The sequence below is a fragment of the Antechinus flavipes genome, chromosome 2 (assembly GCF_016432865.1).
Source record: "Antechinus flavipes isolate AdamAnt ecotype Samford, QLD, Australia chromosome 2, AdamAnt_v2, whole genome shotgun sequence".
NCBI lineage: Eukaryota > Metazoa > Chordata > Mammalia > Dasyuromorphia > Dasyuridae > Antechinus > Antechinus flavipes.
In genome coordinates this window covers 481576749-481648837 of record NC_067399.1, presented here as the reverse complement: position 1 = coordinate 481648837, position 72089 = coordinate 481576749, and the positions used below count along the sequence as shown (strand labels likewise).

General features: G+C 34.2%; 1 protein-coding gene across 4 annotated transcripts; it reads left to right on the top strand.

The window, feature by feature from the left end:
* The first annotated feature begins 21161 nt into the window (after positions 1-21161).
* Positions 21162-70427, top strand: SHCBP1 (SHC binding and spindle associated 1). Of its 4 annotated transcripts, XR_007950915.1 has the most exons (16): positions 21162-21275; positions 25318-25485; positions 25947-26062; positions 29738-29946; positions 32731-32823; positions 37068-37301; positions 37381-37546; positions 37839-37959; positions 43449-43580; positions 44199-44317; positions 49375-49461; positions 49755-49986; positions 52810-53127; positions 63524-63652; positions 68845-69043; positions 70250-70427. XR_007950915.1 is itself a non-coding variant. In XM_051979779.1 (13 exons), exons 1-13 carry the CDS (start codon positions 21182-21184, stop codon positions 53142-53144), a joined length of 2016 nt encoding a protein of 671 aa, XP_051835739.1. In that variant the 5' UTR covers positions 21162-21181; the 3' UTR covers positions 53145-56762. The 4 variants fall into 4 exon arrangements, 2 of the variants coding, with proteins under 2 accessions (XP_051835739.1, XP_051835738.1); XR_007950916.1 differs by lacking the exon at positions 68845-69043 and having other exon boundaries at positions 70250-70425; XM_051979779.1 differs by lacking the exons at positions 63524-63652; positions 68845-69043; positions 70250-70427 and having other exon boundaries at positions 49845-49986; positions 52810-56762.
* Positions 70428-72089: the final 1662 nt, after the last annotated feature.

Genomic DNA, 72089 nt, shown 5'->3' with positions numbered 1-72089 from the left:
TCATGAGCATGCTGATATTATAATAATAATCTAGGAATGAGGTATCAGGGTCAGATTAGAGGAGGCTTATTCAAGAAATGTTGAAAAAGTAAAATTGGCAAGCCTTGGCAACCAATTGGATGTGGGGTGTGGGGGTGATGAGGTGTGAGAAAGTTGTAAGGCCTGAGGTACCCCAAAACCAGCTGACCAATCTGTTGGTCAGAAAGCTGTCAAACTCAATGATGGAAGCTACCCCACCCCTACCAGTCTTCAATTGTATCTCTAAACCATAATATTAGCAAATCAGCCTAATCTTTGTTTCTCTTTCCTATAAAATGATCTCCTTAATTCTGCTTCTTTGTTAGATTCCTTAGAACTTTAGCCTGCTTCATTTGGCATCACAATTATCTCCCTGATTCTGACTCTTTGCTAAAATTCTCTTGGAAATTAGCCCGCTGCTGACAGTGTAATAACTCTTTGCTCCTTAACTTGAAAACTGAGTATATGAATTCTTTTGCCAAACCCACTCACTACACAAACTGGGGGGACCCTAATCTTGGTGGAGTATCCTCAACATTTTTAGTGCCTAACGTGGGCCCCCCAAATTTTATATCCTTGTTAAGGTAAGCCCTTTTCAGCCTGATCCTGTAGTTGCGTTTCTAGGAAAACTGGTCTGGGTCGTCTGAGCTCTAGGCTCTGCAAATTTTCCTTGACCAGGGTTTCTTGGACTTGGAATCTCTTGCCATTTCTTGGTAAAGTTCCTTCTTGACTAAGGAACCTTTGCCACCTTTTCAATCACCCTGAGATGCCAGAGGAGGGGAAGTGCTATAGAACTAGGAATTCTTAGGCTCTTAGCAAAAATGGGACAATTCACTTCTATCTTTAAACCTACTCAAGGGGAACTGAATACTGATCTCTTAGATGACTCCTTCTGGGTTTCCTATGAAGAAATGCATGAGGGGACAAATGGGGGATCTCTTGCCCCTGGGGCTGTGAGAAATAGCATTTAGAGTCTTCAATAATAGAGTTCAAGCTTAGGCAAAGAACAAAGGCAGAGTCAGGTTGAGGATCACAAAGAAGTCTCAAATTTTAGTTGCTCTTGCCTCAGATGCCACGGCCAGGATTATTGGTCTTAAAATTGGCCTCGGAGGAAAACCCCCAGACCCATACCCTAAGTGCAATTAGGAGGCACGTAGGAGAGAGACTGCCCACAGTGGGGTCAAATCACCTCTACCCAATGCCATTCTCTGGTCTTCTTAAGACTAGAAGCAATGGTGCCCAGGGTTTGACCAGGCTTTCTCTTGTTCCATCACAATGCCCAAGTCCAGGATAACTTTGGATGTGACAGGTAAATCCATTGAATTTCTCTTTGACTTTGTGGGAGGTTCTTTTTTTGTCCTGCCCTGGTACTCTAACTCTACCCACTCTGCCCCTCTTAAGGGATGGGAATTTAAGGGAACTCTTTTGAGACCTTCTCTCCACCTTGTCAGTTTGGTGGCCTGTTATTCACTCTTTTCTTATCATCTCTTCCTGTCCTGCCCCTTTGTTGGGTCTTGGCTTAATGGTAAAATTGAGGACCCAGCTTTCTCTTCTCAGACCTCTGGGTGCATTTTTTGTGTTTCTCTCAAAGCCCTCCCATGCTCCATCTGAAAGCTGGGGGAAAGTAGATTCTTCTCTCTGGGATCCAGGAATCCCTGGACCAGCTACTCATGTTCCCCCAGCTCTAGTGTACCTCCGGGATCCCAGTGTGTTCCTTCATAGGCTCCAGTACTTAGTTAAACCAGAGGCCAGAGGGGGATTGAAACCCCTGATTGAAAAATTTCTTAAGCATCTCAGAGCTGTAAATGAGACATTTAACTTTTTTGATTCCCAAGACTTCTTTGTCTAAAGCCTACATTGCCTGGCAGTCTGTTAAATATTTGGGCCATGAATTAATTCCCACTGCCTATTCACTCTCAGAGGAGAGGAAGGATGAAATCTTATCACTCCCTGAACTTGCCTCAAAAAAAGTTAAACTGACCTCTGCTCCAGCATTAGCCATACCTGATTTAAATGGGGAATGGAAGGCAGGTTACTTTGCGGTGAGCCTCAATAGCACCTTAGAGGTTAAGCCATTCCCCCTTCCCCCAGGACCCCTGCCCAGAATTCATTGCCCTCACCAGCGATTTAGAATTGGGGAAAGAAATGGAAGTGAACATCTATAATCACTCTGGATATGCCTTTTATGTCTGGCACACTTATGGGGCTATATAGAAAGAAAAGGGATTTTTGACAACCAAACATTCCTCCATTAAGTATGCAGAGGAAATTCTATGATTATTGTTAGCTGTCCATGAACTTAGAGAGGTTTCTGTTATGTTTTGTAAAGGATACCAGAAGGGGGATTCACTTCAGGTCGAGGGAAATAGGCTTGCAGATTCAGCTACCCGAGCTGCTACCTGGTGGTACCTTTGATTCCCCAACTCCTCGACTCCTACACTCCTCCATATAGCTCCCAAGCACAGGCCTTTGCCTTTTATTTCTCCTTTTTTGGGGGTTTCAAACACTCTCAGGCCACCTCCTAGCCCCAGAGTAAAGCAGTGGAAATTTCTTTTTGGCTTACACCAAAGCACTCACTTGGGAAAGAATGTCCTCCAATCCCTTGGATTGGTCAAACAATTAGCCAAGACCACCTCAGCTTAGCTTTCTTTTCTGTAGTTGGTGTTACTCTCCATTTTATTCAAAATAGTTGTTTTCTCCCCTATTTCAAGTAAGCTTTGTATCTTCCAGACTCCAGGCCTTGAACTTCTCAATCTGAATACTACTGGTTACCTAATGCTAAGGCTCAACCCTCCCAGATGCTGCCACCATCTTCAACCCCCCTCCTCAGTCTGGACTCAGACAGGCAGGCCAGCTCTACACCCCTTGTCAGCCTGAAGCAGCTCCAGAAGAGGAGCTCTCTGTCCCTTTGCCCCAAAAGAATTTGGGTTTTGATCTCTTGAGGGGAGAATGATGAGGTATGAGAAAGTTTCAGGGCCTTAGAAGCCCTAAGACTAGCTGGCCTTGGGTGTGTCACAAACAATGCTGGTCAGTTTGTTGGTTAGGAAACTTTAGAACTCGGTGATGGGAACTGCTCCATCCTATTACTTTTCAATTGTACCTTTAAACCATAATATTAGCAAATCAACCCAATCTTTCTCTTTCCTATAAAATTATCTCCTTAGCTTGGGGAGAGGGGTGGAGCCAAGATGGCAGAGAGGACATACTTTTCTTTTTGACCTCTTCCCCTGATCCTCAGACTAATTAGCAAACCCAGCCTCTGAAGTAGTTCTACACCGGCAGAACCTATAAATATTGGGATGCAACAAGCTACCAGCAGAAGATAATTTCGAAGATCCCCAGAAAAGGTCTGTTTCAATCGGGCATGGAGGGAGGTAGCCAAGCACAAGCAGTGCACAGACCTGGGGCGGTGTGGGCTCTGCGTATTGGAGAATCTGTGGGAAGGAATCTAAAGCAGTGCTGGTCACTCTGCCTGGCTACAAGCCCATAGATCAGCAGTTATAAAACCTCCAACACAAACACAAAAGGTCAATAGTGAACCTCAAAATGCCAGAATTTCATGAGACTTGGCCACATTCACCCAGCACTGAAAGTCAGTCAGTGCAGCCATTGCCGCTTGTACAGGAAGCTTGGATAATCTCCCTTGCCTAAAAGCAGATCTCAACTTTTTAAAAAAAATCAAAAAGAACTCTGACCATAGATAATTTTTATGGTGAAAGGAAAGAACAGATTTCAAACCCTGAGGAGACTAAAAGCAGGTTGTGTCTACATGAAACCTCAAAGGGTGATATAAATTGGTCCCCATCATATATCTCCTAAAAGAAATGGAAAAATATCTTAAAAGAGAGCTAGAAGAAAAATGGGGGAAAAGAATGCAAGAGGGTTTGGAAAAGGAAACAGAAATTATCTGAAGACATTCATTACAAAATATACTTAGTGAAATGGAAAAAAAACATACAATTCCTTAAAAAAAAAAAAAGATTTGGCAAAGTGGAAAAAGAAAACAACTCCCTGAAAAATAGAATTTGTGAAATGGAAAAAGAAAATACCCCACTGAAAAACAAAATTTGTGAAATAGAAAAAGAAAATAACTCCTTAAAAAACAGAATTTGTGAAATGGAAAAAAAAAATCCATAGAACAAAACAACTCATTTAAAATTTCAATTGGACAAATACAAAATGAACTAAAAAAAAAAGTAAATGAAGAAAATAATTCACTAAAAATCAGAACGGAACAAATGAAAATGACTCAATGAGACATCAAGAATCAGTCAAGCAAAACCAAAAAAATGAAAAAATAGAAGAAAATGTAAAATACCTATTTGGGAAAACAACTGACCTGAAAAATAGATGCAGGAGAGATAATCTAAGGATTATTGGACTTACTGAAAACCATGATGAAAAAAAAAATAGCTTAGACATTATTTTTCAGGAAATCATCAAAGAGAACTGCCCTGATGTCATAGAATCAGAATTAAAATAGTCATTGAAAGAATTCACCAAACACCTCCTGAAAGAGACCCCAAAATTAAAACTTCAAGGAATATTGTGGCTAAATTTCAGAACTACTAGATTAAGGAAAAAATATTGCAAGCAGCCAGAAAAAAACAAACAAACAAACAAACAAACAATTCAAATACCAAGGAGCTGCAATAAGGCTCCACCCCTCTCTCCAATCCTGGGTAAGGATTACCCAGGACCTAGAAGCTTCCACCTTAAAGGATTGAAGAGCCTGGAATCTGATATTCTGAAAGACAAAGGAACTTGGAATGCAGCCAAAAACAAACTATTCTGCTAAACTGAACATTTTCTTTCTGAGAAGAAGATGGACATTTAATGAAACAGGTCAATTCCATTTATTTCTGATGAAAAGATCACAGCTGAACAAAAAATTTGACCTCCAAATATAGAACTCAAGAGAAGCATAAAAAGGTAAAAAGAAAAGAACTCTTGAGAATTGTATCTCTATTATGGGTATACATAGAGAGTGCATGTATAATTTGATTTTACTGTTATAATATAAAAAAGAAACTAGAGGTAGAGAGGGGATTATATCAGAAAAAGGAGAAAGTGGAGGTGAAACAAAGGAAATTATATCTCATGAAAAGGCAAAGAAAACCTTTTATAATTGAGGGAAAGAAAAGAGGGGGGATGAACATTATGTGAATTTTAACTCTCACCAGATTTGGCTCAAAGAGAGAATATTAGATATAATGGGTTTCACAGAGAAACTTCTCTCACTTTATAGGAAAGTGGGAGAGAAATGGGGAAAAGAGAAAGGATAGACTAATAGAAAGAACTTTAGCCTGTTTCATTTAGCATCACAATTATCTCCTTGATTCTGTCTCTTTGTTAAAATTCCCTTGGAAATTAGCCTGCTGTGAAGCAGCATAATAAATCTTTACTGTTACTTGGAGAGTGAGTGTTCAAATTCTTTTGCCAAATCCACAACACCACCAGGGATTATTGGGGTATTTTTCTCTTCCACAGGGGAGTGAGATATAGTGAGGAGACCAGGATAATTCCTAGATTGCAACCTTGAAGGACTGGGAGGATGCTATTACCCTCTATGGTAATTGGAAAAGTGGGAAGGGTTTGGACATATCAAGTTTAAGATGTCTACTGGACATCTGGTCTGAGATGTCTGAAGGTAGAGGTGTGAATTTGGAGATCAGCAGAGAAATTGGGTCAGAAAAGGTAGGTTTGAGAATTATAAACATAGACATAGTTATTAAATCCATAGTAGCTGATGAAATCACCAAATGGAGAAGGATAGAGAAGAAGGAGACCCAGAAGAGAATTCCAAGGGATATCCAGGGATAGACAATAAAAAATTAGCAAAAGGGACAGAGAAGGAACAGTCAGGTAGGAGGAGAATGAAGATGAAAATAAGTGAAAGAATTGGAATGACAGAAAGAGGGACAATCTATGGAGGAGACCTAATGTAATAGGATCATTTAAAAAATAGAGGGGTTAGGTTTGGCAAGGAGTAAGGACATTTCATTGTTTGAGATGGATGGGAAGAGAAAGTGACAGAAGGCATCTGAGCGGATGAGTAATGAGCAAGAATGGAGAATAGGAAGCTCTCGGTGAGTAGACTTATTTCTCCCTCTCCCTTCTACTTCCCCCCCTCCCTACCCCTATAAAGCAGGAGGCAAATCTCAGTAAGGAAGATGGGGGAGAGTGACCTATGTAATGTTTGAAGAAAATAAAAAGTTTTGGAAGACTCACTATGGAAAGTAGGCCATTTTGAAATTTTTGAAAAATATTAAGGAAACAATATTTTCTTGAACCTGAAACTTATCAGACTTTTCCTTTTAGAAAAGTGAGTAAGGGAAAAAAGGCCTACAATTCCAATAGACTTATGATGGAGAGAGCCATTTGCACCCAGAGAGAAGACTATGGGGATTGAATGTAATTTACAACATAGTATTTTTCACCTTTTTTTGCTGTTGTTTGCTCGCTTTTTGTTTTCTTTTCCACTTTTTCCCTTTTTGATCTGACTTTTCTTATGTAGCATGGATAAATGTGAAATATATATAGAACAAAAAGAGAGAAAGGAAAAAAAGACCTAGTTCCCTGAAAATGAATCAAGGGGGATAACTAAGCTTACTTCTTCCTTTTTCAACTCCCTAAAGTCAGTATGCACTGACCCTTCTGTAGGCAGTGTCTTCTTTTTCATTCATAGTAAAGATATTGATTATAGACGGGAAGAAAGTCCTTTTGATCTTTGAGGTGAGTGGACAAGGAGGTAATCCAGTAGTAGCATGTTAACCTTAAACTGTATTTTCATATATAATGATCTTTTCTTTATTCAAAATTCCTATAAATATTACCTCATATCATCTTGGGGTAGGGAGATAATCTGAGAACCCTAGGGTGCTATGCCTGTCTGTACACTTCCCTCTTAGATTTTGAGTGCTTCCACTAACGAAGAGGAAATTAGAGCAATAATTAGGAGTTACTTTGCCCAACTTTACGCCAATAAATTCGACAACTTAAATGAAATAGAAGAATACCTCCAAAAATATAGCTTACCTAAACTAACAGAGGAAGAAGTAAATATCCTAAACACTCCTATCTCAGAAAAAGAAATAGAACAAACTATCAATCAACTCCCTAAGAAAAAAACCCCAGGACCAGATGGATTTACATCTGAATTCTATCAAACATTTAAAGATCAATTAACTCCAATGCTAAATAAACTATTTGAAGAAGTAGGGATTGAAGGAGTCCTACCAAACTCCTTTTATGACACAGATATGGTACTGATACCTAAACCAGGTAGACTGAAAACAGAGAAAGAAAATTATAGACCAATCTCCCTAATGAATATTGATGCTAAAATCTTAAATAAAATATTAGCAAAAAGATTACAGAAAATCATCCCCAGGATAATACACTATGACCAAGTAGGATTTATACCAGGAATGCAGGGCTGGTTCAATATTAGGAAAACTATTAACATAATTGACTATATCAACAACCAACCAAACAAAAACCATATGATCATTTCAATAGATGCAGAAAAAGCATTTGATAAAATCCAACAGCCATTCCTAATAAAAACACTTGAGAGCATAGGAATAAAAGGACTTTTCCTTAAAATAGTTAGGAGCATATATTTTAAACCTTCAGTAAGCATCATATGCAATGGGGAAAAACTGGAACCTTTCCCGGTAAGATCTGGAGTGAAGCAAGGTTGCCCACTATCACCATTATTATTCAATATTGTATTAGAAACACTGGCCTCTGCAATAAGAGTCGAGAAAGAGATTAAAGGAATTAGAGTAGGCAATGAGGAAACCAAACTATCACTCTTTGCAGATGATATGATGGTATACCTAGAAAACCCCAGAGATTCTACTAAAAAGCTATTAGAAATAATTCATAATTTTAGCAAAGTAGCAGGATACAAAATAAATCCCCATAAATCCTCAGCATTCTTATACACCACCAACAAAATCCAAGAGCAAGAGATACAAAGAGAAATTCCATTCAAAATAACTGTTGATAGCATAAAATATTTGGGAATCTACCTACCAAAGGAAAGTCAGGAATTATATGAGCAAAATTACAAAAAAGTTTTCACACAAATAAAGTCAGACTTAAATAATTGGAAAAATATTAAGTGCTCTTGGATAGGCCGAGCAAATATAATAAAGATGACAATACTCCCTAAACTAATCTATTTATTTAGTGCTATACCAATCAGACTTCCAAGAAAATATTTTAATGATTTAGAAAAAATAACAACAAAATTCATATGGAACAATAAAAAGTCGAGAATCTCAAGGGAATTAATGAAAAAAAAATCAAATGAAGGTGGTCTAGCTGTACCTGATCTAAAATTATATTATAAAGCAGCAGTTACCAAAACCATCTGGTATTGGCTTAGAAATAGATTAGTTGATCAGTGGAAAAGGTTAGGTTCACAAGACAGAATAGTCAACTATAGCAATCTAGTGTTTGACAAACCCAAAGATTCTAAATTTTGGGATAAGATTTCATTATTTGATAAAAACTGCTGGGATAACTGGAAATTAGTATGGCAGAAATTAGGCAAGGACTCACACTTAACACCACATACCAAGATAAGATCAAAATGGGTCCATGACCTAGGCATAAAGAACGAGATTATAAATAAATTAGAGGAACATAGGATAGTTTATCTCTCAGACTTGTGGAGGAGAAAGAAATTTGTGACCAAAGATGAACTAGAGACCATTACCAATCACAAAATAGAAAATTTTGATTATATCAAATTAAAAAGCCTTTGTACAAACAGAACGAATGCAAACAAGATTAGTAGGGAAGTAACAAACTGGGAAAACATCTTTACAATTAAAGGTTCTGATAAAGGCCTCATTTCCAAAATATATAGAGAACTGACTCAAATTTATAAAAAATCAAGCCATTCTCCAATTGATAAATGGTCAAAGGATATGAACAGACAATTTTCAGATGAAGAAATTGAAACTATTACCACTCACATGAAAGAGTGTTCCAAATCACTATTTCAGAGAAATGCAAATTAAGACAACTCTGAGATATCACTACACTCCTGTCAGATTGGCTAAGATGACAGGAAAAAACAATGATGAATGTTGGAGGGGATGCGGGAAAACGGGGACATTGATGCATTGTTGGTGGAGTTGTGAACGAATCCAGCCATTCTGGAGAGCGATCTGGAATTATGCCCAAAAAGTTATCAAACTGTGCATACCCTTTGATCCAGCAGTGTTTCTATTGGGCTTATACCCCAAAGAGATACTAAAAAAGGGAAGGGGACCTGTATGTGCCAAAATGTTTGTAGCAGCCCTGTTTGTAGTGGCTAGAAACTGGAAAATGAATGGATGCCCATCAATTGGAGAATGGCTGGGTAAATTGTGGTATATGAATGTTATGGAATATTATTGCTCTGTAAGGAATGACCAGCAGGATGAATACAGAGAGGCTTGGAGAGACCTACATGGACTGATGCTAAGTGAGATGAGCAGAACCAGGAGATCATTATACACTTCGACAACGATATTGTATGAGGATGTATTCTGATGGAAGTGGATTTCTCTGACAAAGAGACTTAACTGAGTTTCATTGGAGAAATGATGGACAGAAACAGCTACACCCAAAGAAGGAATACTGGGAAATGAATGTGAACTATTTGCATTTTTGATTTTCTTCCCGAGTTATTTTTACCTTCTGAATCCAATTCTCCCTGTGCAACAAGAGAACTGTTTGGTTCTGCAAATATGTATTGTATCTAGGATATACTGCAACATGTTTAGCATATATAGGACTGCTTGCCATCCTGGGGGGGGGGAGGAGGGAGGGAGGGGAAAAAACGAAACATAAGTGATTGCAAGGGATAATGTCGTGTAGAAATTATCCTGGCATGGATTCTGTCAATGCGAAGTTATTATTAAATAAAATAAAATTTATTATTAAAAAAAAAAAAGATTTTGAGTGCTTGGGTTTAGAACAATGCTAAAAAAATAAGTTTTTTTCCTAGTAGATTTGTGCCTAAAACACATTACGATATTTAATATTTGGGGTTTTCCCCCCCTTAAACATGTTTTAGACACCATTCCAGACTCTGGGGATAAAAAGACCAAAATCTGGAAAGTTTCTGTTCTTTGGAAGGATGCAAAATGGTCTCAGATAAATACTTACAAACTATATATAAAATAACTGGATGTTGTGTAGTGTAGTGCAATAGAAAGAAAACTGAATTTGTTATCAGAGGCCTTAGGTTCAAATTTCAGCCCTGCCTTTACTATACAATCTTGGGCAAGTCATTTAATCATTGGGGACCTCATCTGCAAGGGTTAAATCTAGATGTCCCTTCCACCTCTAAATTTAAGAGGTCAAAGTGGATAGAGCATTAGACTTGAAATCAGGAAGACTCATCTTCCTGAGTTAAAATCCAGCTTCAAACCACTAGCTGTGTGATTCTGGGCAAGTCACTTAACCCTATCTGCCTTAATTTTTTCATCTATAAAATGAGCTAGAGAAGGAAAGAACAAACTACTCCAGGATCTTTGCAAGAAAACCCTAAATGGGGTCATGAGAATTGGATATAACTGAAATGACCAACTAACAACAGAAAATAATTTCAGGAAAGAAAAAAAAACAAAACATAAAGCTTGTTCTATATAGTATCTCATTCTTTAGGTCTCAACTTGTCCTTCTGTAAATTGAGGGAGCTAATTTAGATGCTCTTTAAAGAGCCTTCCAGTTCCAGCTACTAATCTAAAGTTAACTATTAGACATCTATGGACAAAATGAGTAGAGAACTGTGCTTGGAATAATGAAGATCTGAGTTCAAATTTCACCTCATATACTATTTGTGTGACTATAGTCATTCAACTTTTGTCTGCTTCTATTTCCCCATCTGTAAAATGGAGAGGAAAAATAGCTAAATGTTATTATTGATAAAATTTTGGTTCCAGTAAACAAACGTATTAATAACCTACAAGAAAGGCTCTTAAGCATTTGTTTGTTCTGTGGAGTTGAAAGAAGGAAGAACTAAAGATTCAGAATACAGTAAGCTGAGTCCAGTTTTGGCTCCCTATAAAAGGAAGGTAGTGAGAGGAATTTGGTATTCCTTTATCTAATCAGAAAGGAGAGGAGACTAAGAAAGATGCAGTCAATCAGACTTGAGTTAGCAGCAGAACAGTGAATTTAGAAGTGATGATCTTATTGGGGAAGAGGCATCTTGTTCTGTGGAGCTGAAACCAGGGGAAGCAGCAGATGCAAAATTGAGTGAGTCTCAGAGAAGGGAAATAATTTATCTAAGTAAATGCTATAATCAGTTTTCAACTCTAATTCTTCTGTATAATAAATATTTAATTATTGATCAATTGATTCTCACTTTAATGCCCAAGCAGAGGAGATAGGACACAGACCAAATAAGAAAATACAAATCTGAATCAAGCCCTAGAATTCCAAAAAAACCAGATCAAATAGGTGCAAATTTTTATATAGTTATATCTTGTTTTATGCAGTAGCCAGAGTCCTGAAAAAAAAAAACTCAAAATAAATTATATTATAAATGTATCTGTTAAATTCACCATCTAAAGTAACCTTGCAAGAAATTGTTTTGCAAGAGAAGATCAATTTGAAGTGTGAAAAATAAATCCCCTTCTAATTTATATGTAATGGATCTTTTACTTTTTGGTTTATCAGTCTATTCAGAACCATAATTTAAGCCTCCACCAATCTGTCTCTAGGTCAGACCATACTAGATGATTCTTAAGTTCCAAGGCAAAAGGAATTTGCCCTTATCACTCCATGACTGGACTACTGTAATAAATTTGAGGCTGGCCTTTCTGTCCCTTTCCATTCTAGTCTATCTTCTATTCAGCTTTCAAAGTGATCTCCTTAAAGCATTCAACTATGTCACTACTTGGTCCTTTAATGGCTCCCTGTTACTTTCAGGATCAAATATAAAATCCTCTTTGGCTATTAAAGCTCTTCATAACCTTAGAGACTATTCAGCCATCAAAGATGCCGAAGTGATCCACTGTATTGGGGCCATCGCCAGTCATTTTGACTTTTGTCCTACCACTGGGCTTTGATGATGAAGGGAACGAGTTTGAGAACTTTGTACAACTTTGCCTCACTTAAATCCAGTTCAAGAGCAATCAAAACATCATTCCATAATGTCACCAATCCTCTTCAACAACAGTTATTAGACTATGGATTCCTCGAGAGAAAGGACAGTAATTTTGTATTTGTTCTTTTATTCAATTACTTAACCATTATGCTGGGCACATATTAGGTGCTTTAAAAATGTTTTTCCCCCTGACAATTTGGCAATAACCACAACATAATAGAAAGCACAGTCATTTCGAATTCCTGACACCATTTAGGAGTTTAGTGTCCAAAGCTGTTTTACTTAGCAACTTCCTGTCTAATCTTAGCAAAGCAGGCTAGAGAGTAATGATGAACAACAGTCTGTTCACATAACTTTTATAGTCATCCTTATTGTTTTTATCGTCCTCATGTCCAGGCCAATAGTACTTACTTTCTCTCAATGTATCTCTTTTTTTTTAAACTTTGTTTTCTTTTTGTTTCTTTTTCTTTTTTTATTAAAGCTTTTTATTTTCAAAATATATTCATGGGTAATTTTTCAACATTAATCCTTGCAAAACCTTGTGCTCCAGTTTTTCCTCTCCTCCCCCCACTCTCTCCTTTAGATAGTAATATCTAGGATATGTTAAACATGGTATAAGTATATGTTACATCCAATATAAGCATACATATTTAAATAATTATCTTTCTGCACAAGAAAAATCAAATCAAACAGGAAAAAATGGGAATGAAAATAAAATGCAAACAAATGACAACAAAAACAATGAAAATACTATATTGTCAACCACACTCAGTTCCCACAGTCCTCTCTCTCTGGGTGTAGATGGCTCTCTTCATCATAAGACTGTTGGAACTCATTAGAAGAGAGCCACGTATATCCGAATTGATCATCAAACAATCTTGTTGTTGATGTATACAATCATCTCTTGTGTACCTCTTTTTTTTCCCTCCCACTCCCATTATTGCTTTTGCCAGGATCTCTGCATCAGTGTCCCTGACCTTTTATTCAGATTTGCTCATGCTGTTTACTCAGTGCATTTTAAAAATTCCTGGGCTTCAAAATCTCTCTATCTATGGTGATGTCACTAAACATAAAGCCTTCTTGATCTCTTCTGGGAAATAATATAAGAAATGTTCATGAAGTTCTGAGTAAGAACCTCTTAGCCCTCAGGACTGTGGGAAATGGAATCCACAAGCACATCCTATTGATGTTTTTAAAGTCTGAATCCCATTTTCTTAAGGTAGTGCTTACCTAACTTTAATGCAAATTATAGCATAACACTAGTGAGCAGATATCTAGTGATTGAAACCTAATATGTTGTAAATCTATATTACAGGAAGTATTACTTTGATTCTATTTTAATATGTATAGCAATCAACCCCCTTTTCCTTCCTCAAGAATTTCATACATATGTAATATGCATAATAAAAAGTGTAATACTTCAAAAGTTTTGTTTTTATTGTTGGGGGTAGGGCTCTTTCCACTTGCTCAGGTCATGACTTTTGATAGATGGTATGATGAATTAGTGTAGCAAAATCCAAAATTTTCCCTAGTGACCAGCTTTCAGATGATTGTTTTCTCCAAACATTCCTAGATTGTTCTTTGAAAATCAGACACACAATCCTTTGTAAGGTCCATATTGGAAGTCATACTAACTTGGTATGATCTTCTAGAATTTGGTCCTCCAATAGTATAATCTCCAGGAACTGAGGACCAAAGTCATGATGAGGAATTGGAGGACTTTAATTAAGATAATATGTAATGAATGTCTAACATATTAAGTTCAGAGAAGTGGCTGAACTAAATTAGTAAAAGGAGTTTCCTCCTTGGCTAGCTCTCTGCATTAATAAATGGTATGACCTATTATGCCTTTGTAACACATATGTATATATGTATGTATATATCTATATATTATGCCTATGTAACACATGTATATGTGTATGCATATATATTATAGCTATATGTGGACATATTGTATATATATGTTTGTTTCGTGTATAGCTAAGAAGCAAGTTACATATAAACTTTTTATTATTTATTTATTTACATTATTTATATTATTTACACTAATGTTTTCAGAAACCTATTTCATGCATGAAATAAGCTATTTGTATTTAATAATTTACACCTATTTAATGTTTCTTGATAAATCTGATATATGTATATTTGTGAATACATACAAATGGATATGTGCCACCTACATATTAGTATACTAATATTTCTTAAAATTGTATCCTCGGTTGAAAATGATATTGTATTTGAGTGATATCTCAATTAATCAATCAATATTTATTTAGTGTCTATTATATGTCAGGTACAGAATATTCTGGTATAAGAAAGAAATAATCTCTACTAGGATGCAAGTAGTTTACATTCTAGTAGGGAATACATTAAATACATATAAGAAATACAGGATAAATATAAAATGAATAAATACAAATATGTACAAAGTGATTAAATACTAGCTAATTTGGGAAGGAGGGAACTAGCATTTAGGGGAGTCAGATTGCTGTTGAACTGCATCTTAAAGGAAGAGAAAGATTCTATAAGTTAGAGTCACTACATTGCAGATATGTGGGGCCACTGACATGGGGGATAGAGTATTCCTATGTGAGGAACAGAGTTCAGGAGAGGCTGCAATATTCAATGAATGTGTTAAGTTAGATTGGAGCCAGTTTGTTTGGGTTTTAAAAGCTATAGAGAAGAATTTATCTTATAAGGAATAAGAAAACGATTTGAGTTGATTAAGGAGATTTGTGGTCAGATGCATGTTTAAGGACAATTACATGGATGGGAGTAGGGTTGAATGTGAGAATAGGGCAAATACACAGACATCTAAATGTAGGATCAGTTTAAACTATAAATTGAGGATACTTTTGCTTATGAAATGCTAGCACGCCCTCATGTGGTTCTAAAACACAAAACATACTAACTTCTTCGTTCTTTTCTTTTTTTTTAAAGTACTATTGGCAACTTAAAGATGATTCTATTTCCACAGAATCATTTTTATTTTTATTTTTATGGAATAAGGAACTTTCCCTCAAATAACTATAAAGAAAACAGTTAAGATAGTCTTCTGCTGAAAAAATGGCAATGGTGCCATTAGAATTTATTAATTATTGTGCTGACTAACTTTTTTGTATCAACTTCACTTATTATTAATATGCCTTTCCTTTTTTCTTGGTCTAAACTATTTCCTCGTAATCCCTCCAAATTCCTGTATCTATCACTTGGAGGCTCTCTTTTTCATGAATGGTCAATTCAGGTATTATCCCCTCAACTAGTCAAATTCTAGAGAAAATACATACTGGGGTTGGCATCAAAGCTATAATAAAAGTAATTTATTCATTAGTTTTAATAAAACCAGAATTTTCTTTTGAATGTCTAAGACAGCAGATGATATCACCCATGAAAAAATTTGTTTAGTTTAGAAAATGAGTCAACTCTAATGAGATGAAATTTAGGACTCCTAGTCAACATGGTTGACCAAAGGAGAGGGAGGTTGCTCGACTTCCCTACATCTACACCAGCAAATTACAGAATTTCATGCCAGACAAAACAATGATTTAAAAAACCACAATGAGAAACTACATAAGGTGTGTATTTCCCCTCACTCAAAAAAAAAAGACAGTTGAAACCCCCAAAGACAATAAGAAAAGGATCTCTCCAGCAAAGGAAATATCAGCATGACAAGATGGGACAGATCCATGTAGTTTGCCAGATTCTTTATCTATCAGGGAGCATCACTGATCAGGATGCTGACTGGAACTCAGACTGGGACAATCCTGGTCCAAGGGCTCTGAGGTTCCTAACATTCTTTCCTGGAACACCAAAGAGGACTCTGAAGATCTAGTGCTCCCTCTCTAGTTCTTTTCTTTTCTTTTCTTTTTTTAAATTTTATTTTTTTATTATAGCTTTTTATATACAAAACATATGCATGGGTAATTTTTCAACATTGACCCTTGTAAAACCTTCTGTTCCAGCTTTTCCCCCCTTTTCCTTCTCCCCAAATGGCATGTTAAATATGTTAAAGTATAAGTTAAATACAGTGTATGTATACATATTTATACAGTTATCTTTTTGCACAGGAAAGATTGGATTTAGAAAGAAGGTAAAAATAATCTGAGAAAAAAAACAAAAACAAAAACAAAAAAACAAAAAGGCAAGCAAACAGTAACAGAAAGAGTGGAAATGTTATGTTGCGGTCCATACTCATGTTCTTTTTCTGGGTGCTGGGTACTGGGGTCCCTGGTTCTACATTACAAATCAATTGGAACTGATTTGGATCCTCTCATTGTTGAAGAGAGCCACATCCATCAGAATTGATCGTCATGTAGTATTGTTGTTGAAGTATATAGCTCACTATTTCAAAGAATAAGAATAAGAGACTCGAGGAGGTGGAGATCAGTATAAGAACATAAGGAACAAAAGTGAGATCAAGCAGGTCAGAACCAATACTCAGAAATACAGGAGGGGATAGAGCCTGGCTCTAATACAATGCTTTAATTTGGGAACTAAAGCTAGGTAGATGAATAAATCAAAGAAAATATTAATCAGTATCAAACATTATTGCAAATCTTATGCCATGACAACTGTGAAAAATTCATCTTCCACATAGGAAGTTCAGTGCAAAAATGAGACAAGACAGTGTGAGAAACAGAGAAAGGGCTAGTATGATTAGATTGTACAATGCAGGAAGTAGAATAATGAGAGGCCAGAAAAATAAATTGGGGTCAAATTGTGAAAAACTTTAAAGGAAAAACAGAAGAATTTATATTTTATCCTAGAGGCAACTGGAGTTCATTGAGTAGAGAAGTGACATCAGCTCTTAAATAAAGGAAAATAAATTCAAGTAACACTTTTATTCAATATTACAGCAAGATTTTTATTTACTATAGTGGTTTTGATACTGGGGCTTTTGAACATAGGTTTAAAAAATCCATAAAAAATTTATATGTTAAAGAAATGTAAACAAGAAAACAACAAACATCTAGATGTTTGAGACTCTTGCACTCAAAGAATGGTTTTTGGTGGCTGTAATGAGTGCTTTAGATGAAATATGTAGCTTTGTGTTTAGCAGTTAAAATTCTGAAGTTCTTCTGCTCATTCATCTCCATACAATTTACATAAATGTATAAAGGTTGTTTTTTAAAAACATATTTGAAAAAAGAAAATTTATCCCCTTGAAACCCATACTAAGACAAAAGTTCAAATTTACAATTGTGTTTTGCCATTTTTACTGATCAGGGCTATTAGTGGAAATAGTGATTATATGAAGATCTCTTTAGCAGCCTTGTATAGGATAGATTGAAATGGAGAGAACAGGGAAATGTATTAGAATCTACTGTACCAACCCTGGTGAAGTACCTACTCTGTTACGTTCTGGGGATATAAAAATCAAAAACTGACACAATCCCAAATGTTTAAGGTCTGTACTGTCAAGATGTATAAAGGAAGGCTTCCTAGAGGAGGTGGTATTTCAGTGATGCTTTAAACATTAGGTTGAAATTTACTAAGCAAAGAAGTGAAAAACCTATTTTTTAGGTGTAGGGAATAGTTGGAGAAAAAGCTTGAAGTGAGAATCCAGGCACATTAATAGGGTAAAACACACAGTTTAGGGGCAAGATACAATGCATATAAGAGGGGGAAAAACATGATTGAAGTCTGGGTATGGAGGGTGCTGCCAGACTGATGGACCTTTAATGCTAGCTGGGAATGTGAACTTTATTTGGAAGTCAAGAGTGTGGTACTGAAAACTTTTTAGCAGAGAAGAAACCTGACCAGACTGATATGTAAGTGATTAAAATTTATGTTCAGTGCCCCAGTCTCTTTGTTTTGTAGCTTTTTCCTCTACTCCACTGACATTTTCTCCTTGGGGACCCAGAGTTTTCCTTCTCTTTCCCTAGAAAATTTTCTTTCAAGACTTGTTTGAAAGGCATTCAGAGTAACTGTAATCTCTGGAGGAGAGATCTTAGTGAAACAGATGTTACATTTATTTAACAAGTGGGCCCCTGAAGAATCTAAAAATGCTAGCTCTGGAGACCTTGGTTACTTTTCCTGTTTTGAGTAATCAGTTATACAAATCATGGCTCAAGGTCTCTTCTTAGTATAACTGTTGGTAAGCAGACCGGGAAAGAAATGTCAATTTAATATTAAAAGCAGTTAATTAAGACATGAAAACTGTGAAAATTGTAAGAGGAAATCAAATTATAGAGTCACTTTAGTGTACATATAACTATCTCTTTTTCTATCACTATCTCTATCTATCTGTCATCCCATCATCTTTAGAGGTGGTTGAAAGTGAGAAGAAATCTCTTGGGGAAAACTTATGGTGGTTGGGAAACTGTCCCTCATTTTATGGGCAGATGGAATGAGAAAATTGTCATTCTTTATGGAAGGTTTACAGTGATCAGCCATGCATTACTTACCCTCTTGGGGGAGGTTGAAATCTCCTGAAGTTCAGCAGACATCAGGATTCTTCTACAAGAACTTCTAGGTATGGAGTCACCATGACACTACTCTCCTATGCATTCCCCTTCCACTCTGACTCTAACCCACATTTTGCTTCTTTGTTTCTACTCTTGGTAGCTCAGGAACATCACAGCATTTTGGTGCCTCTTTCATGGTTTGCTAATAGTTATATTACTTTACTTATCAGTTTTACCTGTTGCTTTACCAAATAATTCTCCCTTCCCTCTTTTTATTTTTTCCAATTTCTTGCCTGTTTTTATACCCAAGAAGGAATCCAATAATTTAGATCTTTGTGAACACAAAACTTTTTTGGAATGTTTTCCTTAAAAATAGGTAATCCCTATCCATACTGATTGAATTAATGAAAAAGCATGTAAAAACAATGAAATTTTAAACATTAATTAAAAAAAATGTTGGGTTCCAAATTCTCTTTTCTTCCAGCCCTTCCCCCACTCATTGAGAAGGCAAGCAATATGACCGTTATACATGTGAAATCATGCAAAACACATTTCCATATTAGCCATGTTGCTAAAAAAAAAAGTGAAAGGAAATAAAGTGAAAAAAAGTATTTTTTAATCTGCACTAAGAATTTATCAACTCTCTTTCTGAAGATGGTTAGCATTTGAAAAAGCATTTATTAAGTTCTGCTCATGTTACAAGCATTGTGCTACATGCTGAGATACAAATACTAAAGTGAGATAGTCCTTATTTTCAAGAAGCTCATGCTCTAATATGAGGAGGGGAAAGCAATAAAACATATTTTATTATATTATATCATATCTTTGTATGGAAGATAGAAAGTGATTGAAAGTCACTTAGAGCTTAGTATATGATAGATGTGGTGCTGATCTTGGAGTCAGGGAAACTTGAATTCAAATATTGTCTCTTTTAATACAAAACAAATTCAAGATTATGGGGAGAGTGAGTAGAGGGAATCAGTATAAGTTGGAAGGAGAAAGAAAAATTTCATGTAGGAAGCAGCCTTTGAACTGAAGAAGGTAGGAGATTCCAACCTCCCCCAAGAGACTGACCACTGTAAACCTTCCAAAAAGATTGACAATTTCCCTCACTCCATTTGCCCATATAATGAGGGACAGTTTCCCAAGCACCATCACACACCCATAAGTTTTCCCCAAGAGATTTCTTTTCACCTTCAACCACTTCTAAGGATGATGGGATAGTTACATATATATGGGCATTAGACAATGACTCTACAATTTGATTTCCTCCTAAATTTTCTCAGCTTTCATATCTTTAACTTTTTAAAAATCAGATTGGTGCCTCTTTCATGGTCTGCTAATAGTTATATTAAGAAGAGATTTAAAGCTATGGATTGTATAACTGATTACTCAAAGATGTATCTTCTGCTTAGAGGTAAAAAGAGAGTGAAAGGCAGGGAGAATGGACGTGGAAATTCCCAACTGAGTAATGACAAATAGGCAATTTTGGCAGGAAACTGAGTACTTAAATCATATCTGATATTTATGTAGCGTTTTAAGATTTATAAAGCACTTTACCTACTATCTAATGTGATCTTCATAACAATTTAGTGTGGTAGGAATTATACAAATTAATACCCCCATTTTACAGATAAGGAAAATGAGGTCCTGAGAGCACAAATGACTTTCTGGTAACTTCATAGCTTCTATTTTCCACCAGTTATACATAGTGACCTTCTTTGGCTTTCCCCCCAAGCTATCTAGATTTTTGGGGCTTCTCCAGATGTATCTGCGCTTTTTGGGCTTTTTCTTGGACATCTCCATCCTCCCTTCCAGCTAGGCTGCCCTCCCCGCCCCCAGCCTATTTTTGCGTGCTATCTTCCCCAGTTAGTAAGTTCCTAGAGGACAACGACTGCACTTGACTTAGTTGTATCTTTATTGCCTATTGGAATCTTTGAAAACACCACGAACAATCTGATCTCTCTTTATTCCAAGTGGAGCTCTCTTGCCACTATATTACACATCTTTTTTTAAAAAAGCTGATATTTGGACAGTATTTTAAGATTTACCCATTTGACTGAATTTTTTAAGTGCCTATTGCTTGGCAGGCCCTGGGGATTCAAAGACAAAACAAAACAAAAATCCCGACAGAAACAGTTTCTGCTCTCCAGGAGGATACAACGTGTCTCTAGATAAGTAAAAACTAACCACATACAGAGTAATAAATAGGAGGGCACGTGATTCCGAGGGAAGAGGGCTGGGACAGGTTTTGCATAATTCCTTCCTTTGTCATGCATTTAACTCGACCTTAAACTAGGCAAGGCATTTAACCTTCCAGGTTTTCAGTTTGTAAAAACAAAACAAAACAAAAAACACGGATCCGAGGGTCTCTGAAATCACTTCCAGAGCTAAATCTAAAAATCGTACGAGCTCAAGTAGATGGCTTTTTGACGCTGCAGCCTCGCCTCCCAGCCAGGAGGGGGAGACATAGTTGGGTCTTGCTAAGCCAAGACGCGGCCAAGCTCGCCTTTCGGAAGAGCGAACGTATGTAAGCCTTCCTCTGATTGGGCCTCTGTACTGCTGGCTACTTTCCAACCAGTGGCCTCCGGTGGGTTTACGTCACGGCGTCCCACAGTGCAGCCCGCGGAAATTTGAAATGGCTGAAGGGTTGGTGACGGCTGAAGGCTTGGGGACTGCGGCTCCGGCCCCGGATTCCAGGGCGTCCGGGGTGTCTTCGGACGTGCAACGTGGTGCGCATCTCCCATTCCCCGGGGCGGCTGCGGTGGGCCCGGCAGGCGGGCGAGCGGGCAGAGGCCGCGGCTGTCGTCCGCCCCTTGCACTTCCTCTTAGCCCGGCGGGGCCCGAGAGCTTCTCTCCTTTGCGGGGCGGTGTGTCTTTGGCTCCCGGGAGCTCCCGCGGGAGGGAACCTAACTGCGTTGGGGAAGGAGCAGGCGGGGAGGCGAAAACACACCCAAGTTTGATTTGAGTGTGTCGCGTTTTCTAATCCTTTCCGTCTGTGTGACTTCGATCCAGTCACTTGACTTCTCCCGGCCGAATTGCATTTCCCTGGTCTGTAAAAGGGGCTGGGCCGAATGATTTCTTGACTCCCTGCAGGGAGGCCCGGCCTGGGGAAAACCACCTGGGAAGTTTATTTTGAGAACGAAGATGGGGCGTGGGTGAGGGGAGTGCGGCTGCTCAGCTAGTCCCAAGCACATCTTGGGCTTTTGGGAGAGGCTAGAAGTAGCAGCAAAGGAAGAGGCACATTGGGGCTTGATGTTTGGGAAAAATTATTTAATTGTTCAAGGTGTCCGAAGGTGCTACGGGAAGTAGTGAGTTCCCCATCGGTGGAGATTTTCTTTCTTTCTTTTTTGTTGCTCCTGTTTATTTTATTTTATTTTATTATAGCTTTTTATTGACAAGGTGGAGATTTTCAAAGTTGTCTTTTGATCATGATTCAGGGATGTTGTAGAGGTGATTAGTGTTCAGGTAGTTGACTGTCTAGAGGTCCTTCCCGACAGTGAAATTGGATGAAGTACTCAGGGCCTGTGCAGCTAGAGAGGAAAAGGCAAAGTTTGAACTGTGTGCCTGCCCCTAAGAGAAATGGAGCCGATAAATCGGGTCTTTGTGCAAGTGCGAATTTATTAAGTGGTTTTGAATTGAATGGCAGTTATAGTTCTTTACTGCTAATCCTCGAAGATTTAAAACTAGTTGGATGCTCCTTTTCAACCTTTGAAAATCCAGTTAGCTCTACCACTTCTGGCTGAGAATTCAGTGATTACAATAGCTCATTGCAAATAAAGATAGCTATCGATTTTATTATGCCTAAAGGTTTGCAAAAGCTCTTTTCAAGTGCTGCCTCATTTTATCCTCACTTTAAATCTATGAAGTAGGTGCTAATAAATCTTGACCACTTAAGGTTCCAAGTTCAGACATCATCCTTGAGCACTGGTCCTACTTCTTCAGTCTCCAAAGTCATGGGAATGGGATGGGAGCTTGAATTCTGTTTTGTCATTGATACATAATCATATTAAGTCATTATACAGTAAGAGGCTGGGTGATCTAGGTTAAGGCCTAAGACCCTTTTTTTTTTTTTTTTTTTGGAAGATCATTTTTTTTTTAAATAACTTTTTATTGATAGGGGTAATTTTTTACAGCATTATCCCTTGCACTCACTTCTGTTCCGATTTTTCCCCTCCCTTAGATGGCAAGCAGTCCTTTACATGTTAAATAGGTTACAATATATCCTAGATACAATATATGTGTGCAGAACCGATCAGTTCTCTTGTTGCACAGGGAGAATTGGATTCAGAAAGTATAAATAACCCGAAAAGAAAAAAATGCAAGCAGTTTCCCAGTGTTCTTTCTTTGGGTGTAGCTGCTTCTGTCCATCCTTGATCAGTTGAAACTGAATTGGCTCTCTTTATCGAAGAGATCTACTTCCATCAGAATACATCCTCAAACAGTATCGTTGTTGAGGTATATAATGATCTCCTGGTTCTGCTCATTTCACTTAGCATCAGTTCATGTAAGTCTCGCCAGTCCTCTCTGTATTCATCCTGCTGGTCATTCCTTACAGAAAAATAATATTCCATAACTTTCATATACCACAATTTACTCAACCATTCTCCAATTGATGGGCATCCATTCATTTTCCAGCTTTTAGCCACTACAAACAGGGCTGCCACAAACATTTGGGCATTCTTTAGTATCTCTTTAGGGTATAAGCCCAGTAGAAACATTGCTGGATCAAAGGGTATGCACAGTTTGATAACTTTTTGAGCATAGTCTAAGACCCATTTTCATGAGAGAGCAGTAAACTTGGAATTTAGATTTAGCTTTGTCTTGTTTCTGACTTAGGGCAAATCTTCCTTCTGTGGGCTTCATTTTCTTTCCCTATAATGTAAACTATTGTACCTTTCCAGCTCTGATCTGTAACCTAGGTTGAATTGTTGACCATAGGCGAGTCACTTATGAGTTTGAGAGTAAACATTTTTTTCCTACCCATTTTACCTGTCTCTTTCCTTTGCACTTATTACATCCTACCCTTTAAGCTATGTATCTCTGTACACATTGTATCCTTTCTATTTAGAAAATAAATTCCTTGAGGATGGGGTCATATTTTTTCCCCCTGCTATTATATCACCTATTTCAGTTGCAAAGTAATCATTAATAAATATTTCTTAAATTGAACTAAATCTGAGCTTCTTTGTAATATGGAAAAATAAAATACTTTTTCTATAGGAAATCTTCCCTTAATTTCAGTGCCTTCCATATGCCGATTATTTTCTACTTATCTTGATTATAGTTTGCTTTATATATATTTGTTTGCTTGTTATCTCCCCCATCAGATTGTTAGCTTTTTAAGGGCTGGGATTGTCCTTTGCATCTTTTTTTTTTTTTTGTATTCTAAGCACTTAGCACAGTGACTGGCACATAATATTTATTGATTGATTTTTATGAGAAAAGTCCTTTGTAAGCCTTGAAGTTCTATGTAAATCTGAGTTATCATCACCTTTCACACAGAGTCCTTATGAAGAAAATACTTTGTCAAATATAAAGGATTATACAAGTAAGTTATTGTTATTCTTTTGTCACCTTGTGAATTTTCCTTCCTAAATGTAGGTCTCTATTGCATTGTAAACCTTCATTGCTGTACTATGAGGCTAAGTAAAGCCAAGTGCAGGCCACTAGGGCAGTTCTAACACTTGGAATAGAGTCTAGGAAAGCAGGAATAATGAGAAGTAAGAGAAATTAATATTAATTTGCTTTGAAACACTTAGTGATGCATTGTCAATCAAAAATCCATCTGTTGAATGCTACCATAAACATTGATGATGACCACTTGTTTTCAGTCATGTCTGACAGTTACTTCATTTGACATTTTGGCAAAGATAGTTCAGTGGTTTGCGGTTTTCTCCAGTTTATTTTACAGATGAGGAACTGAAGGAAACAAGACTAAGTGACTTAACCAAGGTGACATTGATCTGTATTATTGTTGCTGTTATGACATGGCTTGTTATATAGAATAATGTGTGGGAAATAGGTAAAATTGGGAAATGAGCATGGAAAATAAATTATGCATTGTTACTCAACTATTAGGAGTGGAAACAGGTAAACTATAGAAACTACAGATAGTAAATAATTGATATAATTAATCATATTATCATTGAGGGCCAGCTTATTGGAAGAGGGGACAGTTTGGACCATTTTTTTTTTTTTTTAAGTGTTAAGGTCTTAAATGAGGAGTCCCACAGCCTACATAAGAAGAAAATAAAACTTTTTCTCTTAAAAGTTATTTTATCACTGTATATGGAATGAGCATTGTAAACTTGAAGTTGTAAAAAAAAAAAAAAAAAAGTGAATCTCCTCTAAAAGTGCTAGTCATTAGAAAGGAAGAGTCATCCTTTTCCCTATTTGTCAGGAAATTTATAGTATTGTTATAAGGGAAATATATGATCATAAAATGTTGAGTAAATGAAAAATGCTAAGTCATAGTAAAGAATTAAAGGTGTAGTCTTTAGAAGAAAAGAAAGCATCTTTTGATGTAAAAATATAAACTTGCAAAAAAACTCTTAGGATTTTGAAAGAGCACTTTTAATTTGACATGTTTTTAGGCTTTCTTGAATAAACTATAGTTCCATCTGACAAGGGGAGAGGTAAATAAACTATGATACCCGAATGCTCATTTGTGCTTCTTTGTTGTTCTAATGAGTAAGTGTTTTAATTTTTGTGTAATTGAAAGATGTTGTAAGTATTTAGGAAGTTGAATGTTCTTCTTTTTTACTCTTTTAGACTTGTTCCAAGATGAAGATACATTTAATGATTATGGCAGTCATAATAAACTAGGGACCATTTTGCAAAGGTTTGTGCTAGAAGGGAATGTACCTTTTCCAGACATTTTCCAAACAAATCAGCTTTTGTTCTATGAGCGATTCAGAGCCTATCAAGATTATATTCTAGGTAAGTATTCACTTTGTATGTAAGATGGGCTTTCTTGCTTCTTATATTTTCACTGTCTTTGTAATTTGGTGGGAATATGGTATCTTTTTAACGGCACTGCTGTACCCTAGAATCTGCTGTTAGAATTACTGTGTAAATGGAGCTGCTGTTTCTGAGACAGGGCATAGAATCTTTTTTCCCTGCCATTCATTGGCTGTGGGACCTTGGGCAAGCAATACAAACTCTCTAAACCTCAGTTTCCTCATCTGTAATATGAGGATGGTAATATTTTTACTACTTCAAAGAGTAGTTAATACAAAGAAATGTACATTATAGTTATTGCATTTGAAAACAGGCTTGTCAGTCTGACTGCAATGTCATATTGAGAATGGAGTGCACATATCAAATGGTTGGGTGGACAGTAGCTTCCTTCTGCTTTATGTAGTATAAATTCTTATTTCAAGTATTTAATTTGTTTGTAGCTGATTGCAAGGCTTCCGAGGTAAGGGAATTCACAGCTGAGTACTTGGAGAAGGTCCTTGAACCATCTGGATGGCAGGCAATCTGGCGCACTAATGTGTTCGAGGTGCTGGTTGAGGTAAATTTAATTCAGTTGTTAAGACATTTGTCTCTAGCTAAAAGCACTTTACTTCAGACTGTTATAGCCAAAGTACTTATTTTTAATTAAAGTTTATGAGCTGATTGAAAATAACATGTTTTCCACATCTAATTGCCATGGTGGATAAAGCATTCAAGCAAATTTTAAAAGCAACTGAAGGAAAGCTATTTGAAAATCTCAGTTGTTTAAGTTTCAATGTCCTCCTGGTAAAAGGAAGTTGACTATAGATCTGTGAAGTGTAGGTGCTCTGAACTTGTTTAAAAAAAGATCTAGTTATAAGTCAGTAGCAGTTTCAATTAATTTTTTGTCGTCTTAATTGTAGCACATTAAATAGCTCAAGCCAAATAGGCAATACAAGACAGCCCATTTTTTGCTTAACAAATCTGTAGTTATGTGGTTAATCTCTTGGTAATGTGCCCCATTCCAGAAAGTAAAACAATCTTATTTTTCAATTGACTGGGTCTTTCCCATTAAATTTGCACTCTAATTACAGCTGTGAATTTTCTCAGTGTTTGTTAACTGGACCACAAAAAACCTTGCTAAACTGTAATGTTAAACCGACAAGTGTGAATACAAGTAGTTATACTACAACTCCTTTAGAAACAATGTCATTTACTGCAGTTCTTATGTACAGGGCAGTGAATCATAGATTTTTTTTATCTTAATTCTAGATTTCTATGTTAACTTGGAGTAAAGTTCATACTTAGAAATCTTCATTAAGATAGTTCTTTGAGACTTCTGAAATTTTTTTTTAAATCTTTAAGATCACTATTTTTAAATATTTCATATTTGATCAAGACATTTTTATTTTTTCTCTCTCAATTCATATGGGATCAAGGATATCTTCTGTTGTCTGATGACATCTTGATACAGATCGACTTTATAGTGGAATGTATCTATTCTACTCAAATTATTATTATTTACCTTAAAAGATCCATAATTGCATCAGTGTGGTACTCCCTCAGTACTATAATAGTTCTATAAATTATGTTGGCCAGCTAAATGTATCAGTTGGTGATTGGTTAATCTCCTAGTAGCAAATATTTTATTATATTTGAAATAAATATTCAAATGAAACATTTACTGATAATAAATCATAATTTCATGACCTCCACAGTCAGTTACACAACCCCATAGGGTTCATGACCCAGAGTTTTAAAAGCTTTGCTTTAGATGAGGATTTTTAAAGAAAGAGCATTCAGAAAAATAGCCATAAGTTGAAGAATTAATTGTATTTGGGGTGAAGAAAAATTTAACAAAATTTTTCTCACGTGTTTACTTTGCCATGTTCTCTCAATGTAACTTTTTTTCTTTACCACTTGGTACTAAAGACGTTACTTTCCATGAAATTTGAAAATTTCAGAAGTCTTAAAAGACTTTTATTATTAGCCTGGTACTATCAGGCTACAGAATTGTGACTTTATTAAATATAGTCTTTCTGTTGAAATTCTGCAGTATTAAAAGGGATGACATTTACAGTAGGATGTTTATGCTTTCAGAATCAAATATGGATATTTGTTATTTAACTTTAAAGTCTCAGCCTAACCTTGGTTTTTTCTGTTTGTTAAGCAATACACTAATTATGTTACAACTTGCATGAATCTGTATGTTAGAGATAATGTTGGTTGGGTATTCCTGTAATATTTTAATGATTAGTAATCTCATTGGTATGGGTAGTCTCATTGATACAAATCAAATACTTATCCATATCTTCTCATCTTTTCTTTCTTGTCCTTGTCTTTCTGTAAATCCTCCATAGTGGATTTATTCAACATGTTAGAGGCCATCTTCTAGTACTTTTAATAGTTATGAGTAACAATGCAATTTGTAGGCCATCAATTGAGAGCTAGAATGGACCTTAAGGGCCACCTGCTACAAACCTCTCATTTTGCAGATAGGGCAGCTGAGGCTGGGAACATAGTGACTTGCCTTTGGCCACCCAAGAGGTTGGCAGAGACATGATTTGAACCCAAGTCTTCTGATTACAAATCCAGTTCTCTTTTTTTTCATTGTACTGGCAGCTAGGTGGCGGAGTAGAGAAGAGTGATAGATTTGGAGTTAGAAGACTTGAGTTCTAATTTTATTTTTGCCATTTTATTTCCTGTGTGACCTTGGCTAAGTCACTTAACCTGTCTTAGCCTTACTTGATTCATCTGTAGAAGGAATACTGCAAAGATACCTTCTAACTCTAAATCTGTTTATCCTGTGATCTCTAATTCTTGGGCTGTTATCTCTCTCACTTGCTGCATGACTGACATATCTTCTTTTTGGCTATGATAACTGTTCTTGCTGCACCTGATAATATATTTCATTGTTAGTAATAGTCTGCCTCTGAACTTTCTTACCCAGTTTAAAGTGAAACTCCAAATTCTACCTTAAACTACAAAAATCATAAAATAATTTACCTGAAAATTCAGCTATTAGCAGTATTTGATAGGAAGGCAGATGAAGTTAAGTTGTACAAAGGTGGGAGAGAGATGGGAGGATGAAGTTTATTTGAAAAATAGAGAAGATCATTTTGGCTGGATCATAGCATATATTGAAGAGAGTGTTGTGTATAATGAGACTGGAAGGGTAAGTTGAGGCTAAGTCATGAAAGGTTATAAATGCTGATAAACAGAGGATCTAGAGGTAATCTAGAGATAATCAGCAGCCAGTGGAGTTTATTGAATAAAGGAGTAACTGGTTAGAGTTAGGAAAATCACTTTGGCATTTGTGGAAAATAGATTGGGGAGAAGAGAGACTTGAGGAAGAGAGATTAATAACTCCTCTTTATATATGTTAAAGTTTATGCCTTTTCTGAAGCCTCGAACAATAGTATCTTTTTATTTTTTAACTTCTGAATTGTTAAATTTTCAATAATTTTTTTATATCTTAAAATGAATTGGAAAACATACCGACACACTCTTTCAAAGCATTCCATAGCTGAGTTGGAAGAAATGTTGGAGGCCATCTACACTAACGCCTAAATGAACTGGAATCTTACCATCAGTTCTTACAAGTGATCTTCCATCTTCCTTAGAAAACATCCCACTTCTGCCTCCTGGGGTCAAGCAGAACAAAACTAATTTCTCTTTCACATGATAGCCTATCACATAACTGAAGACAGCTGTTCTTCCTGTTCCCAGATCTTTTTTTTTAGGTTAAACATCTGTAATTCCTTAATTTGTACTTCACATGGTGTGGTTGCTGGTTCCGTTGCCATTCTGGTTGTCTTTTTCTGGATGTTCTCGACTTGGCAAAATAGATCTTAAAATGTGGGTTGCAGAGCTAAATATAGTGTTCCAGATGTGGATTGACTGAAGCAGGATGCAGTGGGACTGCCATATTCTTATGTCTCTTAATGCAGCCTAAGATTGATTTAGCTTCTTTGACATGGGAATTCTGAGTTCTCGTGAATTGTTATTTAACTATGCCTTCTCCATCTTTTATTTGGAAGGTTTTTGGCTTTTTTCTTTTTTTTTAACTGAAATATATGACCTTGTATGTATTCCTATTAAATAGTATCTTTTATTTGATCCATTGTTTTAAACTGAACTTTGAGATTCTCACTTTATCACCGAATGTATTTGGCCATCCCGCCTAGCTTTGTATTACTTGTCCAGTTGATATGAAAACCATCTTATTCCATTGTCATATTATTTTAAATTTCAGGTCACAAATGTAGATTTTTCATCTTTGAAAGCAGAGGTGAAGCTTACTCATCCTTACCTTTGCGAATCTCGAGTTAATACCTTTACTTTGGAATGCATGAAAGAACTGCTAGAATTGAAAGAAAATCAGTTGCCTCTTCAAGAACTGTGGGTGGTGTTTGATGATTCAGGCGAGTTTGACCAGACAGCACTTGCAATTGAACATGTCAGGTAAGAAGAGAAATATATAAAAATGGTCTCTTATCTAGAAATATTGGATGAAACTGAGGTAATGAAGATCCCAAAAGTAACCAAGTTATCAAATTAACCAAGTTAATCAAACCAGTTATTGTCTTTATTTTAAAATGCTTAAAGGTGGAGGTTTTTTCTTTAATTGTATACTTGCAGAAGCAATGATGTTCAAAAATAAAGCATTTGGAGAAAGGACTTTTTCTTTAGTGTTTTTGTAAGAGATGAATTATTTGGAAATTATTGCTAGAGAATTTTTAAGGTTCTGGGAAGCTGGGAAGATGGGAAACATCTATGAATTTAAGGGAAAATAAATATTACATGTTCTGAGAGAGTCCCAAGACTGAAGAACTGACTTTTAACAAGTTGGTAGAGAATTACTGTTGCTAGAAAAACTTGCCCTAATTTTTCCGTCTATTTTAGCATTTTCTTTCTTGTCACTTTTTGGGTTAATGCTGATTAAAATAAATCTTTTGTTTCTTCCTGTAGTTTTTCAGGGAAAATTCAGTTTTGATCAGTACTTTTTGGCATAACTGATTTTAGCTTTGCATAGTTACTATTAACTTATTCCTATATTTCAAATGTGATTAAAATAAAACAGAGACTATTTGTATTAAGCTGTGTTTCCCTGGAGTTTAAAAAAAAAAAACTTTAAAAATAGGATCACTTACATCTTAACTCTCATTTATCTTATATAGCTAAATTTTTGTATTTTTAACTGATTAACTTAGGAGAGTGATTGGATGTTCCATTTCACTAAAAATGCTTACTTTTTTTTTTTAAGGCTTAATTTGGTTATTTAAGGATAAAGTACATTGTTGTTCCTTCTTAATTTTACCTAGAAACTGGGAAATAGTCCTCATGTGATTAATAAACTCTCCATATCCATTATTTTATTTTAAGAACTGGGCCCAGGTTTTATAGATTGAAAATATTCCTCCTTGTCATCTTCTTCAGTCCCAGGTTGTAAGTAACATTTCTGACAGTGTACAAAAAAATTTAACACAAAACACCAACAGTGATTCTATGCTAAGTATATTTATTGCTTTTTTGGAGCAGTACTTTATGTCTTCAAAGTACTTTACCTCATGCTATCTTAGTTGATCCTCCTTGACTTATTCAAGATTATATGTGGGAAAACTGGGTCTTGAATCCAGATTTTGTTATTTCAACTCTTACTCTTCACTGTAACATGTATTGCCTCTTCATGTCCAAGAAACTGTGTTCAACATTAGAAAAGTGAAGGAGTCATCCTGGTTCTATCTGTGTTTCTAATAAATAATGAAAACAGTTAAAGGTAAAGGAAAATTGCTTGTATTTTATGGAAATTATGAATAATAGTGTGTGTGTGAGTAAGAAACTCTTTGGATTTGTGGTTCTCTCAAAAGCAAATTAGACGAATCCAATCAAAATATTCATGTTTGTTCTACCAGTAAGGTTTTTTTTTTTTTTTTTAGATTATAACATTACTTTTTAGGGAAAATTGTATGATGATTTCAAGATTTTTCTTTGCTACCATTTTGCATAAGAAGCTAAAGTATATTTAGGAGCATTATAATTTTCTTATACTTTTCTGGATTTAAATTTTTAGATTACAATAAGATATTGTTAATCAAATATCTCATATCTTTGACCATATTATGTCATTTCGTGGTAATTTATTAGTTTCAGTTGAGATGACACAAGTTTGATATTTAGAATTCGTCATTATGAATCATCTGAAAGTTAATGTTTATGGTAGATTTAAAGGGGAAACTTAGGTGTGTTTTCTGATGTAGAATATGTGAATATGTGCACATTTAGATGTGTACACACATATATATCCATTTATTCATATGTCATTTATATACACATAAGCATATGGTATTGAATTTAGAATTGTTCTTACAGCCATAAAGACTTGGTTTCCAGTCCTACATGCGACACATACTGGCTATGTGATCCTGAATTCAAGTCACTTAACCTCTTATTACTCTTGGCAATTCTCTAAAACTATAAGTTACAGAGAAGACAGAAAAGAATTTCCTTATTCAGGAATTCCCTGTACCAATGAACTCATGAATTCAATCCTTAAGCTCACAGTCATCCCAATTTTGAATTCATAATACTTATTATAATACTAAGCATTTGAAACCAGGTGCTAATTGTAGTGTTGTTTTATTTTAACTTTTCATGCATATTTGTATTCTACCTCCCCATGTAGGTTAATTGTTTAATCATCTTGGCAAAGATACTGGGGTGGTTTCCTTTTCTAGTTTATTTCACAGATGAGGAAATTGAAGCAAACAGTTTTAAATGACTTGTCCAGGGTCACACAGCTGGTAGCTGGCAAGTGTCAGAGATTAGATTTGAATTCAGGAAGCCTTTCTAACAGGTTTGGGGCACTATCTACTGTAATACCTACCTGCAGTAGGTAATTGTTACCTAAAGTGAAAGAACCATACTATTATACTCTTAGCATAATCTTAGCATTTATTATAGTGTCTTGTTTATTTATATTTGTTTTTGGGTGAAAAAAGAAACTGAAAGAATCAATGTTTCTGGAAAAACTCCACAAGTAGGTAGAAGGAATGTTTATACTTTAGGTACTTCATGATTCTGAATTTTTATTAGGATCTGAAAGAATGTTTTCTGTTTGGGATATTCTTGTTGACATAACTTCTTTGATTTGCAAGTGCAAGTTCAGTTTTTGTTCACAAGAATTTTTACATTTTGAATTAGTGACTAAATTTTAATGTTTTATATATATGTTTATTTATTTTTTAGGTTTTTCTACCAAAATATTTGGAGGAGTTGGGATGAAGAGGAGGAAGATGAATATGATTATTTTGTCAGATGTGTTGAACCTCGATTGCGTTTGTAAGTGTATGTCATTACTGTTCTCAATACTGGTTTATTTCTTTGTGCCTGCAGTGCTTTTAACTAGTTTTTATTTTTATCAAATCATATAAAACTAGACCTCATACAGAAACAGCATCCTTTGCAAAGCCCAAACATACCTACCAATCACTTGAGGGCACTACCTATGGGGTGGTGGAGGAGACAGTGGGTTCTTGATTCAGAGCTTACATAAATTTAAGAAAATAACTGAAAAAATTCATGTTCACACAGTTATCTAAGCAATATCATTCAGTGGAAAGGGTGCTGGGTTTGGAGTTTGAAGGTTTAAGATCAAACTTTGGGTCTGCAAGTTACTTGCTGGGAAATCTAAGGTAGATCTGTTCTGGCTGTTCTGGGCCCTGATTTCTTGTATGTATAATGAAAGACTGCTAATAAAGTCTCTTCTAACTTTGAATCTGTGATCCATTGAATTTCACTTTTTAAAAAAAATTCAAGGTAACTAAAAACATTTTGTGAATAAAATCACAGAATTTGAGAATTGGAGGGGACCTCAGTGTCTCTCTAGTTTCAATACCTACACCAAAGGATTCCTCATCACAAATCAAATCAACAAGCATTGATTAAGCTGAACTGTATGCCAGGCCCTGTTGCTAAACCGTGAAAATATATGAACAAAAAGAGAGTACCTGACTTCAAAGAACTTATGTTCTAATGGAGGAACACAGTAAAGAAAACTGAAAAGGAATGGCAGGGAGAAGGTCTCTGACACATACAAAGTCCACAAGGTCAGGGGTACATCCTGGAGAGGAATGAAGATATGGGTAGCCTGGGTTCCATGCCTTAGATGGGATTTTTGGCTCAACTGAAGAGACCATAGGGATAGAGTGAATTTCTGGAGTGTGATGGTCAGGATCCAGTGAACTTCCAGGGGAATAAGGCTGATAGAACTAGGAGTAGAGCATGGAGAAGAAAGGAGATAGTTGGCCTAGTCACTCTCCTTCTAATGGAAATTCTAAAAGTAACTAATCAAGATAGGGGTCATAGGAAGAAACGTAAACTTCTAGGTAAGAAGGCTACTGTAGCATGCTGGAGAAAATTCTGGAGAGTTGACAGTAGAACCCCAGTAGAAATGAAGCTTACTCCCTCTATCTAAATCTACAACAGATTTAGACTAATAGTACTATTGAAAAATGGCAAAAATCATTTGAATAATAGAATATTTTTCAGTAAATGTAGTTTTAGTCTAAGTTCAGATGGTAATTTAAACTGGACTAATGAAATATTGTCAGAATGAGTTATAAAGTAGAAATCTTTGTTTTGTCAAAATGACTATAAGAATATTATTTAACAATCAATAAATTGTGAATATAGGTTCATAAATGCTTAAATATTATTTTTATTAAGTAGGCCAAATAATGTCCTAGTTATGCCATTTACACAATTTATTTTGAAATCCTTTTTTAAGGAAAATTTGAGTTCAAGGCATCCTTATTCCTTTACTAGCTTTGACCCTGAGCAAGTTACCTAACCTTGATATGCCTCCATTTTCTATAAAATGTGGATGATGATATTATAGCACCTACTTCTCCAGGCTGTTGTGAGGATAAAATAACATATTTGTAAAGTGCTTTGTAAACTTTAACCTGAATAAATGCTACCTATTCAAAGATAAGTATATATTGTTACTGTTTTATGGTCTGTTATTGAATTCTAAAACATTTAAATTTCAACGAGGTTTGAATCAACAGTTTTGGATTACTTACAAATTACATATTTTTCTATACAGTTACATACCTTTTCTATACAGTTACATACATACTTTCTTAAAGGTCTAAAACAAATTTCTCACTAGATTATTGTGCACTACTTTAGGATTGCATGACTTTGAGCCTTCCATTAGATGGTGCTATAAAACCAGATAACTTTTCATGAATTCCAAAAGAGTGACTTAAGTAGGCAGTGTTAAAATGTGAATAAAGCTGGAACTTGTACTTTGGAAAATTTTTGAAAGTTTTTCAGTGGTAGGTGCTTTGTTGTATTTATTAATATACTAACCCTGTTAATTTTATAGAGCCTTCATTGCTCAAGGAAGGGTCTGTTGATCTAATTAGCCAAAAATTTGAATAACAACCTAAAAAAGAGACTTTAGTTCTCTTAGTTTATTGTAATGTGTAATTTATTTTTTCACAGATCAGCCGAGATTTTTATCTTCTTTCCTTCTTATTTTCTAAGATATGTACTTGGCATGTCAGAATTTCAGCCAGCCAGAAAATTTTCAAGAATAATATAATTTAAAGAATAATGATTTATTTTGACTTAAATGAAATTTAATGATAGCTGAATGCTATTTGTACTGGAGAATTTCATCTTTACTCTTAAAAATGTATTCAGATTTCATACTTTTTTTGGTAGTCAAGAATAAATGATTTATACACATTTTACAGAGTACCCTCAGCTGATAAGACTGAAGGAAGGAAAGTTGAGAAGAATCTTGTTGTTGATGAAGTCTTGAATGTTATCATAAATAAGAATATCATAGAGCACCAGTCTTGAAGTCGGGAATACCTGAGTTCAAAATTTGGCCTCAGACACTTAACACTTCCTAGCTGTGTGATCTAGGCAAGTCACTTAACCCCAATCACCCCAGCAAAACAAACAAATAAAACAAATAAATAAATAAGGGCATTCTTTAAGTCTCAAATGAGAGTAGAACTGGAGGTATAGCTCAAAAAAAGCATATTACACCATTTTGGTATTATAGTACATAGTAGATATTTTTTATTTTCACTTTAAAACATCATGCTTTAAAGCTTGGTGATCTAAATTAAATTACATAGATGATTTTTTTTTTTTTTTGTCCATACAAGTTGGATTTTGGAGATTCAATATAAAGAATAAAAAGATGGCTTGACTTGGGCATCAGAAATATTAGGATGCTTATTCTTGGATTCTAACTTCAATTTTTCACAACTTTATTATACTTGTGGCTGAATAACTAATGTTTTGTTTCTCCATTTCTCTTTTTAGAATGGCTTTAAGTATTCATCCTTTAATCAATACAGATAAAAAGCTTTCTTTCCAAGATTCATCTGATGTATTTATTTGAAAAGAAATTAGCTATTTATATTCTTTTAAAGTATCATTTGTTTTCATAATTCGGTACCAATTTATTTAGGATTTGGGTTCTGATTTTTTTCTTCATGTTGGGACTTGAACTGAGATTTTTCTAACTGTTTTGACAATGTTCTTTGTCTTCAATGGGTAATGATTTTACATCTTTAAGTCATTAGTTTGAACTCCAGTATATAAACAAAAATTATTTTGTTGACCTAAAAGAGGTAAAATTTTTTAGTTCTCTGTGATACTTTTAAATAGATGGCTAAGCAAATAGCATAAGTATAAAGTAGATTTATAGAATTGTCCAGCAAAATCTTTATTCTTCCTTTTTAGTGTTTCTTTAATTTAGTGGTGATTTTCTACTTAGAATCTGAAATGTTTAATTTTTCTAAATTGTTTAATCATCTTCCTAAGTGAAGATTCAGCATAATCAGGGATAGTACTGCTAAAAGGCAAAAGGAAGACTTGAATTTCTTGTAAATCCTGATGTTTTATAACCATGGTTTGTTTTGTGTTTTGTTTTGTTTTTTTAGACCTCTGGCAAACACATTTGTAAAGTTTTGGAGTTGCTTTTCCTCCCCTTTTTTTGAGACTCGGTTTTTCCCTTATTTTGCATTCTTTTCCTCTCTTTTATGTTCAGCCAGTCATTTTTTTTTTTTACATATAGAAGAAGAAAGATTACTTTTATCCATTTTTTTATTTTTTGCTGAGGCAATCGGGGTTAAGTGACTTGCCTAGGGTCACACAGCTGGAAGTGTTAAGTGTCTGAGGCCAGACTTAAACTAAGGTCCTCCAGATTTAAGGGCTGGTGCTCCATCCACTGTGCCCCAGAAAGGTTACTTTTAAAATGATAATTTATCATTGGTGTATAGTAAAGAAATACCATCTTTTCTTGATGGACTTTTCAGTATTAGAGAAATATTCTGGTCTAAGGGGGAAAAATAAAATCAACTTTTCAAAATACTTAATGAACTTAAAATGATTTTCCTTTCTCATCTGTCTTCTGGTTGGTAGTCTTTCATGCAATTGGAATTAGAATACATTTGATAGTGTACAGTTAAAACAAACCACTTTCTGTGTCTTTAGGAAAGGTGGATCTGGTCCCCTGAAAGGCTGTGATTTTAACTGTGTTTTTAAACTTACAGGCATTATGACATACTTGAAGGACGGGTCCCTTCAGGTCTCATTATTGACTACCACAATCTACTTTCTGAGTGTGAAGAAATTTATAGGAAGTTTTTAAATCTGAGAAGCAGTATATCAAATGGTGACTCAGACACTGAATTAGAAAATGTTTCCATGGCTGAAGGGTTAAGGCTGTATTCTGAAATGGAACAGCTGAAACAGAAGTTAAAACTCATTGAGAACCCTCTTCTAAGGTAGTGTATTACTCTTAGAATGATAATGTTTACCACATGGCTCTTGTTGAGAATTGACAGATGTATTTGTACCTTTAAGATACGTGTTTGGTTATCAGAAACACACTGGAATTCAAGCAAAGGGAGTTCGTCCAACTGGTAAAAAGATCACCCATGTTGTATCAACTTCCATGATGGCTAGTCTGTTGCATTCTCTGCTCAGAGACAAACTTTATCAGGAGTCTCATGAAGAAATGGAAATTCAGGTATGTCCAAGTAGAAGAAATATTTCAGATTTATCCTGAAAAAACTTAGAGATAATTTCATAGAATTAGTGATATATACATAGTAGGATCTTGATATTTATTGAACAAATTAAAAACAAACAGTAGATGTAGAGAAGAAATTGCCAAAATTGTATATTCTTTCATCATCAATGGCCATTATTTTTGGTGCCATATGTGTTAAGCATATGTATTAATTATGTATTAGATTTTCCAAGTTGCAGTAACTTTTTCCATGTTGTTTTGAGTTAATTTAGATTTTTTTCTTTTTTAGTTTCATAATGACCCATTGTCGGCTATAAATGCTTGTTATGAAGGAGACACTGTTATTATTTGTCCTGGTCATTATGTGGTAAATGGCATGTTTTCTATTGCTGACTCCATTGAATTAGAAGGTATGTATAAAAAAATCACCTAACCAATTGCCATGTATTGCATGCTTAAGAGAAGCCAATTACTAATCTTGGTTAGACTTTGAGAATATAAATTTAGTGTTGAATGATTTCTGTGAAAATTTCTAAGTGAGTTGTCTTGAAATCTATATTGGGCTGAAAATTGGGGATGCTAAGTAGTTTATTCTTCATAGTCCCTATTTTTATGGTATATTTGTATTTTAGAAATAATTTGCAGATACAAGATGCAAAAGTGAAAAAATTTTTTTAAAGCAACATCCCAAACATTTTTTAGGCAATTTTGTATGTTGAGATTTCGTTTTTAGAATATATAACTGAAGTGGTTTTAAACTTAGAGTTTCCCTTGGTCTTCCGTCTTGCTCTTTTATACATATTTCAGTCATTCTTGTTGTAAATTCAACTTATTTCCATGAAAGAAAGATGGTATCATATTTTGGGAGTTGGCATAAAGCAAAATATTGTTTTTAGTTTAATTCTTTAAAAGCTTGGTGACATATTACAAATTCTTTATTTTATACCTTGACTGATGTATTCTTTCTTTAAAGATTTTTAACATTGAAAGAGCCTATTAAAAAAACAACAACTTAGTACCATTCAGTCTTAGCATACATTTGGAGTGACTTCTAAATTTGGGTTATTTTACAATCCTTTAACTTTGTCCAGTATATTTCTATAATGTGTCAAATATATATATACACCTGTTCTACTATTTACCAAAACAGCTTCAAGTTAGCAATGAAGCTTGTAATGCAAAAAACCATATATCATTTTGGTGTTTCTGCAGCTGTTCACATACTGCTTAAGCTGTGTTCTTTGTCTTTATCTTGTCAAAACTTCTTAATGGAAGGAAGGCTGGGAGTTTAATTTCCTGCTGTTCACCACTACATCATCTTATCCCCCTTTTTATTTTATGTGTATAATTTTCATTCTCTTCGTCCTTTCCTACATTTGATTTATAGAGATATGTGTGTATAAATAACACATCTGCAAAATAAATCATTGCAGGAAAAATACCTTTTTCTTTAGCATAGTGAAAACAATATTGTTATCATGGATTGTATGGTAGATGAGAGGATTTCTTGAATTGGTGAGGAAATTATAGCATAATTGCTAGAGCAAAATAAATGGCTATATAGAATTCCAATAAAACCTTTTAGAGAATGACTGTTTGTAGTTATGAAGAGGGAAAAAAGATAAGAATTTGTTAATAATGTGAATTTTCAGAATTTTGTAGTTTATATGACTTGTTTTTTGATATGAAGTGAATAGAAATTGTAAGTACTTAAGTTTTGCGTTCTACTAGGAAGAAATTGAATAGCTACTGGCTTATAAGAGGAAGATTTTTTTTTTTTTGAGAGGAAGACTTGTTTCATTTCTAATCTTTGTATTTCTTTTACCTAGTATGGTACTTGCCACATAGTAAATGTTTAACAAATACTTTTTGATTGATTTTTAATGTATAGATCTGACTGTAGCCTTCATGAATTCTCCATTTTATATATAGGATAAAATATGAACTACTAAGGCTGGCTTTCAAAACACTACATATTTTGGTTCTAGTCTGTCATTGCAGTCTTCTTTCATACCAATCCATGTTTATTATTCTATGTTTTATCCAAATACTTCTCTCCTGACTTTGTTCTGCCCTCTTCAACCTCCAAAAATTAGCTCTCACTATTCTTCCCTGCTTAGAATGAATTCCTTCCACATCTTTTGCTCCCTTTTATGAAATCCTTAATTTTCCTTCAAGGTCTAACACAAACTATCTTTTCTATGTCCCATTCCTCTCCCCCAGCCTCCCTTTCTTCATCTCTCCTCAGAATTAGATGTAATCTAGTTTTTTATCTGATTGATCTCCTATATACTTAATACATCCTAACTTGCATGGTTATTTGTATATGTGTTGTTCTTTCTGGGCAGCTAGATGGTACAGTGGATAGGGTATGGAGTCAGGAAGACTCCTCTTCTTGAGTTCAAATCTGGCTTCAGATACTTACAAGCTTTGTGACTCCAGACAAGTCACTTAACCCTGTTTGCCTTTGTTTCCTCTTCTGTAAAATGAGCTTGAAAAGGAAATGGTAAACTACTCTCATATCTTTGCCACGAGAACCCCAAATGAGGTCATGAAGAATTGGCCATAATTGGAATGACTGAATGACAGCAACATTCTTTTTTTTTTAGATTAAGGCCCTAGGCTACATAATTTTTCTTTTTTGTCTCCTTAGTTCATCATACATTACTGTGTGTATGGTAGATACTTTATGTTTGTAGAGTCTAGCCAATGCTGGGTATTGAGAAAAGTGTACTCTCTTTTCATAATTTATTTTATAAAAAATTATTTATGTTAATACACAAATTTATATATTAGCTGGGATCTGAGTAATGAGTAGTATGTTCTTCAAGTATCTCAGGAGTAGTTGGCCAGCTGGAACATCTATGCTGAGTGGTTTGATTCAGATCAGATTAGCACAGCTTTAGGGTCCAGGGATCCTTGGTTAGACCTGTTCCTGCTGTACATAGTTTCCGGTTCTAGGTTTTCCTAGATATTGGTTCAGTCTTGGTTTGTTAGCTAGAAAACTCTCTACTCTCTGTTTAGAGTCTTTTTAGAGTCTGTTTAGGATTTAGGCTGCTGTCTGGACCTCTTTTCTATGATCTATACGCCTCTGGTTCTTTGGAACTGTGTTGATAAAATGTTCTTACTATGATTTCTTCTTGAATTTCCTTTTTTCATTTTTCAGCTTGGTGTTTTTTTTTTTTTTTTAAATTTTCGTTGGAGTAGTTTTGAGAGAATTGAGCTATTCTACTTCCATGCATGCTACCATATTGAAAGATGGCTCTTCCTTTTTATCTTTATATCATGGTTATTTCCTTTCCCTCCTCTGCCCAGATTGTACCTATTTAGTAACAAAAAAAAAACCACAATCAAGTTAAAGTAGAAGTATTCACTTGTCTCTTCTGTTCTGAGATTTGAGGGATGTTTTATTGTTTATTTCTCAAAACAATCATTAGTTTTTGCATTACTCAGAAAGTAGTTTCCTTTTCATGATCTTTTCATTAATGTTGTTGTAGTTATTATCTATATTCTTTAAGATCTGCTTATTTTACTTTTGTTTGTATGAATATTCCATATTTCTCTGAATTTCTCATGTTCTTCATTTTATATAGCACAGTAATATTCCATTCATACACCATCAGTTCTTTTTTCTTTCAATTATTAATAAGCACCCACTTTGATTCCAATTCTTTATGTCAAGGAATGCTCTTTTGAATATGTTCTGAGATATATGGGGCCTTATTTTTCTGTTTTTGTCTTCCTGGAGTATATGGGAGTGGGGTTTCTGGAGGCAAGGGCATGGATAGTTATTTGTTAGTATTCTTGTATGTTCCAAAGTCATAATCAAAATGAGGAAGCAGCTCTGACATCTATTGTTGGTGCTTTGCTTCAGCCTCTTCAGTAATGGCTCTTCCTATAATTTTCATTTTTTATTAATTTTTTTGGAGTTAGGTGAAAACTCAAGAGTTTTGCAATTTGCATGAATCATGCTATTAATGATTTGGAATATGTTTTTATAGTCCCATTTTTAATTTGCCAGTCTTTCTTTGAAATATTGTTTATTTATTGGGGAATGGCTCTTGGTGTTATTTTTTTTCCCCAGTACTACCTGCATATTTTATATATCAGGCTTTTTATTGTTAATAATTGCTGTGGATATTTTCCCTGATTCTCTTATTTTTAATCTATTTCAATTAATTTTTTCCTTATATATCTTGTGATCAAAATTGTGCTTTATTTTTTAATATTCTATTACTTGATTTTCAAATGTTATTTCTTTCTCTTCAATATGTCCTGCCTTATATTATGCTTTTCTGCATGTGTCTTTATGTCAGCAGTAGAACATAAGCTTCATTTTTATTCTTTGTATCCCCAGTTCCTAAAACAATCCTTTGTTTATGGCAGTCATTTAATATTGAAATGGAGTGATTGATCAATCTTTCATATTAAATCAAGGAAATAAGTACTGGTATAGAGCCTTGCAAATAGTACTAAGTTCTACTGATCCTCTGATGCCTCAGTGTAGAATAAAGATGACTCTGGATATTTAAAAAGCATTACTTTAGAATGTATACTATCAAGGTGGAATAGCTTGGATAAGTTCAAAGGCAAATCATCAAAAGGTTGACCACAAGGTGAAAACATTATTTATACCAGCTCATGAAGATATTTACTAAGGTATGGATGTATTATCTGCATCAGTGAAAATATAGCCATTAAAATTACAAATGTTTTGTATTATTTGTAGTAACGTCTCAGTGGTTCCAGGTAAGATAACCTTTATCAAGACTTGTTTCATTAAAATGCAACTTAAAGTTTACCTACCTAAAATTACAAATTTGGATGTCTGGCATATACAGACGCACTTTCATGTGTATTTAGCACATATAATGCATTTTTACTTATAATCATTGAATTAAAGAGTTAAGACATAAATAATGCTTTTGACTGGCTTTGGATCTCTTTTGAAATGAAAAAACAAAACAGAACAAAACAAAACAACCAAACTAGTGCCGGGTACAGAACATTTCTTTTCATTGTAGATTGTTCAAAGACCCTGGTATGTTTTCTATTTTTTGATTGGGCTTATGGATATCTCAGTTATAAACTTTTTACCTATGTAGCAACATAGGAAAGAGAAGATTTTTTAAACATTTGAAAATTGAATAGTTGGATTATGACCCTTAGCAATGGGATATGCTAATTTTTTCTGCTGTGATTATTATTCTTTGAGTGCCATAACCATTGAAAATGTTGTGTCCACATATTATACTTTTCTTTTCATAGAGAATGGAATTAGAAAATGTTCTTTTGACATCTTTTAGCATTTTGAAGGTAAAACATCCAGTATAATGTCTTGCATATAGTAGATATTCAATAATATAGTTAAAATTTTTAATGTCTTGCATATAGTAGATATTCAATAATATAGTTAAAATTTTTTTTCAATAATGAACTATATGGTTCTTATTAAATGTATTAATGTGATTTAATGTTTTGAGAGGCTCAGGTTTGCTTTTTCAACTTAATTTAGACTGTTTACTATAGCCTTTTGATTCAGTTTTGTACATTTAAGACTTAGAAAAGTTTTATGACAAGGCTTGTTAGGGATATTGATTGTTTCTAATCCTATTTTCTAGCAAATACTCAGATTGATGTAGCTGAAAGTCACATGGAAGAGGTTAGGGAAAATCTTAGTGACATTAAGTATCAAAAGGGAAACTTTATAGTGAAGAATCAGTGAAATGTATCAATTCTTTGCCCAAACTGAACAAATTGTTTTATCTAAATTCTTGCTGGATTGACTGGTTTTATAACTATGATTTGAAGTTCAGTGAATCACAGAAACACATTTTTCAGATTGAGTTTATATTTTTTCCAATTCATTTTAACTTTTTTTTTTTTTTTTTTTTGGTAGGATATGGTTTGCCAGATGACATTGTAATAGAAAAGAGGGGGAAAGGAGACAATTTTGTAGATTGTACAGGTGCCAATGTTAAAATCTCAAATGTGAAATTTGTTCAACATGATGCTGTGGAAGGAATCTTGAGTAAGTATCTGAATTTGTTGGACTTTTAAGTTTTGAAGAAAAACTTGGTGTTTATCAGAGTAATTAGTATAAACAAGGTTCTTAGCATCTTTTAGTGAATGGATGGACTGATTATTTTTGTATTTAGAACGTACAAGGTAGGAAGTTTCCCAAAAAGTGTTTGAAAAGAGTTCATAATAAATTGCTTTTATGTACTTGTACATTTGGACAAGATTTCCATAATGCCTTTTTAGAATTCTAATGCTTTTTGCGTCCCATGATCTGTAGCCTCTTTGTAGAATTTGTGGCTTGCTTCTTTATCTAGCATTCTCTACAAGAAAGGTTAACATCCACTAATGAAATTCAAAAATTTTATTTTGTCCTTTTATGGCTATGAAAATCCCTCTGTGTGTTTCTGCATGTTAGCAAATCAAGACATTGTCATTTATCTAATTGATAATGTTAGAATTGTGTTGTATGAAGCATTGTTACCATCAATTCACAATTAGTTTTGGGGGATTTACCTTGTGGAGACTTTAATTGTCAGCTCTCTAAAAATACCTAGTTTATATATTAATATTTGAAAAGGCAAGATAACTTCTAATGCAGCTAACACTAAATGAGCATTTTTCATTATAGGCATTCATCGTGGCAAGACCACATTGGAAAACTGTGTGTTGCAATGTGAGACTACAGGAGTAACAGTTCGAACGTCAGCAGAATTACTAATGAAAAATTCTGATTTATATGGGGCCAAGGTATGGTACATAAAACTATTTACTTTTTATAAAGCGCTCCAGATCATTATTTTTTTTTAGACAAAACAACAAAACCAAATTATGAAAATTAAATAATCTTATTAAGCATTTTTGAAGTTCAGGGAAAGAGAAAAAATAAATCCCAAAGTTGAGGAAGTCAACTTTTCTACATTTCTTAGTTAACTAGCTCTTAATAGTGAAATATAAATCGTTCAAAGTGCTGAATTTCTCTTTTTCTTCATGATGTTGCACACCTGTTTCTCCTACTTCCTAAGTGATTGGTTAGTATAATTGATTTATAGCAATTTGATGATAAAGACCAAGTTTGCCTATTTGATCTCCATTCAATCTACTGTGTTCTGTTGCATGTCCATAGACTATATAACTACTTCTAGGCTGATATTTGCCACAAGTCAAGAGGGTGAAGACCATTCAAGAGTGAATGGTTTGTCATAAGAGATTATTACTAGTAAAAAAAAATAGCTTGATATAATGGTCATTTATGAAGCACTAATTGGGAGTACAGTTTGGAATGTGAAAAACTTACAAAGGCATTCTTAAATATCATGCAATATTATTGTGCTATAAGAAATTAAGAAATAGGAGACCAGGGATGGCTTGTATAAATTGATATAGAGTCTATATAATTTATACTATAACATCAATATTGTAAAAACAATTCTGAAAGAAATAAGGACTGATCAATAAAATAATAGATCATGATTCCTCTTCATCAAAGAACTAATGAAGAATGCTGCTCGCCTCATGAGAGGGAAATAATAGACTAATATGTTGAATGAACAGCAAATGTGGGAATTGTTTTGCTTTACCATTACATTCATAGAACATGATTCTTAATCATCTCCAATTAATTTTTTTTCTCATCTAACTTATTCTTCTAATCTTAACTGTATTAGATTTTTGTGCAAAACTTTTCAAATTTTATATAATCGAAATTGTCTGTTTTATTTTCTGTGATCCTCTGGATCCCCCATTTAGTTGTGAACTCTTCTCCTATCCATATATCTGAAAGGTAATTTCTTTCTTGTTTCTTTAATTTGTTAATCTGTGATTTTTAAATATCTGTATCACACATCCATTTATTTAGAACTTATCTTGACATGAGGTCTAAGGTGTGGTTCTAAATTTAATTTCTACTATATTGTCCCTTAAGAAATGTTGATTGATATTGTTTAGTAGTTTCTCAGCAGCTTTTATGAACTAGTAAATTTTTATCCTAGTAGGTGGGGTATTTGGACTTGTTAAATACTAGGCTGCTAAATTTGATTGTCTATCTAATTTGTTCCACTGATCCATCTTTCTATTAATAATCAGTATCAAATAGTTTTGACAGTTATCATTTTGTATATATTTTGAGATCTAGCATTGTTGACTCCCCCCCCCCCCCCTTTTCATTATTTCCTTTGAAATTCTTGACTTTTTGCACCTCCATATAAATTTTTATTGTCCCCTCTCCCCCCTAGTTTTCTGTTCCTTTGATAGTTTGGTATTATATTGAATACTTAAGTTAGTTTAGATTGTATTATCATTGTTTTTATATTGACTCAGCTGTCCCCTGAGCAATTATTATTTTTTCTAGTTATTTAGGTCTGTCTTATTTTTGTTAACAGTGTTTTGTAATTGGTTTATTTATGTAGTACTTGTGTGTATCTTGGTAGGTAGACTACCAAATATTTCACAGATTTTGTAGTTATTTTAAATGGAATTTCTCTATTTTTTACTCCTACTTTTTATTGACAATGTACAGACGTATTTGGGATTTATGTGGCTTCATTTAAACCCTGTAAGTTTTCCAAAGCTATTAGTTCAATTATTTTTATTCGAGACTCTAGAGTTTTCAAAATATGCCACTGTATAATCTGTAAAAAATAGATTTTGTTTCTTCTTTATCTGTGCTTATTTTCAAAATTTTTTTTCTTGTCTTAATGCTACAATTAGCATGTATAGCATTATTTTAAATAGGAGTTGTGACACAGAACTATTGATTTATCGCCAGTAATGCTGGCTCTTAGTTTTATATTTGTGCTGTTTGCCATGTTCGTAAAGGAAATTATTACTTATTTTTATCATTTAAAAAAATTTTGAGTTCCAAATTATCCCTCTCCTTCTAGTTACTCTCCTGTCCAATGAGAGTCAAGCAATATATCATACATGTGAAGTGATGCACATAATATTTCCATATTAGCCATGTTGTCCCAAAAAGCACAAGGTAAAAAATGATTCAGTCTACAAACCAGAATTAGTTCTCTCTTGAGTTGAATAGCATTTTTCATCATGAATCCCTTGGAATTGTTTGAGGTCATTGTCTTGATCACAGTAGCTAAGTTTTTAACAGTTAAATATTATGATATTACTCTTATTTTGAAAATGTCCTCCTGGTTTTTCTCTTCACTTCATTTTGAATCAATTCATATAAGTCTTCTCAGGTTTTTTTGAAACCATCCTTGTCATTTTTTATAGCACAATAGCATTCTGTCAAAATTACATACCACAACTTGTTCAGCCATTCAGTCATTTTTAATTTAAAATGAAAATAGTGGAGTAAAGTAGTTCATGTCTAAAACGACCTTCATTGGAAGGAAAACAGGAGCCCATATAAATCAAAAGAACAAATCCAAAAGTCTGAATCAACTGCCCTCCTTCCCTAGAGGACAGAGCAAAAGACAGAATTTAGTCAGAGGTATAGAGAAGGTACAAGAAGAAACAAAGGTCATTCATTTACAGTCAAGTATAACAATAGCCATTTCCTAATTTATGGGCCTCCCTTACAGTTCTTTGCTTCTATGAAAAGAGATACTATAAATATTTTTGTACATCTAGATCCTTTCAACTTTAATATCTTTGGGATACAAACTTAATAGTGATGTTGCTGCTGGGTCAAAGGCTATGCACAATTTTATAGCCCTTTGGGCCTAGTAAAGAATTGCTCTTCAGAATAGTTGGGACCAGTTCATAGCTCCAGCAACTGTGCATTAGTGTCCCTATTTTTTAACATTCCCTCCAGCATTTATAATTTTCTTTTTCTATCATGTTAGCCATCTATCATAGATGTGAGGTGCCTTAGAGTGATTTTAATTGGCATTTTTCTAGTCCATAATGACTTAAAACATTTTTTCATGTGACAATAATTAGCTTAGTTTTCTTTTTCTGAAAATTACATGTTTGAGGCAGCTATGTGGTACAGTGGATAGAGCATGAGCCTTGAAATTAGGAAGACCTGAGTTCAAATCTGGCCTCAAACATTTAACACTCCTAGCCGTGTGACCCTGGGCAAGTCAGTTAACCGCAGTTACCTCAGCAAAAACCAAATACAAAACAAAAAAAAATGACTACTTTTGTATTGGACTACTTGCCATCTAGGGGAGAAGTTGGGGGGAAGGAGAGAAAAAGTTGGAACAGAAGGTTTTGATATGGTCAGTGTTGAAAAATTACCCATGCATGTTTTGTAAATAAAAAGCTATAATAAAAAAAAAGAAAATTACATGTTCATGTCTTTTGACTATTTATCAATTGGCAAATGGATCTTTATAAATTTGGCTAAGTTCTCTATATATTTAAGAAATGAAGGCTGTATTAGAAAAAATTACTATAAACTTCTTTTCCTGAGTTTTTGTTCTTTTCATTTTGGCTACATTGGTTTCATTTGTATAAATTCTACATATTTTTCACATTTTTAATTTCACATATTCAAATCATCTACTATATTTCCTGTGATACTTTTTATCTCTTGTTTGGTCATAAATTTCCTTTTCCCAAAGATCTGACAGGTAAAATTCCTTTAATTTGTTTGTAATATCACTCTTTATATCTAAATCATGTACCTTTTTTTGACCTTGTCTTGGTATATGATGTGAAGTCTTGGTCTGTATCTAGTTTCTATCAAAGTGATTTCCAGTTTTACCAGCAATTTTTGTCAAATAGTAAATTCTTATTTCCAAACCTTGGATCTTGGGGTTTTCCAAAAGTACATTACTATGGTCATTTACTATTGTACTATTTACCATGTTAAGGAAAGGTTTATTTAGCAGAGATGGACATTGTGTTTTATCACAGGTTTTTTCTGCATTTAATGATAAAAATCACAGGATAGTATATATGTATAGCTATGTGTTTGTACAACACATGCACAGAGGCTCATACACTTCATAGGTAAGGAAACAGAGGCTTCGAGAAATAAAATAACTCACTGACAGTTCTAAGATCAACACTGGGCAGAGCAAGGAGTTGAACCTCTGTCTAAGAATTAACGATTCCTGTAAGCTCCCTTTGCCATTTTCTGCCATTCCACCATTATCATTGTAGGATAGGTTCTGGGTTATTTTTGCTTTTTTAAAAATGGATATAGCCAAAGATATTTTGTCACCAGTGGCTAGCTTGTTGATTAAAAACTTTTGTAAGTATCTAGGATGGTCCTTGACCCTTGATTTATCTGTTGCCTAATATGTATTTGGCTGGCATAGATTTTGAGAATGGAACATTAAATGTCATGACCTGGGTTTGAATTTTGACTATGTTATTTTTAGCTGTTGAGCTTAGATAGTTCCCTGTCTGGGCCACATTTTGCCTATTTTTAAAGTGCTTTCTAAGCATTCTTCTGTAGTCATTTGAACACCACAATTACCTACCAAAATGTGGCATTAGAGGAACAATAACGTTTTATAAAAAATTTCGCTCACTTATTTTGGTTACCTTTCAATTGGTTCTGTAGGAGACGAATGGTCATTTTGAATTAGTTTTGTCTCTTTGAAGAAAATTATTAAATAATTAATACCTTTTGAAGAATCAGAAAATTGATCTGCCCTGAATGAAAGTAGCCAAATTTAGAAATGAAGTGTTTGAAACTCTAAGGTTCTCATGCAACCTAGTGGAAATAGAACAAATGGAAATGTTGGTAGGAATGCCTAATAAAATTGATTTGTAAAATTTATTTGTAGTATTTTTAAGAGACTAATTTTAAGGATAATAAATTTAGTCTTATATTTCTGCCTTTTTTCACTTTTTAAAACTGATGACTAATATCTCAAATTAATTTATAGGGTGCAGGTATAGAAATATATCCAGGGAGTAAATGTACTTTGAGTGACAATGGGATACATCATTGCAAGGAAGGCATACTAATTAAGGTGAGTGCAAACTGAACTATGTTCTTTTACAAGGTTAGATTGAGACTATTGAATGCTTGTTTTGTTAAATTCTTGTTTTGTTCTGCTACTTTTGGATTGTGAAAAAAGACATTTGCAATGTATGGATTTCAGTAATATCAATAATTGGTGATTGGAAGTTTTCTATCTCTTATAGGAAATGTTTTTCCTTTCCTTATATCTCTAAATAATTGAAGAGAAAATGTTGTATGTCATTCAGAATTCAGTCTGTGCTGTAACATATTAATAAGCTTAGCTTTTTACTTTATTTTTAGACTAGCCTGGAAAAAAGTGAGGAGAAGATTTTAAAATCAGGCAGTGTTGGATGTGACAGTTCCTTAAAACATTTGTTTTCAATGTCACAGGACTTCTTAGATGAGCATTATGACATTCCCAAAATAACTATGGTGAATAATGTCATACATAATAATGAAGGCTATGGTGTTGTCTTGGTGAAACCTAAAATTTTTTCTGACCTGCAAGAAAATGCTCAAGATGGATCTGAAGGTACACTATTTTTATGAATTCTTATTACGAAAATATTAACCTAGTTTAATCTGTTTGAGCTAATAGAGCTAAGACTTTGATTTTATGTCCCTCCCTTGGGGGAAAAAGGTCCTTTCCCATGATCAGGTGATTGGGTATGGATGTAGAGCTGTGGCAGTATTCCAACTGTGTTATTCCTCTCGTAATACCTGGGCCTGGGTGGAAAAAATGGGTTCTTTGTCTGAATATATATCACATCCTCCTCTTTTAGATTATTTGCTTCTTTAGAGTAGGAACTATATCTTTTTAAATTTTTGTATATCCTTAGCACAATCCATAGTAGGTCCTTAATGTTTGTTTTGATATGGAAGGAATATATTAATTATTCCAGGAAAACAAAATTGCTATTAATCAACAAGCATTTGTTAAGCTCCTACTTTGTGCTAGGCATTGTGGTAGGGACTGGGGATTCAAGTTCAGAGAATTAAGAAATTCCCATTCATAGGCATTCTAGGGGGAAGGATAAGTATATATATATATATATGTATGTGTGTGTGTATAAAATAAATATAAAGAGAAATTATACATATAAATACAAAGTGGTTAAACACAAAGTTGGGGGAGGGGTAGGTACTAGGATTTGGGAGAATTGGGAAAAAAACTTCATGCTGAAGGTGATATCTCAGCTGCATCTTAAATGAAGAAAGGATTTGGACTGTAGGGAGAAAGGACATTGCTAGTCCAAAGACACCAAAATGAGAGATGGAATGAAGTGTGATAAGAACAGTGAAGGACCACTCTCCCAAAGAAAAAGTGTCCTTTGAGCCTGAAAAGATAAGTGTATATTTTGTTTGTGAGGCAATGGGAAATCACTGGAATTAAGGGAGTCATACTATTCTCTTAAGGAAAATCACTCTGGAAGCATTGTGAAGGATAAGTTGGGAGTGGTGAGAGACTTGAGGCAAGAGACCACTTTAAGAGGCTCTTGCAATAATCTTTGAGATAGTGGTTCCTAGTGCTTTTTGTCCCTTGAACCTCTTTCAACAACAAAAAGGAATGTGTTGTGAATCTGCAGGGTAATTTAATATACATCTTATGATATTCTTTGCAGTGAACACTCCTTAAAACATCATTAAATAATTTTTAGCATAAAGTCTTTGGATAATTATTGGACACTTCAGTGAGAACTACTAATTGAGGCATTTTGGTAATGAGAGTTCACGTTAAAGTGATGGCTATGCATTCTGAGGGAAGGGGTGTTGTAGAGGAAGAAACAGCACAATTTGGCACCTCCTTGGATCTGTGAGTGAAAGAGGAGGAGAAACTCAAGTTTATTCCTAAAAATGAAATTATGAACTTGAGTAAATAGAAGGAACAGAATTTCTTTCTTTCTTTTTTAATAGTTTTTTATTTACAAGATATATGCATGGGTAATTTTTCAGCATTAAACCTTGCAAAACCTTTTGTTCCAATTTTTCCCCTTCTTCCCCTCCCCCCCTCCCCCAGATGGCAGGGAGACCAATACATGTTAAATATGTTAAAGTATATATTAAATACAATATATGTATACATATCTATATAGTTATTTTTCTGTGCAAGAAGAATTGGACTTTGAAATAGTGTACAATTAACCTGTGAAGGAAATCAAAAATGCAGGAGGACAAAAATAGAGGGATTGGGAATTCTCTGTAGTGGTTCACACTCATCTCCCAGAGTTCTTTCGCTGGGTGTAGCTGGTTCAATTCATTACTGTTCTATTGGAACTGATTTGTTTCATCTCATTGTTGAAGAGGGCCATGTCCATCAGAATTAATCATTATATAGTATTGTTGTTGAAGTATATAATGATCTCCTAGTCCTGCTCTTTTCACTCAAATTCAGTTCATGTAAGCCTCTCCAGGCCTTTCTGAAATCATCCTGCTGGTCATTTCTTACAGAACAATAATATTCTATAATATTCATATACCACAATATATTCAGCCATTCTCCAATTGATGGGTATCTACTCACTTTTCAGTTTCTGGCCACTACAAAGGGGCTGCCACAAACATTCTTGCACATACAGGTCCCTTTCGAAGGAACAGAATTTCAGCAGAAATAGTGATGTTTGTAACAAGGAAGAGTTTGGGGTGAAAGATAGAAAATAGGGTCACGAAGACTTAGGAGAGAGAATCAGGGAGGAAAAGAGCAGATAGTGTTAAACTAGATACAGGACAGCAGGATTTAGTGTAAGAGGATTTTTTGTTCAACTATTTAGTTCAACTATTTTCTGCATATGAGGAAACAGAGATCTAAGTGTTGAAAAGACTTGCTGAGAGGGACAGTGAGTCTGGAGTAGGTTAAGTGGAAGCACAGCTAGCCACTAGCTCCATACTTGCAAAGAATTCTTTCCTTAGTTTTCTCCATTTCTCTTAGATTGCAAAGATAGAGTTTACACAATGATATTGGACAATTCACCTAATATGTCAGGGACTCAATGGCCTGAATCAGTCTAGTGTTTATTCTTAAATGCTAGAGAAAGTTTAGACATTGAGTGGAATGTGTGTGAATTTAAAGCTTTGGCTTTTTTGTAGAGCAGAAGATTCAAAGAATCAAGGCACAGTTATGTTCATGAATAAAAAGAAAAGGCGTGAGAGGCTGGTTGTATTGGGAAGGCAAAGAAATCTTATTGATAGAAAATATAATTGGGGAAATTTAAAATTCTTTTAATTGTTAGATGCAAGAAGAGATCTTGTCAGGAAAACAATTGGAAGTTATATTAGATAATCATGTTGAAATATTTTTTATTTAGTTGATTTTGTTTGTGTACAACTTGATTTCTGTTAATTTGTTCCTTTTTCCTAGGAAATAAAATACTTAAAGTTCAAGAAAATGAAGAAGTAGGTGCAATGGAGAAAATGGGACAAGAAGAGCAAATGCAGTATGCATCTGGTGAACTGGGGCCGTATGCAAGACCTGAGTTTTATGATCAAACTGACCAAATGGAAGGCAACTGTGAAATTGTCAATGAACTAGTGGCTGCTTCCACAAGGAAAGGCCAAATGAAAAAGAAAAGGTTGAGTGGCCTGGGCATCATTGAAGCTGATGATAACCTAATGTCCCAGGAGATGTTTGTTTCTATTGTGGGCAATCAGTTCAAATGGAATGGAAAAGGCCGTTTTGGTAGTTTTCTTTTCTGATGGAAATTTATGTTTAAAAATGTTGGATTTGCACATGCTACTGTAGTAATCACTGCTTTTCTCATAAATAGCTTGCTTCTTGTCTGATATTGTATATTTGTTATTCCTTTTGTATTTGAATGAAATGCAACAATATTTATTCTTTTCTGCAAATGTTGCACAGAAATTATTCTCCTTTTATAAGAAAGGTGAAAAATAAAGAATTTTTAAAAATGAGCCTTTGTAGGTACTAGAATTGGGGCCAGGATTATTCATCCAGAAGCTTTGCTTTCTTTTTATTGTAATTGACTTATATTGAGTACATTAAGTAAGTTTTTAATATAAAAATCTAGTTTTGTAGTACTTTAAATCTAGTTATTGAGGGAGGGGACTGGAATTAAGGGGCACATGACCAATAGAGCAATAGGAACATTTCTCACTCTTTTTGTTTCCCAGTCCTGATTGTGGATCTGATTTCTGTGCAGTAGACGCTGTGTTGAAATAAAAGCCTTTATCATTAGGAAGTTGCTCACATAATCAAACTGATTTTTAAGAGGAGGATTCCTTTTGGGGCGGCAAACGGTGCATTCATTAAAATATCCATAGATGATGTACTCACTTTGAAACAGAACTAAAAGTATCATTAAGAGTATGTATAGAACTCTTCCACTATTGCTGAATATGAAAAACTCAAAAAGTAGTGCTTTTTCTTTTACCATGACAGTATTCTAATCAATTTTTTTCATTCATCTTTTCCAACATGAAATAGTTACTATGTCTTTTTGGGGTTCATCTTGATATGACATAAAACTTAAAAAAAAAAAAAAACCTTGAATTTATATTGTATTTTTAGTATGCCAATCAATTAAAATCATAAAGAGATTATATTGAACTTGAATCCAGTCATATGTCTTCAAATTCCTTTAGGCAGTAAAGACCCTAGCATTATTTGTGTTCTAAAAAAAAAAGAATAGTAAAATATAAAAAATTTGTTTTATGCCTTTTTCTTGTAGGTGAATTAATCCTAAACCTTATCATTTTTCAGATTTCCTTACAAAGAATTTTTGTCATTGAAAGATGATTTTTTTTAACCTATGGCAAAATAGTTTTTGAATTATGGTTAACTAACAGAGTAATACCAATTAATTTCACATTAACTTCAGTCAAATACTGATTTAAAACCATCTGTTTGATTAATTTTTATCAAATTGGTTTTCCAATTATATTTCTCCTTTTATGTGGGATCTTGGTATCTTTTTACTTCATGTAGTTTACACTTATGAGAGAATTTTGTGTAAACGGTAACATTCTAAAATCTTTTTGTTTGCAAAATAGCATAGTGAAAAAAGCACTAGGAGTTGCTTGATATCTGGGTTCAGAGGCCACTTTAGACATTAACTAGCTATGTAATCTTGGGCAAATCATAAAAGTTTTCAGAATCAGTTTTCTAATCTGAAAAATAGAGGTATTTTTATTTTCTACTACTAATTTTGTGAAGAAAGTGTTGTGTAAAACTTAAACACTATATAAATGAGTGGCAATTATTTTGTATAAGAATATTTTAGATTTTAATTTATTACATTTTAGCTTAAACTGAAGTTAAACTGTTTTTCCGAGTGGTCCGATATCTAAACCCACAGGCCAAACTTATTTTTAAGAGAATGATAGTGAATCATAAAAAACTGAACATTTCTGTTAGTAATCAAGCATTTCTTAAGCACCTGTTATGTGCTAGGCACTGCCCTAGGTTTTGAAAATACAGCAAAAAACAAATTCTGCCCTTAAAGAACTACTGATCTAATGGGAAAGATAGCATTCAAACAACTATATAAACAAGATATATGCAGGATAATTTGCTTATAAACTTAGAAGGAGAGCACTAAGATTTAGGAAGCCTGGGAAAAGCTTTTTTTTTTTCTTTTTAATCAAATTTTTTTTGATAAGGCAGTTGGGGTTAAGTGACTTTCTCAGGGTCACACAACTAGGAAGTGTTAAGTGTTTGAGGCTGGATTTGAACTTAGATTCTCCTGACTTCATGGCCAGTATGGTGTCCACTGTACCATCTAGCTGCCCTGTGAGAAAAGCTTCATCTAGAAAGTGGGACTTTAGCTGAGATTTGAAGAGTGAGAAGTCAGGAGGCAGAAGGGAGAAAAGAGAGTTCCCCATTTAGGGGATGTTAATGACAATAGATAGTGCTGCAGGTCAGTAAATGGAGCTTTGTATAGGAACAGCTAATGTCACTGAGTATATATATGTGATGGGGAGAGGAAAGTATAAGCAATCTGGAAAGGGCACTGGATAATGAAAGGATCTAAATGACCAAATAGAATTGTGTAGTAGTGGGAGCACTGTATGTGTATTTAACATTTGTGTTAATTGACTGAGATATGAAACATTAGGGAAAAAATAATGCATTCCCCTAACTTTTGTTAGCATTTTCTTTTCTCTTAGGAGTCACCCTTTGGCACACTTGTGGTTTTATGATATTCTCAAATTTACGCATGCTCTGAAACTTTATTCATATGGAATTGTTACTTTTTCATTATTGTGCTATGATAACCAGAAAAAGCATGTAATTGTATTTTGCCAAAATTGCCTTAGCCGGATAAAGCACTTATATTTGTTATTAGCCATGTTTTATTCTTCATCATAGTCTCTTATCAACTATCTTTTTTGATCTAAATGAAAAAGCTTAGTGTTAAGGTTAAGTGTATTCCACTGCCATTTGACATTGTTTTTGATTTTGTAACAGTTTGAGAAGCTGACTTTCTAAGAGCATGTCTTTACTATTAAATTATGACAGCAGGTGATGGGAGATTGCTTTTTAACCATCTAATTGTAGACTAATTCTTCATATACTTGTCATTCTTTCTGTGAATAGGAATTATCTGAACATAGTGGTGCATATTCCATATTATCAATTTTTCTGAAATGTAGAAAACAGGCATATGGAAATAGCTCCCACTTCCTGAATTTTGTAGAGATGAAGAAGAAAGTTATGTAGCTTTAAATGTTTACTACTTCCTAATCCATCTGTGTTTCCTTTGACTTCAACTCACAACAGACTTATTCTAGGTGAAATTATCTACAGGTTTTAACTGGAATTAAGCTAAAATAAAAAATATAGGATTAGAACCTTCATGCTACTTGATAAATACAGATACATTTGTGAAAAGTGGGGGAAATACATGCTAATTGGTAGCCAAGCAAGACTGCATAATACTTAACCATCTAGGTCTTTTCTATATTAGGGAATAAAATAGCAAAATATTAAAAAACATTGTAATAAAAACAGTGTTGAACTGGTTTCTGTTCTAGCTATTGAAATTCCAGTTAATTGTTTTAGACTGCCTGATGCCCTAAATTAAAGTTTTTTAAAATACCTTCTTAATCCTAATTCTTGATTAAAACTGGTCAGCAAATCAGATTCTTATCTTCTTTATAAAAATATGCATGCATGTATACATGGCTAAGAGCTTTGGACTGTCTTTTTATTTTAATATTGGGATCTTTTGTACTTTTAAAGAACAGCTGAATAAGAGTGTCTAATTATTCTATTAACAATCTGTCATATTTTAATAAGAGGCTAAAGACATTGCTTGTACCAGTGAATATTTCTATAAAGACAAGTATTCTTAATATGTTGTCAGCCTTTAAGCTACTTTCTAAATGACAGCTAGTGACATTTTCCATATAAATTTTTTTTTTTTAATTTACTTGCTATACGTGTTTAGATCTTAAAAAAATTTCCAAGGGTGCCATGAGTAAGTATACTGTATAACACTGGTTATATGGTACCCTAATAAAGAAGTCCTGCATTTCCATTACTTCAGTGCCTACACAGTACCAAATGAACAGCAGGAAAGATGAGCAGTTTAACACTTTTCTGAAGTAACATTAAGCTTTACAGCATTTGAAATCTATTTAATTCCCTGTCATTGCTTCAAAAATGCATTTCAAATCTGTTGTCATTGCTAAAATGTTCAGTCATTGGAAACATTTTTGTAGAATGGAAAGAAAGAAACATGAATTTATTAATTCCTCTATTTGCTGGCCAAATATGTTAAATAACTGGGGATATAAATACAACAAAAAAAAAGTTAGTCTTGCCCTCAAAGAGCTTATATTCTAAAGGGGAAGATAACACACAAAGGGGAAATGAAAAGCAGAGGGAGAAGAGGGGAATGAAGACATGAATTTGAAGTCAGGAAGTCAAGAACTGGGTGAGAATGGGAATCTATGACAATCTAGGCATCTTCATATAAAATAGAGGCCCTAGGAGTAACTCAGCAATGGAAGAAAGGGGCAAATCTTTCAGAAGGATATTTTAAGTTGAAAAAGCCACTGGTATGATTGGGTATTCCAATGCAATGGGGAGGAAACTCGGGCCTAGAGTCAATTTCAGGAGAAGAGAGACAGAGGCTTGTGTTGTCAAGTATGGCAATGAGGAACAGGGATTGGAGGGGAATTTTGTCTTTGAGTTTTTGAATTTCTGTTGAAATTGCCAATGAAATAAATCTTGTCTGTCACTGGAAGGAATTAACATTTTTGTTTTTTCACCATATTATTAATTCCCCTAGGTTTAAGGCCTACAGTTTCCTCAGGTTATTTCAGTCTGAAGAGTTTAAGCTAATATTTTATACTTCCTGTTTGTGGCCACCAAAATGTATATTTTCAAATATATTTTTCCCTAAATTAAATGCAATTGTTTCTTAAAATAATCATTTTGTGAAGCCAATGTTCCGTAATTTATGTTGTCCCTTAATATTAAAAAATGAATCGATGACTATAATTCTTTTTTTAATCGATGTAAAATGCTTATGTCCAGGTTATAATTGACTATTCAACAACTGATAGGGAGAGTGTTTCAGTAGATTGGTGAATAAAATTTCTAATTTTCCCATAGTATTAAGCTGATTATGGGAGGAGGAAAGAAAATGTGCTCTGGAGAACACTATAACTTAAAAGCTTTTCTGGAGGGGAAGCTGATGTGAATTGATAATGCCAGACAAGTGCTCATGTTGAAATTGAATATAGAATGTCAAAATGGCAATGAAGTGGGAGGCTGGAGAGGATTGAGATTATTAAGGCATATTGATAATAAGGCTTAAATATTTTTTCTCCCAGAAAAACTAATATCTGTATGTAGGAATTTTTTAAAACTATATTTACCCACAGTTGTGAATTATAGGCAATTTATTTTTGAGAGGAGAGATCTGTTCTCTTAAATAATAGTTCAGTTGTCTTAGCAGAAAGTGTAGGATAAGCTATTTAAGGTCATAATTCCATTTGGGCCTTTTCCTCCTTAAATGCTTGAAGTTAAGAAAGTAATAATGAAATAAAAGTTTTGTAGGGTTTTTAGAAATAAAGATGTTAAAAAAAATTATTTTAGTCTATGATTCCTATTAATAATTGGGGAATAGGTACTAAACATCACAGTGGGATCAGACAAATCTTTTTTCTTATGGCTCCTTTTATGATGCTTGTTGTCCATAACATTGCTATGGAAATTCCTGAAGGTATGTATCTGGTTAATAGCTAATCTTGGTAAGATTTGGATGGGGAATTGTTTCTTTTGTATTTCTATTCCAGCTTCACACAATCCCATGCAGTTTTAGAAAGGAAAATATGAAACTTACTAGTAGCCTTTTTCAGTCTTCCTTAAATCAAATAGTAGATCATGAGTTATGTTAAGTACCATTACCTTTATCATATGCTATAGTTTGATAAACCTAGAATCTTCCTTTATATAGATGTTTCATGAATCAATTTATTATCTCTTGTGACTCCACATTCATTTATTAATTATATTGATGAAGCATTGATAAAAACATGTTTTTGTGAAAGGACAGTGCCAGAGGAAAGATTGAAAAGATTGTGAAGGATATAGAATTTCAGATTAAAGTTAGACTTCTGCTTCCTTATCTCTTAGTCACCTGATTACTGATGAATTTTGGTTTCTGATTCACTCTACTAAAAATAGAGTCTCCAATGTTACCAATTGTCTTTTAAATCTACTATTTCTCAATTTTTTTTAACATAATAGTTTTTTATTTTGCAAAATGTATGTACAGATATTTTCCAACATTTACCCTTGAAAAACCTTGTGTTCCAAATTTTTCTCCCCCTCCCAGACAGCAAGCAATCTAAATCTTCTAAACATATTTCCACATATGTCATTATGTGCAAGAGAAATCAGATCAAAAGGGGGAAAAAAAAGAAAGATCCAGCAAACAATAACAAAAAAGATGAAAATAATATGCTTTTATGCACATTCAGTCACCAGAGTTCTCTTTCTGGATGTGGATGCTTCTTTCCATTGCAAGTCTATTAGAATTGTCTTGAATTACCTCATTGTTGAAAAGAGCTAAGTCCTTCACAGTTGATCATCACATAATCTTGTTGCTGTGCACAATGTTCTCTTGGTTCTACTCACTTCACTCAGCATCAGTTTGTGTAAGTTTTTCCAGGCTTTTCTAAAATCAACCTGCTCATCATTTTGTAAAGATTGGTAAAGTTACATTCATATACCATAACTTACTTAGTCATTCTCCAATTGATGGGCAACCACTGTTTCCAGTTTCTTGCCACTACAAACATTTTTGCACATGTGGGTACTTTTCCTTTTTTTATGATCTCTTTGGGATACAGGCCCAGTGGACACATTGATGGATCAAAGAGTGTGCACAATTTGATAGCCCTTTGGGTACAATTCCAAATTGTTTCTAGAATGGTTGGATCAGTTCACAACAGTGCACATTAAGGGCATTAAAAATATTGATACAGTTGACAAATTTCTTGACACTTGGCTTCTGTGATACTCTTCAATTCTACCTAATTCTTCCATCTCAGTTTCCTTTTCTGCATCATCTATCTCTCCTACATTCTGTGCCTAAGAGACCCTTCCACCAAGTTAGTCCTGTTCTCTCTATATTTTCTCCAGTGATCGTGATTTTACTGTTTTTATCATCATATACATTATATATATATGAAGTTATATGCATATATATATATATATATATGCATATAACTTCCACATTTATATGTCTAGCTCTAATCTCTCTCCAATTGCCTATTGGTTACCTCTATATTGCTATCTCCCAGGCATCTAAATCTCAACATATCCTAAGACGGAACTTATTTCCCTATTTCAAACTTTTGAATCATTTTGGATTGTAACCTTCAAATCATCATTGACATTTCTCTTTAAATCCAGTTGTTAAATCTTTGCTCTTCTTCAAAATAGCTGCTGTAGCATGTCACCTTTGATCTTTCTTCAGGTGTAGGGAAGCCACCAAATATTATGAAGAGAATAAAAACAGGAAAGTAGTTTCTGTCATATGTTACATCATTTCTACCCCTTGGCCACTTGTAATCTTCAGTTACTCCCTATTACTCACTAAATGAGTATGTCCACAGTCAAACTGAAACCTTTTCAAGACCTTGGTTGAAAAAGACTAAAGTCTCCCACTGCATCCAGGGCCATCTCCAGGCCTTCTGATCTATATCTGGCCACTGGATCCAGATGGCTCTGGAGGAGAAAGTGAGTGCTGCCCTTTCTCATTTAAATCTAATTCGTTTGTATATTATGGTATCTCACTTCCCTGATGTCATGGTCCTCTTTGAAGAACAAAGGACTAACACTAACAGTATTTCTAGAATAAAATATAAAATCCTCTGGTTTTTAAAACCCTTCATAACCTGACCTTGTCCTACCTTACCCTTTTCTGAGTAATCTGTAGTCCAATGACACCAGTCTTCTTGCTGTTCCTGGTCTTGGCTTCAGTCCAGTCTTCCTTAATCTTAGCTCCCTTCTTATGTGACCATTCTCAATTTATCTTGTATATATCTCATTTGTACATAGTTTGCATGTTTGCTTTTCCCATTATTATTATTATTATTTGTCTTTGTATTCTTGTTCACAGTGTCTGGCATTTGGTAGGTGCTCAGTAAAATAGGTGACTAATTAGATTGAATAGAAATATTTGTCTGGCAGCTGTATGATTGTGGTTTGGAGGAAGAAGAGATGAGTTGGGGAGTGGGATGAGGATTTTACTGTATTTTTCCTTTAGCTAGTTATGTCAGAACTTGTCAAGAATTTCCAATTTTAATCAATGGTTGACTTTTTATCCTTTCCTAATAACCTTGGTAACTATGATGGCATTGATTTACAAGTTTGTAGACAGCATTTTAAGATCAATGGCAAAGATGATGCACCAAAGATCCACACTTTTAAGAAGAGAAGTGTTAATAGGTTATGTGACAGTTCTTCAACCAATAAATTATACTGTATTAAATATCAATATATTTGAATTTGTTCTACTTTAAAATTAATTTTAGGACAACTGGGATGGAAACTGGAGATTTGTAGCCATGTTTTTGGTTTTAGAAATAAGCTAAAGTGTGATATGATTGGCAGTCTGTTGTCTGTCAGTCACTAAAGATAGAAATCTTTAAAACATAATGCTGGTTTATGAAGTGCTTTGGATTTAGTATTTGAAAGAGGTATATATAAACTGAATTTCATTGTATTTAACCTGTTCTGATATTTATCTGCTTTCCAAATTGCCTCCCAGTTAATATTCTCTTCTCTGAAAATATTCAATTACATCAATCCTTGAGAATGATTAGTCTAACATACTTTCTCTTCTCCCTTCCTGCCATCTCTCTCCCAAAACCAAACCCAAAACAACAAACTTCTAATTCCTCTGCTTCTGTTTCTATTGATACTACTGTCATCTTCACAGTCACCCAAACTTGAAATCTTGGAGTCATTGTTGACTCTTGCCTTTCTTGGACAGCTCCCTTTCCCTTCACACCTCTTCTTCCATTCCAATCTTTTACCAAATCCTGCCAAGACTCCCTGGCAATCTCTTTTACATGCTACTCATCTTCATCAGGTTTGCTGCTATTTTAATTGAGACTTAATCCCCTCAAGTTATGCTATTACCAGAAATCTGATCATTATCCTTGCCTCTCATCCTTTATAATTTTAGTTAGCTACCAAATTAACATTCCTTGAGCCTGGCTTAAAAACCTTAAAGTGATTCCCTATTGCCTATAACATAAAGTGTGGCTAGCTTGGCATTTAAGGCCCTCCTCATTCTGATTCTAGCCTTTCTAGCCTTATTTTATTCCTTTTCCCATAAACTGATTATTAGTTGTTCCTTGGTAGCATGCTACACTTCTGTCTTTTCAATATTTGTAATCTATCTTCACCATGCTTAGACTGTGTACTCTTCACATTATCTATTATCTGCCTGCTGAAATCCTTCAAGGCCAGGCTTGGATACAGATTGACCCTTCCCTGATCCCTATTACCTCCAAAAAAAAGTGATCTTTTTCTTCAACTTTTCTAAACGTGTCTTGTCTGGATTTCTTTTCTGTCCTTAGCACATTCTATTTCATATTGTTCTTATTTGTATATATACAAATTAGACCGAATGTTTCATGAGGTCAGCTGTGCCTCTGAATAGTGACTTCCATATTATTAATGACGTGACAGATTCATTTGAGTGGAACTCAAGCCAAATAAATGACTGGTGTAGTCAGCAGGGTTCTTTACTTTCTTTGTGCCATGAACTTTTTTGACTGGTGAAGTTTATGGGTACTACAGAATAATATTTTTAAATGCATAACTTAAAATTCATAGGATTAAAAAAATCCCAATTATATTGAAATACATTATCCAAATATTAAAAACAAATTAAAAAACCCCTTTGTTCTAATTTATTATCTAGAGGATTTTTCTGTCTACTCTGCCACAGAGAAACATTTCTATTTTTCTGACTTTTCTCCCAGAATTTTCTGCCAAACTACTATTATATCAGATTCATTGGCTATATTGTGTTTTTTCTCCTTATCTCAAGATACAGCATATGGGAACCATGTACTTTTTTATTTGTTTATATAATAAATATACTCCTCATCCATTCTGTCCTACATGTTGTTTGTTCACCACATGTTATTGATGGTTATGGGTAAGGGACTATTGATGCTAACTAAAATAGTCTCTTTCTTTAAGTGAAAAGCTCTGGTATTAGGGAATGCTCTCATGTATCAGAGAAGCACAAACTCGTGGGAAGCCTGATGGATTGAGCATTATTTGTTTGAATTAGTAAGATTCATGTTATAAGCTGAAGTTGATGAAGATGTCCTTTGCGGATGTTCTACAGTATCATACTCAACATCTAATAGTAGCTTTATGATACTGGACGAGTCACTTAACCTCTATTTGTCTTAGTTCTTTCAGTTTTAAGGAGAGGATAATAATAGCACCTCTCTCCCAGAGTTGTGAGGATTAAATGAGATGATATTTGTAAACTGTCTGGCATATAGCTGTTACTTAATATAGTCTTCCCTCTTCCCTCCCCCCTTTCTTTTCTTTCTTCCTTCCCCAGGATTTTGTAAATCAACCCAGATATGACAGAAAAAAGAGAATTACATGATTAGATCCCAAATACGTAAGGATCTTTAAAGGTCTTGTCTTACACCTTTATCTTACAGACGGGAAACTGAGACCCAGAAAGGTAAGTGATTTGCCTAAAATCAGAGTGTCATAAGTGAGAGAGCCAAGATTTGAATCCAGTCCTTTGACTCTAAATACAGCATATCTCCCATTCTCTTTTAGAACAAATTCAAAGAGACTGCTTCATGTTATAGTAGTGACAAAATGAAAAAATAAGAATTTGCATTTTTTTGATTAGTTCCAACTGTTAGCTCAATGTTACTAGGAGTTTCAAAAGTTGATAGAAGGCTGAGTGTGCTCTGGGGAAGCTCATCAACTGTAAAAAACTGAGCATAGTGAAAAACTGTGACCTGTAGCAGGTCATAGTGGTTGTGCTTACAGAAGTGCCAGCCTTGCCACCTTTTACTGATGTCAGTGAAAGGGGAATATAAACTCAATTTTCATGGTCTTTGCAGTGACATTGGAGAAACCAATTGTGTCCTAAAGAAAATTGCACAGAAGTCAGAAGATCTGGATTGGGATTCTCTGTTACTTACTAGCCTCAGTTTCCTTTATAAAGTGAGGGACTTTAGACAAAATGATTTTAAATATGTATTCTGGCTCTAAAGTTCTAGAGTTCTAGGAACTCTTCAATTCTCATGACATTTGGGCAAAAAGGCAGATAAGATTGGTTGACAGTTGTGAGGAAAAAACTATAAAAATTAATGGAGAACAAAAGAACTGGTGCCTTGAAGTACATATCCAGTCTTCATCAGCCTGTGCCTTTTGGGTTGATGTGACTGTCTTTACCACTTTCCTTTATATTAAAAATTCTGTGCTGGGGAAGAATACTTTTCCAATTTATGTTTTATAATAAAAAGGAACCAGCTCAGCTGGGGCCCAGATACACGTTAGAAAAGCTATAGTACTGACCTAATTTATTAAAAAGAAAAGTTGCAGGAATGAAGTTGTCTGAATGAACAATCTGATTTGAGATGCTGCCTCTCAGCCTGACTTCCAAGTTTTTGCTTTTATTAAAAAAAAAAAAGAGTAATTTTGGAGGTTTAGATTTTTAATAAGTGGCAGCAGCTAAAATAGAAGATAAATTAACCATAGCCTCAAGCCTGGAATGATCCAGGTCCAAGGGGAACAGAGAAATGAAATACGGTGAAAATTAATATCTGAAAAGTGAGCTTCTGGACATGATCATCTCTATGAAGCTGCTTCTTGGGTTCAGAATGAGTGCTGATAAAAGGTGCTAGTCCTAGTCAATTCAGTTTATCCAGTGTAAGACTTCCAAATCCATCTAAGGACCAATGTATTTGAAAGTAGATGTTTAGTAATAAGTTGAGAATATGGTTCTCCTTTTAAGAGAGAATATCAGAATTCCCCATTTCTCCAAAAATATATATTTTTAAGAGTTTGGGGGAGGCTTTAGTGAATGCTATGATATTAACTTCTAAAAGTTTAGAATGCTTCCTAAAGGCTTCTGGATTCTCTTGTTACAGATCCTAGTATGTTTTAAATCATTATTCAGAACTTTTTTCCTTCTATTTTTAGTCTGTTGATGCTTTTCAGGATAATAATTTCCCTACAAATTTATTTGGAGTTTCATAAAGAAAAGCTGCCTTTTAATTTTCTACAAGTACATCTTTCTAGCCACAAAGAAGTAAAGTCCCTTATTTCTCCTGTTTTGGACTTCAGCCCTAGTTACTCAATTGAGATGTCTGTTGATAATCCTTTCTAAGCCTTCATCTCCAGTCTGAAGTTTTTGAAGGGGTTAAAGAAAAGGGTATTGTCCAGGCTTGTTAAACTCTGTCTGTTAACATAAAAAGGATTAAGAATTGGGGATCTCTAAAAGAGCCTTCTCCACACTAGCTGCAACCCATCTGATGCTTAATGTTATCTATTTTTTTTTATTCTTTTGACTTAGTTTTGTTGTTTCTCAATTAGCTTCCACTTAGCCAATTCTAATTTTTAAGGTGTTATTTTCCTCAGTGAGATTGTGTACCTTTCCATTTTTCCAATTCTGTTATTTCAGGGGTTGTTTCTATCATTGAAGTTTAGTACCTCTATTACCATATTACTAATTCTTAAGGTATTATTTTCTTCAATATTTTTATGCCTTTTTTTTAAAACCAAGCTGTTAATTCTCTTTCTATAATTTTCTTGCATTTTATTTTATTTCCTGATTTTTTTCTTTATCATTTATTTGATTTTTAAAATCTTTTTTTTTTATCTTTAAAATAACACTGGCAGCACCACCAATAGCACCACTTTTTTTTTTTTTTTTGTTAGCTCCTCCAAGAATTCTTGTAGGCTTGTATGTATGTATGTATGATCAATTTCTAAGAGAAATGATTCATTAAGGATCCCTATTCAAACTCTAATCATATTAGTTCATTATGATTTTATAAGGAGTAAAGATTATTAGTAATTATTTTAGTAATTAGTAATTACTAGTAATACATATTAATCACCTAATAATAGGTATAAGAATAAGTCATCTATTAATCCATATTTTGTATAAATCATAGAGGACTATAGATTCTAATAGAAGGGTCCTATAAATAGGCCTCAAATTTCATTGTAAAAATGTTTATATTTATTTATCAGCTATGGAGCTTTGCAGAACCACAAAAATGCTGACAAAGATATATATCTTCATCCTGTTTCACTCAAATTCCATGATTAAACTAAACATGGATGGTTGCATGATATGGAAAGTTCCCCCTGATATGTTCTTGGAGAGTATATATATATATCCCATATCCTCCTGCCTTATATACATATATATATATATATATATATGTGTGTGTGTGTGTGTAATATATATGCATAGATACACACACACATATATATGTGTATGACTTTTGAAACAGAATATTGTTTTTTTTTCCCCCTCAATTTTTCTTATTTTCATTTTGTTAAGTTTAGGGTTTGTAACCAGCCAGCTAGCCACCCAGCTAATTTTAAAACTTTTGGCAGGGTTAAAATATATATATATTTTGCCTTTTTTTTTTTTAACAAAGAATAACTAAACCATTTTTTCCCCTCCATTTTTCTTACTTTTCATTTTGTTAAGATCAGGGAGATTCAAATGTTCCTTATTTTCAGCCAGTTAGCCACCCAACTAATTTTAAAACTTCCTCTTGGCAGGGTTAAAATAGATTTTTTTTTTTACCTTAAATTCTTTTAACAAAGAATAATTAAGCCATTTTTGTCACCAGTAAAGAAATCTCTTAAATTATTTGAAGGGGAACTTTCCGTGGATCACAACAGGGTGAGGAATTCATCCAGGGAACCCCATGACCAGTTTGGAGGGCTTGAGGGAGTGGTTTCCAAGAAGTCCTCTGATACCACATTGAGGGATCAATAATTCAGGCCAATAACCTCAGGGGAAAGAATAACAGGCCTCCACAGTCATGTGTCAAAACATGTGACCACCCTGGAAAACAATCCCATCTTCTGACCTGAGAAGGAAGTTTTAAAAGAAAATGGGCATAATTTTTGTTGAATGTTTCCTTATGAAGGACCTTCAAGTCCTAGTTGACTCTAGAGATAAAGCCCGGAAATTAAGAATTGGAATTATTAAAGAATTTGCCAAAATAAGTCTCTGAATATTATAATATTATCTATAGAAAAGTCGCCCATATAGGTGGGATGCAGATGGAGAGAAGATTACATCCCATGATTCATAATTGGAGGGAGGGGGAAGGCATCTCTAGCATCTTCAGTTGAAGTACTTCCAAGATGGACTAAACCAAAAGCTGAGTACCTTGAAAATCTTGTCCAATTCTTTAAGGGAAAATTCTGTTCCTTTGAAGAGTGTTACTCCTGATTGATGATACCTGCAGAAAAGATGGGGTCAGGCATAAGAGGAGAAATGAATCCTATAGGACCCTAATTGGGATAGAAGTAGACTCCCTGACAGGGCAAGACTAAAGAAAGAGCTATTAAACTATGCAAAGTTTAGTTTGAGAATATAAAAGGTTGCAGGGGTCCTCAAACTATGGCTGCGGGCCAGATGCAGCGGCTAAGGACGATTATCCCCCTCACCCAGGGCTATGAAGTTTATTTAAAGGCCCACAAAACAAAGTTTTTGTTTTTACTATAGTCCGGCCCTCCAACAGTCTGAGGTACAGTGAACTGGTCCCCTATTTAAAAAGTTTGAGGACCTTTGGTTGGCAAATTAGACTAAAGCAATTTTGTTGTATTGTTAATAAATTACACTTTTTGGATAAGGTACTAAAAGCATTAACATAATTAGGAAATAGAAAAATTCTCTTAGGATCATAGCAGGATCCCAGCCACAAGATAGTTATAAACTCTGTACTTAATAGAGGAAACATGTAAGGTCTTGACTTCACAGTTTAAGCTTGATTTAATGTGTTTCATTATATGTTCTGTGTGCATTTGTTTTGTAAATTATGAAAATACATTTAGGAATAGTGGGTTCCTTACTTCAGATAACCTTATACAGTTAGGAAAATCTGTAAGAGAATGCAAAATAAGTATCTGTTTTGTCTATGTTACTCGTATGTGCTCATAGCTAACAAGTGTTTTACTTACGCCTTTTCTTTTGGTGTGATCAACCAAAATAAACAAGCTATTAAAAAAAAAAAATCAAAAAAAGTCTTAAACAGAGGACAAATCTCTCTTTCTTCTGTTTCCAACACTGGCCATGTTGGAGTATGATGAGTTGAAAGATAAATATGGAATAATTTCCATATGTAAGATTTAAAACTAAGATATAAAAAAAGATTGGAAACCAGATTTCTAAAAAATAATCAAATTTCTTTCATTTCTAAGTTATTAGCAAACACTGTAAAGTTTAATGAAAACAGCAACAAAAAAAATCACAGATCATTTATTCTTTAAAAGGGTCCTTTAAAATGACTAGAGATTGATTTAAAGCTGAAGTTTGCATTTTAAGAACTGTCTTATTAGTCATTAGATATGTTCAGGAGAGATTCAGTGAAATAGGAATGCAGGGAAGTGTTAAATTAAAAAAAAAAACTTAGGAAATAGTATACGAGAAATTAGAGTAAAAATCTTGTGAGCCTAAGTAATTTCACAACTCAGAATTTAAAAAGGAATCATATTTGCCAAGTCTGAAGAAATTTCAGCCAGCCAATCTCTATCTGAAGTTTTGGGGTACTAGTCTGTGAAATTGGTTTTAATTTTAATATAGAATAAAGGTATACTTAAAAACTATACTTAAAGTTGAAATAAATTTATTGCAGAAAGGATTTTTTTATTATTTTGAAGCAGAAAGAAGAAATTTTAGGCTATCTTAAGTAAAGAATAAAAGTTGGCAGAATTGGGGTTCATTTATCCTTTTGTTGTTTACTGCTTTTAAACAACCAACCTGAGGGCACCAAGCAAGTCCTGATTGTAACTCCTATTGAAAGTGAATCCCAAAGTGCTCCCAGAAAAGAAAATTTGTTTTGAAATCACAAAGCAACCGAAAGTAAGTGAAATTTAACGATAATAGTGCAATCAAAATCAGTTATCTAGGTAAATTAGAAATACAATAAAACTTGTATTGAAATCATTTTGGTTAGTGAAAATGAATTTTAATTGTATAAATAAGGCTCTAGTAAATTAGAGAAAGAATCTTGATGTTAGAACTAGACAAGAATATATAAAACAAGAGATAGATATAGAAATGAATTGTGTATGCATATAGAGTGTGCTCAGATTAGAAAAGATCAAATAAAATTGAGCATATGGCTTACTTATAAAGATATAAAAACTGAAATTTTGAGAGGGAAAAGCAGAATTCACAAATTATTTAAAAGACAAAATAAACAGACTTAGTTCTGAGTTATTAGAAAGGAAATAAAACAAAAAAGAGGTATATCCTGAGTCCTTCAAAAAAGTACAATCTCTATTAGATAGTTTTCCAGTAGGGTAATTCCTATTACATTTCTGTCCCATAATTGGACTTTGGCCAATCCCCTTGGACATTGTCAAAATAGCTGGATGAATGCTTTTCCAGTATAGGAGAGGTTAACTTTGAGGAGCTAGATGATTTATTCTCCAAAGTCATCTTCCTTACTCAAATCTGTGACACTTTAACAAGATAAACTTGTGCTGAGTGAATTGTTTTTGATTCTATTTGCCCATCACAAAAAAGAAAATCCAAAAGTACTTAATGAAATTGGTATAAATTGCATTTGTAACCACTAATGAACCAAAATATGGGTTTACTAGAGAAATTAAGCACGTTGAAGAAAGAAAGACTAGTGTTGCATAAGAAAATAAGAACGATTAAGGATGAATAGAACAGTGAAGAAAGTTGGAATCTGTTTACACTGACACTGCATAAATTTAAGGTTTAAAAGTAAAAGATTTTTGAGTTTTGAAAAAAATATTTCAGAGAGAATCTTTTAATTGTTTTGAAAAGACTATTTCAGAGAGAATCTTTTTTAATTGTTGTGTCACAGTATCCTTTTATTGTCCTGCTTCCGTTTCCCTAAATTGTTCTGCTTCAGTTCCTTGAATTGTTCTGCCTCAATTCCCCTCTGGTTGTGACCCCCCTTTCCTTTCTGACCATTAGGACTGAGATAATTAGGTTTGGGAGGCCTGACCATTAGCATTCCATAAGAGTCATAAAACTCCAGAAGTCCTATCTCAGACATCTAATTGGCATCCTCTATTTCTCTCTCTCCAGACTTCCTGTCTCTAGCTGAATACCTCCTTCACTTCCACTTTATCAGAATTTATGGTCCTCACCCCCCAACCTGTCAGAACCGGATTGATGGTCCCTTCCTGGAAATTCCCACTCACCAGTATTCATAGTCCACCCCTTGCCTTTGTCTCCCTGATCACTAGAGCCCAATAAAAATCATTGGAATCTCACATTCGATGCTGAATTCTTTGAGATGAAAGTCTAATTCAGCCCTGGGGGTGGGGGTAGGGGGATGGATTCTGCTCTGCCCCCAGACAACCTCTCCCTCTTAAAAATTCAAATAAAATATTCAAAACTTTATAATCTCTATCTTGACTCAGTTTCTCCAGCATTATATAATAAAGCTTTTTATTTTCAAAACATATGCATGGATAATTGACAACAATGATCCTTGCATAGCTTTGTGTTTCAGATTTTCTCCTTCCCCCAACCCCATCCCCTAGATGGCAAGCAATCCAATATATGTTAAACATGTTAAAGTATATGTTAAATTCAATATGTATAAACATATTTATACAATTCTCTTACTGCACATGAAAAATGAGATAAAAAAAGAAAGTAAATGAGTAAGAAAACAAAATGTAAATGAACAACAACAAAAAGTGAAAATGTTATGTTGTGATCCACCCTTAGTTCCCACAGTCCTCTCTCTGGATGTAGATGACTCTCTTCATCACAAGACCATTGGAACTGGCATCAGTCATCTCATTGTTGGAAAGAGTTAAGTTCATCAAATTGATCATCATATAATATCGATGTTGCCATGTACAATGATCTCCTAGTTCTGCTCATTTCACTTAGCATCAGTTCATGTAAGACTCTCCAGGCCTCTCTGAAATCATCCTCCTGATAATTTCTTACAGAACAATAATATTCCATAACATTCATATATCATAACTTATTCAGTCTTTCCAATTGATGGGCATCCATTCATTTTCCAGTTCCTTGCCACTATAAAAAGGGCTGCCACAAACATTTTTGCACATGTGGGTCCCTTTCCCTCCTTTGAGATCTCTTTGGGATAAAAGCCCAGTAGAAATACTGCTGGATCAAAGGGTACACACAGTTTGATAACTTTTTGAACATAGTTCCAAATTGCTCTCCATAATGGCTGGATCCGTTCACAATTCCACCAACAATGTATTATTGTCCCGATTTTCCCACATATCTTCCAAGATTCCTCCTTGTCTTTTCTTGTCATCTTAGCCAATCTGAAAGGTGTGTAGTGGTATCTCAGAGTTCTTTTAATTTGCATTTCTCTGAACAATAGTGATTTAGAGGACCTTCTCATATGATTAGGAATAGTTTTCATTTCTTCATCTGAAAATTGTTCATATCCTTTGATCATTTATCAGTTGGAGAATGGCTTGAATTCTTATAAATTTGAGTCAATTCTCTATTTTAGAAATGAGGCCTGTATCAGAAACCTTAAATATGAAAATGTTTTCCCAGTTTATTGCTTCCCTTCTGATCTTGTCTGCATTAGTTTTGTTTGTCCAAAACCTTTTTAACTTAATATAATCAAAATTATCTATCTGGTGTTCAATTATGAATTCCAGTTCTTCTTTGAACACAAACTCCTTCTTTCTCCACAGATCTGAGAGGTAAACTATCCTATGTTCTTTCAATTTGCTTATATAATATCACTCTTTATGTCTAAATTATGAACCCATTTAGATCTTATCTTGGTATGTGGTGTTAGATATGGGTCAAGCCCTAATTTCTTCCATATTAGTTTCCAATTTTCCCAGCAGTTTTTGTCAAATAGACAGTTCTTATCCCCAAAGCTGGGGTCTTTGGGGTTAACAAACACTAGATTGAT

Excerpts from the sequence above, each read along its gene's own strand:
- SHCBP1 (XM_051979778.1), top strand. The coding sequence starts at position 21,182 with ATGGCTGAAGGGTTGGTGACGGCTGAAGGCTTGGGGACTGCGGCTCCG. Across the intron at positions 25,486-25,946 it reads CTATCAAGATTATATTCTAG|CTGATTGCAAGGCTTCCGAG; the intron begins GTAAGTATTCAC and ends ATTTGTTTGTAG. Across the intron at positions 49,987-52,809 it reads TGCTCAAGATGGATCTGAAG|GAAATAAAATACTTAAAGTT; the intron begins GTACACTATTTT and ends CCTTTTTCCTAG.